This window comes from Meriones unguiculatus, chromosome 11 (assembly GCF_030254825.1).
Source record: "Meriones unguiculatus strain TT.TT164.6M chromosome 11, Bangor_MerUng_6.1, whole genome shotgun sequence".
Lineage (NCBI taxonomy): Eukaryota > Metazoa > Chordata > Mammalia > Rodentia > Muridae > Meriones > Meriones unguiculatus.
Genome location: NC_083359.1, coordinates 87362974 through 87435062, shown reverse-complemented (window position 1 = coordinate 87435062; position 72089 = coordinate 87362974). Strand labels below are relative to the sequence as shown.

General features: G+C 42.0%; 2 protein-coding genes across 2 annotated transcripts; both read left to right on the top strand.

Annotated features, from left to right (window-relative positions):
* The first annotated feature begins 13999 nt into the window (after nt 1-13999).
* On the top strand, nt 14000-25874 carry LOC110560394 (flavin-containing monooxygenase 5-like). Its single transcript, XM_021656272.1, is given in 8 exon segments — nt 14000-14134; nt 14738-14926; nt 15329-15491; nt 16978-17120; nt 18361-18560; nt 20749-21098; nt 23177-23276; nt 25523-25874. Coding segments are annotated over 8 exon segments (1632 nt in total).
* Nucleotides 25875-49243: 23369 nt separating this feature from the next.
* On the top strand, nt 49244-60041 carry LOC110560401 (flavin-containing monooxygenase 5-like). The gene is made up of 8 exons (XM_021656283.2): nt 49244-49443; nt 50128-50316; nt 50566-50728; nt 53048-53190; nt 54424-54623; nt 56738-57087; nt 58271-58343; nt 59625-60041. The coding sequence occupies exons 1-8, from the start codon at nt 49309-49311 to the stop codon at nt 59986-59988; spliced, it is 1617 nt and encodes a 538-aa protein (XP_021511958.1). The 5' UTR covers nt 49244-49308; the 3' UTR covers nt 59989-60041.
* The last annotated feature ends 12048 nt before the right edge of the window (nt 60042-72089 follow it).

Genomic DNA, 72089 nt, shown 5'->3' with positions numbered 1-72089 from the left:
TCAGCTGAAAGTTTGCAGAGAGATAAATGCCCACATGTGTCCCAGAAGCTGAAAACAAATGGAGAGAATTCTGGGCCTCAAGACTTTCACTGCTACCTCAAAATAACAATATAATCATCTGATACATCTGTACTTAGCCATAAACGTTATTGACAACTGTTGGGATAACCAATTCTCAGAGGCTTAAACTATAAGAAAGGGAACTTCGAAGACATGATTAAGATAAATTAAAAAAAAAAAAGTCATGTGGGAACAAACACCTGACCCAAAATGGATTCTCTCTTGAGTCACACCTCACATTTATGACAAAACTGCACCAAAGACACATCATTCATTTGAAAAAAAACAAAAACAAAACAAAACAACAAAAAAAACTTCCTTATTTTATTGACACAATGTTTTCTTCTGTGCTGCTTATTCTCATAACGTCCAAGTGAAAATCCGTTCTTCCATCTCCAGTTGTAGGTTATGTTTCTAACACCTGCTGATCTTACCTTCTGGGCATCCCTAAAGCCAGTGTTTTAAGTTCAGCTCTTGACAATTTTACATCTCAGCAAGTTAAGCATTCTTCCTCTTCATAACCTTGTCATCTGTCAAGCTTATCTCTGGTCCCACCTCCACACACTGCCATGATTCCACCTGAAGGGAAAGATCTCACCTTCCCTCTCCCTTAAAATGTCTTCAGCTACAAAAGAGAATAGCTGTCTAGAACTGCCATTCACTGGCTCCTTCTGTCTCATCCCCAGGCACTTCTCTGTGAAGAAAACTCCACACCTGGGCATATCCACGTGCATTTTGCTCTACATTGTATAGACTAATCCATTTGGGAAAGTCCCCTTTTCTCTTTTCAACATGAAAAATTGTCCTTCATCTCTCAAAACATGGTCGCAACCCCACATCCTTTAAGAACCATTATCTGACCCTGAATTCTTCCACCCTAAATAGATGTAACTAGAGGAAATTAAGAAAAAAATAAAATGAGAAAAAAATTAGGTTCCCTCCATAAAGTGGAGGCCTGGAGACACTGTGTGAGATATAAAAAGAATCATTTAAAAAAAGGGGGAGGACACCTTTCTAGACAGAAGAAGGAGAGGGAGAGCTTTGGGAATCCACAAAACATACCTGGGGGGGAAAGACTGCTGATACAGAAGAGTAAGAAGCCAGGCACATTCCAGCACACACACACACTCACTGCCCCGATGACAGGAGGGGGGGCAGAATGGCTTCTTGTTCTATCCTTGCTGGTTGATGCTGGGAAAAAAGAATATACTCTCCACCACCAAACCGAAAGAGATGTAAAGACTAGCAGATGTGCAGACAGCAATACAGACACACAGTAAACATGAAAAACCAGGACAAGATGATGCCTCCAAAAGATGATAACTTTTCAACTGTAAACCAAAAAAGCACTGAAATAGAGAAAATGCCAGATTATATTTCCAAAGTTTTTCTGATTTTAAAAGACCATTGACCCAATAGAGAATACAAACAAGCAGATACAGATAGTACAGGGCTAGGGAGGAAAGTCAACAGGAGAGATGGAAAATTAAGCAACGTGAATGACAAAATCAGGCACATGTGTAGAATGTCAGTAACACAGAAGAGCAGTTCATCAAGAAAAGAGAGATTTGAGAGGAAACTAATAAACTATTGGAAATGAAATATGTAGTGAATCAAATATTAAAAACAAAAAAAAAAAACAGTAAAAAAAATTTTCAATAGACTCAACCAAGCTGAAGAAAGAATATTAGAGATGGAAGAAAAAGTTGACACATTTAGACATAAAAGAAAATGAGGGGCTGAAGAGATGACTCAGTGGTTAAGAGCACTGGCTGTTCTTCCAAGGATGTGAGTTCAATTCCCATCAGCCACATGGTAGCTCAGAACCATCTGTGAGGCCAGTTTCAGGGGATCTGATGTCTTCTTCTGACCTTTTCAGGCACAAGCAAGTCAGGCATGCACACGGACAAAACACCGAATAAAAATAATTTTAGAAAAGAAAATGAGCATGGTCATAATGTCAAATAACTCTAGAGCATGACCTAACAACCAACCTAAGAATCTAGGGGGCAGAAGGAGCTGAGGTAAATATTAAAGGCATTTATTAAAATGTAGTCAATGAAATTATAGCAAAAATAAAATCCCAAATCCAGGGAAAGAAACAAGTATACAAACATAAGAAGCATTCAGAACCTATACAGACAAGATCAGAGAAGAATCTTCCCATGATATATCATCATCAATATGTCAAAATACAGAATAAAGAAACAATATTAAACCAACAACACAATCACTAAGGCAGAAACACCTGAACAACACCAGCCCTCTTATAACCTTATAAGACAGGAAAGCACTGAGCAACATGTCAAGCTCTGGAAATAAGAAACCTCCAATAACAATTACTAGATCCAGTAATCTGTCCTTCAAAAACAGACGTAAGCTGGTTGTGCTGGTACACACCTTTGATTGCAGCACTCAGGGAGGCAGAGGCAGGCATATCTATGTGGGTTCAAGGCCAGCCTGGTCTACAAAGCAAGTCCAAGATAGCCAAGACTATACAGAGAAACCCTATCTCAAGAAACAAACGAATGAATGAATGAATAAGTAAATAAATAAATGAAAATAAAAACAGTCATAGAAAAAAGGACATTTCAAAACAAGCATAAACTGTAGCATTTTATGACCATCCAGACAACACTATGGAAGTTGCTTAATGGAATACCATATACAGTAAAGTACCACAGTGTCAGTCACAAGAAAACAGGAAAGAAAAAGTTTCATGGCAGCAATAGATGGGCAAAGAAGAACTAGGAAGGAATGAAATATGTTTAATGCAGTGAACAAATAAAACTCTTCTACTGACAGAATAGAAAATATAGGACAATTAATAATACAACTAACAAAGGAAAACAACCAAGAAAATTTCAAAAGTCAGTAGATAATTCCCAGTTATAATCGTAAAGATGAGTGGCCTCAACTCAGCAGTAAAGAACGGAAACTAGATGATTGGATTAAACATATAGATCCAACTATCATTTTTGTGGTATATGCATTCCAAGAAATGCATATACCACAGACTGAGAGACTAAGAATGGAAAGTAATTTATCAAACAAACAGAAACCTCAAGTAGGCTGACATAGCTATTCTAATAACTGATAAAGTAGACTTCAAAGGAGAGTTAGAAAAGATAAAGAAGGCCACTATACATTAGTGAGAGCACAAACCATCAAGAAGGCATAACCATTGTAAATATTTTAGCATATTTATTATATATAATATATTATATAAATATAAAATACTATATATTTATTATATAATATTACATAAATGTTATACACTCATTTCATATGTATAAAATAAAAACAAGGCTTCCCATTTCAGAGTCTATTAAACATATAGGCAAGTAGATTCCTATACAATACTATTAGGTGACTTCAATAAGCCACTCTTATCTCTAGGTAGGGTCATTCAAACTAAAAATCAACAAAGATGACTCATAGTTAAGGCATATTATAAAGCAAATGCACTTAACATATTCCTACAGAATATTTCACCCAACATATACAGAGCACAAATTCTTCTCAGCAGCCCATGGAACCTTCTCTAAAATACAGTATGCTACAGACCACAAATAAAGTCTTACAAAAGAATCAAAGAACCAAAACAATTTGATTCAAAAGACAAAGGAATAAAAATAATTTAGACAGTTAAGGCTATTTTAAGAAGAATTCGTATAACTGGCAGTACTTACATCTAAAAATCATAAATGTTAAAAAATAACAATAAAAATTAATGATATGGTGCAACTCCCTACCAAAGCAAGAATGCTTCAAACCTCAAACCTTCTTGAAGTTGTTTATTTTCAGGTTCCCCATCCAGCACTTCAGCATTTTCTGACTTGCCTACTGGGAATCTGCTGTGGTCTTCCAGAGAATTCGTGTTTGTCTCGATATCTTTGTGTTTCTTATATTTTTGCTCCAGTCTGTACAACATTGGGTCTTTTGAGTGAGCAGCCATCTCTAATAGACTCTGAGTCTCCACTCAGAGAGAAGAAACAAAGCTCTGTGAAAGCAAGATCACCAACCAACCCGATATTAAATACAATTTAAATGCATTAAAGCCAAACTTCCAATGACCACAGAAAAGAAAACGACAAAAGTCAAATAGCAAAGACATAAAGTTAAAATTGATTATAGTAAAAGTGAAAGTAACAAATGAATATGTGAAGAAGGGCAGGTATGTTAGCTACTTTTCTAATTGTGATAAAATAGCCAGGCATCTCCCACCCCCTCACTCCCATCCCCCCCCAAAAAAAGCAAATTTAGGGCAGAAGGGTTTATTTTTGCTTATAGTTAGAAGGAAGATACAGTCTACCATCACAAGGAAGGGATGGCTGCACAGTGTGAGGCTAACTTGGCAATCAGAAAGCAGAGTGAGCACATTTTATTTGCACACAGTGGGCACCAGAAAGTGGTGTAATTCCTACAGCAAGACTCCATCTCCTGAAGATTCTAAACATTCCCAAACAGCTCCACTAACCAGGTAGGGACCAAGTGTCCAGATTTATGCATCTATGGGGGGCATTTTTCATCAAACCATAAAAGAGGAAATGAAAGAAGAAACCGAATGTTAAAATAAAAGAGGGAAAAGACCATGGAAAAAGAGGAATGTTAGGAAGGGAGAGAGACAGCAGTTGGAAAAGCATATGAATGAAGGCTGATAACTAAAGGAAAAAGAATGAAGGGATAAAACAGAAAAGCTTTTCTTTAAATGCTTGAGTAATGGGGCTGGAGAGATGGCTCAGTGGGAAGAGTTTGCCGCTTTTTCAAAGAGACCAGAGTTACACTTGTGGCACCCATGTGTAGCTGCTCACAACCACCTGTAAATCCAGCCCAACAGATCCGATGCCTTCCAGCCTCAGTAAACACACACACACACACACACACACACACACACACACACAAACACACAAATGAAGCAAATCTTATCTAAGTAAAATTAATACTAAAATATTACAAAAAGAACAAAAAGAATACACAAAAGGGAAAAAAACAGTTGAAGAAAGGACACAGTGTTATCTTAGCTTCTCTCTGTCTCCTCCCTACTGGTGGTTTCCAGGTGGAGTAGAAACTCATCTTTCTGATGTTCAGGCAGAACATCACGGCGGTCTCAGACTCACCAAGAGACGGTGCCTAGTCGATCTGTATTCACTCTAGGACCATCCCCTCCTTGAGTATCAGCAGCTTCATTTATTTTTGCTGCCTGTGGGCCGGACAGTTTACCACTCACTCCAGAGACCCTCAAATTCACACTCCTTGCAGTAGCTAATTTATAAGCCCAGGGCTACTACCCAAGCGTGCTAGAGAGCGAGGGAAACAAAGAACAGTGGCATCTGTACCACAGAATTGGTCCCCTTGCACCCGAGACCCACCCAGCATTAAACCCCATGTAGGAAGGAGGAGGCTGTGGAAATGCTTCAAGAGTTCTCACCAGCAACTAACCACAGCAGAGTGGCAGCTGCCGGGGCTAACCATCATGCCGACCCCAGCCTTCCTGTTATCCTCCAGTGATGGGGTTTGCTCCTGGCTATATCCCGCAGGGCTGATTCCACCACGCCCCTCAAATCCTCGGTCTCCTCCGCCTGGACTTCTTTCCCATGCTCAGCCTTCCCCCTCTCCACCAGTGCCTAGCACAGCCACCTCCCACAGACAGGGCGAGTGGTCCCCAGGGTCCACAACTTGTGGTTATTCCGTGGCTCAGGCCCTCATTGTTAGTCACACATTTTCAAACACCACACTCTCTCTCTCCCCAGACTGTGCCTGGGGCCATGGCACGCCAAGATACAAGTGTCAAAAGGGATTTCTTCCCCACTGCTAAACGGCCACACAAGAGGACTCAGTATCACAGCAAACACCGCTACTGGATTTCAAAGTTTTGAGAGCTGTGGGCTTTATCCTGTGACAGACTTCTAGCTTCTTTTTCACCAGCAGCTTTTGGCTATCTTGTGGTTAATGTTTTCCTCCACCTCCGTGGGAAGCTACTGGCTGCTGCTTCCCTGTCGCTGTGCAGCTTGCTTCTCTCTGCTTTTCAGCCGCCCTAACGTCTCTCTTGATGATGTCTGCTGTGCGGTCTTCCTACAGGAGAGCCCATTCTTTGTTCCCCTTCTTCTTCCCAATCTTCCATCTTACCCTGGAGCCCCATTGCATATGATTTCAATCAGCACCTAATAGGGTGAATCATTTCCTCCAAGGCCAGGCTTCCCAAGTCTGAGAATCAGAAGGTAGAAAGGAGAAGCTGAGCAGTCCCTATTACCCATTGTGACCCAGTAGCAAATATTTACTTCCTGTTTCTACTGATATATCCTCTGCTGACCTAGATATCTTGGTCCTTTAGCAAGAAATGCCTCCTCTTTGCAATTCACTATTTCCATTAAACTTGAAGTCAAGACTGATGGCCAAACACTTTGGGCCCCTCCTATTAACTCTGACTCACCAGCCTAGGAAAATAATGCCAGACTCGCTGAAGTGATGGAACCAGACTACAGGGAAATATTAAAACGCTACTGTGCCATGTAGACAAGAGTGCAAGCCATCTCTTGCAGCATCATTCAGTATTGTGATGCCCTGTGATTAATTCCAATGGAAATTACAACACTATCTAGATTAGATGAGAAATTACTCCGATTTCTCAAGAAGAATGTGTAGATCATCCTACCTGGTAGAGAAGATGAACAGTTGAGTTTCAAGTGGAAGCTGGATGGAAAACACACAGAGTAGTAAAAGGCTCTGCTCCTTCAACCAGGGGATAAAGGGCCGCTGCTGTTACTACATCTAGGAATATTCCAGACAAAACTGCCTCTGTGACCTCTGTGTCTAGCCCACTGGTAATCCAGGCCTGTTGTAAGAAGTTAAAAATGGCTTGGTAATGAGATATTCCCAGATGGGCTTGTGAGTGGTCAAGGGGCTAATGTCCTTTTGAGTCCCAGGGTACCCTGACCACTTAGAAATCATTTCGTACCTTTGTATTGAGATTCTGTGCCAGTAGCATTTGAACACCTTCCCTGCCGCATTCGCTGGGATTAAAACAAAATGGCCGGCCCCCTGGTGAATCCGGCCTGCCCTGAGGACTAATCATGCCCTAGGTAGCCTGGGTGTTTGAACCCAGGGAATAATGGTTCTAGAATGGAGCTGAACATAAACAACAGAGCTCAGAGGTGGGCTAGGGACTCCAAGCTCCCCACCACAGGTGCTGGTCTCACCAAGAAAGTGACCAAACTACAACCTGCCTTGTGCCACTCGTGATGTCCCAGTGGACAGGTTGAACTACAGATACAAGATTGCTTTACCAACACCGTGTTCTCCTGTGCTTGGCAACATCCTGTCCTATTTGGAGTACTTGAACAGCCCCAAATCCAGGAACAACGTTATTCTGGATGGCTGCACATGGAGCATGTGGAGTTTCAAGATGTTAAACTTCCCTCTGTACTTCTCTTGAGCCTTAACCATCAAGACCAGGCTACCCTAGTTGGCCAGGTGAAGATCCTGTTACAAGCCAGGTCCACACACTTACTCACTATAATGTGAACATTAGAGCTGCCTCCCATACGGGCAGAGAGACCCTTCACTCTGAAACTGGCTAGTGCTTGTCCAACAAAAGAAACCATCCATGCATTTTAGAGCACTAAACACATTAACCGCCCCAGGACACTTCCGCCACCAACTCCTGGACTAGACCAGAGCCTACACCATTGTCAGTCAGCCAGCAAGTCTCTGTACCCAAAAGACCTCTCAAGATAGCAGCAGTTCAGGGTTCGGCAGTCCATGGTGTCATAGTCAGGCTCACCCCTGGAGAGGTAGGTAGGCATCTGGGTCCAGAGATCACCAGAGGAGCTGATGATAGCCCTAAAGCCCACTTGTACAAGTCCCTTCCTGACAAAACCAGGATCCTGGCCCTGAGGAAAACTGAAAACAAGATCAACCCTCTGAGTCCTGCAAAGCCAAATAAAATTCTAGAGGACTCAAGAGGTGAAGATAGAGATATTGGATTTGAGATGGGGGTTAGGTCTGTGTGTCTGAGAAGAGCAAGACTTCGGGGTACCATCAAATCAAATTCTCAGGAGAATCCAGAGTCTGAATGGGACTCCAGAAGCCTGGAAAGCTTTTTTCCCTAACTGTCACCCCAGGCCTGACTCTGACGAAAACTTGTACTTTTTGCCCAAATTACCCAAGAAAGACGTTTCCTTGGTTGTAGGCCCCTGTGATCCCACAGATCACATACTGGCTGACCTTGATCAGAATCCATGGCCTGGCAAGCAGATACCAAGTCAGCATGGCCCTGAAGCCTCCATAACACTGTGTTCTTGGCATGGATTTGGTGACACCATTCCACACCTGGGACCAACCTTTTGTTTGGAAGAGGCACAAGTTGCAGTGTGTAACAAGAACATGGGGTTCCTTGGTGCCCACGCTTGGCACCTGGAGCTAAAAGCTTGATTTCATAAAGATTCATAGATGCAAGAAAGAACATACACCAACTCGGTGCCTGAGAAGTCCCTAGGTGCTGACCAATCATGACCATGACTAAAAGACCAGTTTTAGAAACGAGTACTATAATTGCTCTGAATATTCCATCTTTATTTTGTTATTAATATGTTCTGTGTGGATTTGTTCATGTGTGTACACAGCATAGATTTATTCTAGATATGCTTATTATTCCATCAAGTGCATACTAGTTATATAAATACCTAAGTATTAAATTTATATCATGTGTCCATCATAGCATTTGAGACTGGGGACATCAAAAGATGAGCATCACCCAATGTGTGCCTCCTTTTGGGGAATGGCTCAGTGTTCTTTCTTCACCTGCAGAACAGTTATAGCATACTGGGTGAAACCATTGCTTTTTCATTTAATTTGTTTTTATATACACTTAATTATTAAAAAATCCAAATTAAAAAATCACACACACGTACACAAATTAACCAGTCCCAAAGTCTATACATCTCAATGAACCTCTGTACAGTCAGATTAAGCGTGGATTGAAGGAAAGCATACGGGTGTCAAGGTAACAAAAGACGGTTGGTGTTAAGCATCAGTTTGACTGGATTAAAGGACACAGAGCAGGGGAAGCATTGTTCTCAGAGCTCACTAGGCAGTGAGCCAGTTTTTCTTCTCCTGGATGGGAAATAGGCGTTTTTGGCACTTGGCTAGCTCAGGTGTGTCAGTGAAGGTGTTCCCGAAGAATGGTATGGTACTCAAATGTCCACTGAGTTGGAATGAATTAGCCAGGGGCATAGGTAGAATAAAAGTGCAAAGGAAAGACAAAGTTCTTGATTCTCCTTGACTTGGAATACTCTTTGGCCATCAGGCACTAGAACTCCATGCCCTTGTGCTTTGGGACTTCAGCACTGAAAAGAGCGGTTTTGTGGGTACAGCTTTCATGTCATGCCTAGAAGGCACTCTCCTGCAGCAGGCATCCTGGTCCTCTTGCTCTTACTGTCACTCCACCCCCTCTTCCCCGATGCTTCTGAAGCCTTAGGTTGCAGTGTAGACATATCAGCTGGGCACCCCATGGTCACTTATTCTCTACACTGCAGGGTCTCAGGCTTGCTGTGGGACTCATCAGCTGGGCTGGCCATGTGAACCAACTGCTACCCTGAAGCCCTTCCCATGCTGTGCCTGCATCTTGATTGGGGCTGAGACCCCTAACACTTAAGGTATCAGGCACAGCACACTGGAAGCGCCTCTGCAGTGATTGTGATGAGGCTCCTGGCCAGACTTGCGAAGGAGGATTTCCTTGTGCTGGAAAGCTAAAAAAGGGGAAGCTGGAGACAAGTCTTTCTTGGAAGTGATTTTTGGCAGATGTGTGGAAACAGTTTACCTCTATCTGCAGAGATCATGACTTTTTTTTCTTAGAATCAAAAAGGGTGGGTCCTTCTGGGAGCACATTTGAAGATCCTGCCCTCTCATGAAAAAAAAAAAAAAAAGGACGAGGTTAAACATAAAAGAGGGTTGAGGATGGGAAGACAGCCGTTGCAGCTCAGCTCCTCTAGAGTGAGAAGCCACCTGGAGGGGACGGCAGAGACTGGCCAAGGACAGCAAACTGCTCTGCTCTCGGCCCCTGGGCATAGAAGCACCCAGCCTGAGGGACTAAGGACAGAAAACTCAACACTGCTGAATCCAGGAAAAGGACAACTTCACTCCTCAAAGACTGTAAGTTGGACAACCGTACTTTGGGGAGCCCCGGGGACGGTGCTGGCCATCTGCATCCATAGATGGTCCTGTCTTCCCCTCTGTCTCCTCTTCCCTAAATCCATATTGCATGGATTTCAACTACCCTTCACCAATTGCAACATTATAGCTCCAAACTGCCAGGATTTCTTGATTTAAAATAGTTGTTTTTAATCTAGATTGAAATATAAATTAAATAAAAATAAATAAATGCCAGCTATATAATCTGGTGATGTAGCAATTCTTGGCTTGGCACTTAGGTTTCACCATGGACCATAACAACCACTGCCCATAGATTTTCTTGCTGCTACAGCTAAATGTTCCTCAAAATATATGGACTGTTTACCTTATGCTTGTTTAATACAAATCTATTTTCTCAAAATTCCATATGGACATGAAATTAAGGAAAGAGGGAAAGTCAGAAACTACAGATAATGGGATGGAAAGGGCATATAAAACAAGGAAGATGGAAAGGAAATAAAGAAGTACCTTTATAGTAAGAAAAGATGCAAATATAAGAAAGCTTTTGTTCATTTATAATAGTGGAAGAAAATCTAAACTATCCATCTAAAAATCATATGAAAAATTCTATAATATTATGAGTCATAATTTGATGTTTAAATATACACATATAACATATAATATATGCATATACATACGTGTTTAAATATTATATTTTATATAAATTTATATATTTATAAATGTTATATGTAAATATATTTCTATATTATTTTATATATCTGTACTTTTATGTGCAATTTATATTTATATTTTATATATTACACACATACACACACATATATATATATATCACTTACTAGTTCTAACCAAGTGAGAAATAGAAAGAAAGCTGGGCATTAAGACACCACAATGGCATTACTTCCCAAAGTACATGCCTCCCTGTTCACACTGAGCTGCAGACTAGGATTAACACTTCAACCTGAAGAGAATTGCTGTATCTTCCTCCACAGCACTTTGAAAGCTATACAGTTGAAAGAATTCTTTCAACAGCTTGTCATTTGTATGGATGACCGCTGTATATTTCATTCCTTCTAGAACCAAAGAAAAAGCCTCAGAAAAAGAGACAGAAAGAGTTCTAGGCTTGCTTCAGTTCCTAAAAATAGATAACAGAGTTTTAACTCAACTAAATGGGACCATTCCTTATCCCATAACAAAATAGAATGTGTGCAGGCTAGAGAAAATGCTCAGAGGTTAAGAGCACTGGCTGCTCTGGCAAAGACCCCATTAAATTCTAGCACCTACATGGTGGCTCACAATCACCTGTAACTCCAGTTGCAGGGAAACCAACAACTTCTGATTTTGTCTGTCACCAGGCATTTATGCATACATACATACATGCGGACATACATGCAGACAAAAACACTCATACATAATAATTTTTTGAAGTATCATAATGTAGTGTGAGAGAAACAAAAACAAGAAATAATACACACAAATAGTCCTTAAACCTGAAGTACACTGGGAATCTCTCTATCGAGACAGGACTAAACAGAGCTTGACTTCAGGAAGCTGAGCCCGCTTATCTGTCATTGAGTCCCTACACTGCCCTCTGGCACTATGGTGCTTACGCTCAGAGAATGTGATGTCCCTAAACTCACATGTCACCACCTAGATGAAGAAGAGATAGAGCAAATTCTAAAAAGTATTAAACAAAGGAAAATTAGAATCTACAGTGATGTTCTAAGCTGCGTTTTTGTCAGATGTGAGAATAGAAGATATCAGTGAAAAATTACAGTTGGCTGTAGGTGGAAAAGATAACAATCTCCTCACAAAAGGGTCATTAAACAGAGGGATACCAAAAGCAGATGGTCACAGTGTTCTACATGATTGCATGTTGACAGGTAAGGGGGGGGATGGGTCAGAGAAGGTGAAAGAGCAAGGCGAAGCCTGACTCACCAGAGGCCTTGGAAGCCACATAGAAATGGTGGGATCATATGTATCACACGTTGGAATTCTCATTCTGTTTTTTCCTTTTACTGAAAATAGATTATACATCCTGATTAGGTTCCCCCTCCTCTTCTCCTCCCAGCTCCTCCTCATTTCCCCTCCCATCCAGGTCCAGTCCTTTTCTGTCTCTCCTTAGAAAAGAACAGGCTTCTAAGAGATAACAACAAAGCATAACAAAATAAAGAATGAACTATCACATCAAAGTTGGACAAGACAACCCAAAAGAAGAAAACAAGCCCAAGTGAAAGAGCAGGAATCAGAGACCTAGGCTGAGAATGTGGCATAGTGGTGAGAGTGCTCGCCCAACATTCATAAGGTCCTGGGTTCAACCTCTCCCACCTCTCAAAAAAAAAAAAGAGACACCCCCCCCAAAAAAAAGTCAGAGACCTACTCGTTCACACACTCAGGAACTGGAAGCTATACTATATATATTCAGAGGCGCTGGTGCTGACATAGGCAGACATTGTGCTTGCTGCTTCAGTCTCTGTGAGCTCATAGGAGCTTTGCTCGTGTTGATTTCCAGGGCCTTGTTCCCCTGGTGTCCTCCATCCCCTGGCTCTTACACTCTTTCCATCTCCTCTTCCTCGGAGTTCCCTGAGCCTTGAGGACAGAGATTTGATGGAGACATTTTGTATAGGGCTGACTATTCCAAGATCTCTCACTCTGTGAATATTGCCTAGTTGCGGGTGTCTGTAATTGATCCCATCTGCTGCATGAGAAAGCTCCTCTGATGGTGGCTGAGCAAAGCACTGATCTATGAGTACAACAGCAGAATGTCATTTGGAGTCATTTTACCACTACATTTGGGGGATGGGGTGTTTTTTGGTTTTGTTTTTGTTTTAGGCCAGTAGTATTTGGTTTTATCTTAGTTCCCTGGGATCTTTCCCCACAAGCATCACCCAAGAGCCCTAAAACCAAACGAATGGACAGATATTATTATTCAAACTTTTCATTATCTTTCCATTTTTCTGTGCAGGTGTTAAAATATAGTACATCTGACCCAACTGGGAAGAAATTGATTGAGTAGAGAATAGACCTAAAATAGAGTAGAAATAATATACACTAAGACTCAGGACAACATTCCAACAAAAAATTTGTGGCAACCTTGTATACCTTGTTAGCTATTAGTAAGCAGATTATTTCATAGTAGTCTTCATCACATAAATGACTGCTTTAAAATCAAATTTTAACAAGACAGTAAAATATAGGATGTTTCTATAATAAAAGGTTGCTAATCATCTTGAAATTCACTGTAAATTTTTTTTGACCAAATGTTCTATTAAAATGATCAGTCATCCCTTTCACCTGCAGGTGATTGGCTCAAGGATGCTCTACAAATATCAAAATCTACAGTTGACCACTTCTTATGTGTATAGCATCATGTGTATAAATAGCATCCCCACAAACTCCAAGATACTTTAAATCTTGTCTGTATTACTAGTTATATCCACTAACTTTTCTGAATAGATTTTAGACACTGTTGTTTAGGGAGTAATGACAAGGAAAAAAGAAATCTCTCTGTGTTCAGTAGAAATGTACATTTTAAGAAAAATTTCCATCTGCTGTTTTTTGAATATGTGGGTGAATAGTGCCCTGAAATGGGGAAAAAAAGAATTATATAATATACAATTTATGTAGAATATGTACACTAAGATGATATAAGGTATAATAAAATTAATTAAGTTGTGTACCCAAAATATGTCAGCGCTAAAATGAAGGGGTTGGCACACTAACGCAGTAATGAACCTTGGCTTTGTCACTTACAACCACACTGAAATAATTCTTCTGAATTCCAGAGACCATGAAGGTAAAAAGAATCGCAGTGATTGGTGCTGGGGTTAGTGGACTAGGCGCCATTAAGAGCTGTCTGGAGGAGGGACTAGAGCCTACATGCTTTGAAAAGGGCAGTGACATCGGAGGACTGTGGAAATATGAGGTAAGTTTAGGAACACTTTCAGACCATGACACTATCCATGAGTATGGGACTTGCTCCTATCCAACTAGGAAGTAAGAGTTTGGTGACATATATTGTTCAAGTGTACTTTCCAAATTAGCGATAAATATTTAAATAAATTTGAAATTCCTCGTGGGACAGTCCTCTTATATTATTATTGCCATTATTGTTCCTTTATATTTTAATACACCTCATAGTTGCATGACTTTCTTGTCCCAAATCAGATAAGCATTTAATTCTCTGTTGCATTCTCTTAAATAAAACCCCTTTGATTGTGAGGCAGATTTTGCCCACTGGTAGTTTCTCATCTAAACCTTCTTGTGTTATTTTTCTAATTTTTGTCTCGGTTTGTTTTATGTGCGTTCTTGGAGCCTGCTATCCGTTTTCAGTTGTAAAAATAATTATGGCCACCACAGAGTCAGTCACTAGAAATAAAATTAGAGCAAGAGAAAATGCCCTCATCCTGCTGAATTCTATCACAAAACCTGAAAATAAAATCAGGACTTTTCAAAGAAAAGTATACCAAACACCAAAATCTGGTCCCCTAACACGTTCAAGAAGCCAAGGTTGGTTTGTTTCCTTTAGGAGATACCACAAAGTGGAAAGCCCGGGATATACAAATCTTTGACCTGTAATACATCCAAGGAGATGACAGCCTTCAGCGACTACCCCTGTCCTGACCATTACCCCAACTACCTGCACAACTCCAAAATGATGGAGTACCTCAGGATGTACATCAGGCACTTCGGGCTCATGAAACACATCCAGTTCCGGGTAAGGAGTGAAACCCCGCCCACCACCTGCACATTGGTCAGAGTGAAGTCCACAAGCAGAGCCAGCTGGGCACAATTTCAACCTGCATTTCCCACCCGAGTCTCCCCCACTCTCATAATTCAATGGAGATATGTTTGTCTTTTCTATGCCACCAAATGAGCACTGTCCCAGCTGCAGCCCAAGTTCTAATTTTTGATTCATTTTGTCAAGTGAAAACATAAGGCATAGGAAATAAAACCAATGCATTTTGTGTTCTAAGAAGCCTTAACATTTGGGAAGTGATCCTTTATAAGCACACAACTCCTAACGACACAGGAGCCATGCATAGAGCTGCTTACGGGGGGTGGGAGGGCACATAGATGAAAGTGTCCTATAACTTGGGTTTTTCTCCTTGTTTCCTAGACAAAGGTGTGCAGTGTCAGGAAACGCCTGGATTTTTCATCCTCTGGTCAGTGGGACGTTGTGGTGGAGGCCGATGGGGTGCAGAAAACCTATATCTTTGATGCGATAATGGTCTGCAGTGGTCACTACTCTGAGAAGCATTTTCCCTTACAGGATTTTGCAGGTATTTCTCCGATGTATGTGTGAGAAGGATCTTAAGAGTGTAAATATCTTAACACCTAGGCTATCACTGGCATTGGAGAAAGGTAGATTATGCGGAGGGGATACAAGTGAGGATGTCCTAAGTTCACAGAGCCATCAGAGATATGTTTGTCTTTTCTATGCCACCAAATGAGCACTGTCCCAGCTGCAGCCCAAGTTCTAATTTTTGATTCATTTTGTCAAGTGAAAACATAAGGAAGATCTAGCAATAGAAGTAAAGATGGAACTGGAAACCAGAGTTTCTCAGACAAACGAGGTCTGAGAGACGTTCATGGGAGAGGAAGCAGCGTGTAAAGAGCAGTAGATGGGGAATCCTGGGAAGGTCTCAAGGACTCGACACAGGTGGAGTGCCTAGGTTAGGAGAAGCATGGAAGAGTCAATGGAAAAGCATTACTGTGTGTGCGTGTGTGTGTTTGTGTGTGTACACGCACTCAGATACGCACATATATGCAGGAGAAGCAGATATATAATCAAGTTTGCACTTTATAAACATCAGTCTTGCAGTAGTGTGGAACATTAATTGACAGAGGAAGATGGCTGAGTCAGGATCAATAAGAAAGACTTTAAACAGCCCATTGAAGAGATAATGATGGTGAAGATTCAATAAAACAATGGAAGTAGGACTCAGAGAGAATAAAAATTTGGTGGTATTTTAGAAGTCTTTGGCACACTCAATGAATGACAGATTACACATGACGGAATTTTACAATTGTGGCGATTACAATTATAAAATAGAATTTTTCCAGAATGCCTTGCAACTTCTACTACCCCAGGCTTGCGGTATTAAAGAGTGGCCACTCGCCAGGTGTTACAGATGAGCACGTGACATGTGAAGGACACAAAATTAAGATGTCTCCTATGTAAAATGCCTACCACACATAGAAAACACAGTAGGCGCATATGAAGAATCTCAATAATAACCTTACATTACCCATATATTAGCATTCAGATTATCCTGGGTTAAGTAAAATACGGACTTAAAATTACTATCATTCTCAGTGTTTCTGGGCTTCTGGGAAGTTTAAAACTGCCTATGCATTTGGCATTTAGTTGCTTCTGAATAACACCGATGTACGTTGCTAAGGATCTTTTCAAATTTGCAAATTTCCAAAGAGTTCTAAAACATGAAAAACCAGTCTCATATCTCTGAATAGAAAATAAGAAAAACACAATTAACACTCCAAAGTTACAAAGAGTTAGCATATTGAGTAAATCTTAAGGTATATTTTATCGACTGCTTTAAAAACTGCTCTGATTTTGGTCTTGGCCATATAGTTACTGCTGTTGAATGCTTTGCTCCTTGGCTGACAGTATTCTGCCACAGCAGGGTAAAGTCCAAGCGCAAAGAAGAGAATAAAGTAGCATGAACGTCAAGCTTAAGGATGAAAGTTACCGAGCCGTGCTTTCCACTTCCGCCGTGACGTGGAGGTTTGATTCTGTCTTCACAGGAATCAGCAAGTTCCGAGGCCGCTGTCTTCACAGCTGGGAGTACAAGCACCCTTGGGACTTTGTGGGGAAGAGAGTGGTGGTGATCGGCATTGGGAATTCTGGAGTGGATGTGGCAGGCGAGATCAGCCGTGTCGCCGAGCAGGTTTGGTGTCGTTCCCTGATTCGGCTCTTGGGTGTGACTTTGATACCTGCAGAATCTGTTGAGTCTAGACTTTCTGTGGCCTTAGCAGTAATGCTCCCATTTGGACAGCAATGGCATGTTTTTCCTGCTGACTATGAATAAGAGAATACAGACTTCCAAAGTGACAATATTCCCAGTCCGTAAGGCACTGGAGTCATGGAAGTAACAGTCCAACTAGAGTCAGGTAACTCAGAATTAGCTACAGGTAGATACATGGGAAATTTCAAAATGAAATGAGTTTTACAGAAGACACTGTTTTTACACTGGAAACGAAGTTTAAAGAGCAATCAGTGCGCACAAACCGGAGTATTTTAAATCTGCTGCTGGTCTGTGCATGAGGGTGTTAAGAAGAAAGGATAGATTCTGTGGTTTCCCACTGGCTGTGGACAAATAACAAGTAGGGAAAGAGGAGCAATCTTTCGAAGCTCTGCAGTGACTGAACTGAGCCCCTAACCATTCAAAATTAACTTTACAGAAAAAGACACACGATCTCCGATACTGAACACCTTCCGTACATTAAGTGAACCATGCCGTGATTCTGAGGTACACGAGTCACAGCTCCTTGTGACCATGACATCACTCCAGTGATTGTCACATCAGCGAAAATCTTTCTTTTCAAGGTCTCTGTTAAACGACACAAAACAGACCCACGTATTTATCAAAACAGAAATTGCCTTTTTTTTTTTTTTGTACTGAAAACATTCTGTTAGCACTTTTCCTGTCATGAACGTGAGAAGAATCTAGTGTGAATTTCTGTACCTGATTTTCAGGTTGATCTCAAACATTTTACTCACATTGTTCTCCATCCCTTGGAAATCTCAACTGAAAGTGCGCACTTGGAAGCTGAACTACTGACTTCCAACACTCAGCGTAATCGCCGATTGTGCTGTTGTGCGCTTCCCCCCCCCACCCCCCCTCTATTTTGGGACCTCAGACACTCCGGACATCTAGTACAGCCGGTGCAAGCATCACAAGGAGAGTAGACCCAGGCCAAACATTAGGTTAGCCGAAATGGCTTTCAGTAATTGGATGTCTTTATAAAGTAGAGGCAGGGAAAAGAATCTGGCGAGGCGGACGAGGCCCTGTGGGAAGTAAATTTCCTCCCCTCGACAACTTAAGACAAAAACCAAAACCTCCTAAGATCTGAGACCCGAGTGATTGGCAGCTAAACACTCACCAGGCAACCACTCCTCTCTTGAAGGTGGTCCTCAGCACAAGGCGAGGGGCGTGGATATTGAAGCGGGTTTGGGATCACGGGGAGCCCATGGACGCCACCCTCTTCACCCGTTATAACAGAGCCGTCGGGAAGCTCTGCCCCACAGTCCTGCTCAACAGACAGATGGAGAAAAAGTTAAACTCGATGTTTAACCACGCCAATTATGGACTGCTGCCGGAGCACAGGTAGAGTTGGGTACTTTAAGCTGACAATACTTCTGAGGGACTGGACTAGCCGACTAAATGGTTAAGCCATAAGTATATGAATGGGAGCAGCGTTGCCACAAATTCCTCGTGTTTTCATGGGGAATATCCGAATTATTTTCTTCTTACTGAGGGTTCTCTGCGAGCCGACTAACAGGTGCTTCTCAACCTTCCTAATGCTGTGACCTTTAACACAGCTCATCACGTTGTGGTGGGTCACCCGCAGTCGTGAAATTATTTTCATCGTTACTTTATAACTGCAACTTCGCTAATGTTATGAATTGTAATGTAAATATCCGACATGCCACACCTGTGAAGGAACCATTCCAAGGGGTCGGACCCGCAGGTTAAGAACCACTGCACAAGTTGTAAGAAAAGCTGAGCCGTACAGAGTAGGGAAGTAAAGACTTTAAAAATCCTGTCTTATTTGACATTCATCTGGGGTCACTATGCCACCCTCTCCTGCTTTCCTGCCACCCTCTTTCAAGTACGCCATGTTCACTCTCTAAACCCGCCACCAACCAAGACAGTTCACTATCCATACACAATGACCTCGTGCCCTTCGACCTCTTCACCCACACTGACTTCCTGCCCTGTCCCATTTGCGTGACGCCTAGCCTCAGCCAAGACAGCCCTTACCACTGAAAACTGCAGCCGTCCTCCCGAAACTCAACTCTGTCCTTGAGCATTCTTAGGTTTTTTTGTTTTGTTTTGTTTTTGCTCCTACCTCACTCAACAGCCAACCCGTTCTCAGACCCTGTCCAGTCCTCTCCTCCTGAGTCTTCCTTCTCTGCTTCTTCCAACTCCATGGCCACTTCGCCTCTGTTTTTTCTTTTTTCCTCCGTAAGACATGTAAGACTTGGCATCACCCGTGTATCCACTCTTGGTCTTTCATCCTAAGTGGCTCCCTGTATTAAAATTTCAAATCCTATGACTGGCGAGATGGCTCAGTGGGTTAAGGGCATCTGCTCCCAACCCTCATGATCCCCAGAATCCACATGATGTAAAGAGAGAAATGACTCCCACAAGAGCACTCTGACCTCCACACACGCACTGCTGGGCACACATACACATAAATAAATAAATGTGATATGCAGGGAAACATAATAAGGGCTTAAATTAATGAAAACATAAAATCAATATTAATAGCTATCTGGAAGGCTGCATATATAGTTTTGTGCTGAACTGAGGTCATATGTATGACTTCAGGTTCCTTTTTGTGGAGAAATTACTCAGTATCTATGAGATATGTTTAATAATATTGATTTTGCACTAATGTAATCACAGGAGAATTTGACTCCCTGCTACTAATTCATAGCTCAAACCTTAAACTGAAATCGACCAAAGGTCTCAGTGTCACTGATCACAAACGTTCCCATTGAAGATTCATTGTTAAATGTTGCAGATATACCTTTTAGGTCTTTAGAAATATTAGCAACTAGGACTAGCAGGATAGTTCAGCAAGTAAAGGCACTTGCCACCAAGCCTGAATCTGGAAACACATGGTAGAAGGAGAGAAAAGACTCCCACAAGTTGTCCTCCGACCTCCACATCTTCACACACGCACACACACATGCACACACAGGAGTCATTAAATAAATAAATAAATGCAATAAATCAGTAAGTGCAATAAAATATTAATAACTACTATCAACTGAGTTTACATGGTATCAAGAGTAAAAATATAGATCAAAACTTAGCACACCTTTAATCCAATCATTTGGGAGAAAGAAGAAGGCAGATCTCCATCAGTTAAAGAGTAGCCTGAGCTACAGAGTGAGTTCCAGGCCAGCCAGGGCTACATAGTGAGACCCTGTACTAAACAAATAACACACTTTATTCCTTGTAAAAAAAAATATTGTTGTCTAAAGATATTTAGCACATGCTCACAAATCTGATGTGGTTGCTGTAACATTACTACAATTCTATAATTAGGAAAGTGAAACCAAAATGTTTCATGGCTTGTCCAAGGCCTTCCAATGGGTAAGAGACTAAACAGGTATCAAGGTTCAGTTTGGAATCAGAAAATCAGTTACTAATGAGCTATATTGCTTGCTGAGGATGCTAAAAAGCAGAATAAAAATTTGTTGAAGCTATGCAACATTTTCCAGAGCTTTTGCCTATGCTACATCTTTATTAAGAAGTTGTATGCCCTTCTCTTGATAAACAGAATTTTTGACTACCGAACGGTTCTCAGTGATGATCTGCCAAGTCTCATCATTACTGGAAAAGTGATGATAAAACCAAATGTAAAAGAGTTCACCTCAACATCGGCCATCTTTGAGGATGGAACTGAGGAGAAAATAGATGTCGTCATCTTTGCCACAGGCTACACATTGTCATTCCCTTTCTTGAATGATGACCCAGCAATCCTGGACAGCCAGTACTCCATGTTCAAGTTTGTCTTCCCTCCGGGGCTAGAGAAGCCAACTCTAGCCTTCATTGGCATCCTCCAGCCAATGGGGGCCATCATCCCCACGTCAGAGCTCCAAAGCCGATGGGCTGTGCGTGTGTTCACGGGTATGTGTATGTCTTCTCTTCCCATGAATACAGTCTGTTTCAAGTGCTCTGTGGTTTAAAAAGTCACCCAGAGGTCTTTGTTGATCTACTCTGTTGAACTCTATCATTCTATCAAATTGTCTGGAGTTTCACCATTAAAAAATAGACTACCTTGGACTCTTCTGAAGGTTGATAGTTCATCATTAAGAGAACTCACTATTAAAAATAAAAAAAAAACACTCAAATAATGAAAATTTTAAAACCAAGAAAATTGTAATGAGGGTATATTTTGATGTAACTGTCCATTTATCTGCTTCTTTCAGCAGAAAAGTAACTTGGGGTGTGGTTTTGGAGACAGGAATTGACCAAAGTAGGAAAACAAAACAGGGGATGAACCACTTAGGACACATCTCAGAAATGTGGTGAAGTCATTTTGCAGTGTTGGCTCCAAGTTTGTGGTTCATTCTCAATTCATTTCCCAAATTGTTACCCAAATTGACACTTGTTGGCTTAATTGTGGATACCCCTTCACCACACCATCCAAAACAATCTTGACCAGGTTCTCTATACTTTAGAGCGAGTAGTCTGGACTCTTCCTCATTAGGACGGTTCTTCCTCAGAATATGGCACAGTGGGATGGATGTTCTTGCTGAGTCCTCAGCATTCTGAGACATAAAATCATTGTCGCGGCAATTCCCCGAGTGAGATTTGAATATGTACCCATGGTGGAGCGGGAAGAGCAGCTCCTGCAAGTTCTCTTATATTCCTTATTTTCTGAAGCTTCAGGGGAACCCATCTGATGCTCATTCAAAACTCTACAGCATAACTCGCCTTGGCCTGTAAACCTAAATCTCTGCTTACTGTATTTCTTACTTCTGCTTCTCCTAATATGTGTTTTCTCTGCTGACTTTCATTAAATGGGTAATATGATGATGACCACATGAGAAAGTAGTTACACAATTACATTTCCTGGGAGAATGCGCCCTATATGATGTCTGGCTTCTTCCTCTTAACACAACATTGTGAAATGAATCCTCATTTTATAGTTATTTTCTTCACTTAATATATAGCTCTCCATATTCTTACCCATTCAAGATGTGCACATAAGCGCATGTACATACATGTACAAATATATATATATATACTTATTCATATGTATGCATTTATTTTATATTAAATACTTATTTTATATTGATCAGCACTTGGAATTATTACAGACACTGATGCATAGACAAACACACACAAGTATTTCATTGAGAATGTGCTCTTTCTATTCGGTGTATATGTAGAAGATTAGTTGATGTTTCACAAGGTATGCATACGCATACAATGGTAACACAAAGCACTACATGAACTTTCAACTCTTCAGTTCTCTTCCTTTCATGGTCTGCACACTCATTTATGTTTGTATTGTGAAATCATATTCTGAAACATTCGAGGATACTTCTGTGCAGGTCACATTTTCGCAGATATTTGTAATTATGACATCTGGTGAAGGAACAAGGCAAACAGTTTAGACGCCTACTATCCTTTGTCCTGTCTCCCTGGCATTCTTTAACACTCTGCTTGTTGTATATTCCTTTCCTTGACACGCTCACATATACAGAATTTCTATCTGCAATTACTTGCTCTCCTTTCAAAATGTAGTCATCGTAGTTTGGGGGCCTTTTCCCTCAGTGCCTACTTTCAGGAGGCACAATAAAAACTAAGAGATGTTCTCAACTCGAAATACAGAAAAGTTGGACTCGGGATGTAAGATCAATGCTAGGCAATGTTCAGAAAGAGAAATTTGAGTCAGGTCCCAGTAAGACTATAAAACATATTAAGAGCATTTGTAATATTCAGGGATATTGAGTGTACATTTCAACTAAGAAAAGTTTAGACACTATCTTAGAGGAAAGCTGAATTCCCTAACTGACATCCTGGGCATGATGATGGAAAAGAAATGTTCTTCCTTTGGAGTTTTTTAAACATAAGCCTTTGATTATTAATATTATAGCAGTCTGATGATTCCAGTCTATTTCGAAGCCATCCTTCTTGTTTACTTATACACTTGCTCTTCGTGTCTGCCTTCCAAAGTCTATATATTGTTTTCTCAGGACTAAAGAAGTTGCCTTCGGAGAAAGAAATGATAGCTGACATCAACAGAAGAAAACAAAAGATGTCAATGGAGTAAGAAAACTAATTTTTTTTGTTAAAGTAAATGAAACATGTTAAAGGGGGAGTATTTGATTTTGCTTTTTATATATTTTGTACCTACATGAGCCCTAATAAGATAATTTTAGTTCGGTAATATCATGTTGAGTTTCTCTTCACATGGGTCTGATTGTAGAACATAAAAATATGACATGAAATGTTAAGTAACCACAGAACACCAAGTCAACATGATGAGCAGAATGCAAATTCACTGTGGAAATAAGAATAAAGTTTTTTTTTTAAGACATAGACCTACCAGATACGCCACTTCTTGGTATTTACCCAAAAGACTCCAGGCCAACATACCACAGAGCCAAACCGCACATCAGTATTTATTGATACCTATTTACAGTCGCTAGGTTAGAGATACAATGCAGGTGTCCAGGGGAACAGATGATGAAAATGTGCATTGTGTTCACCATGCAGTCTTTAGCCATGAACAAGAATGAGCTATATCATCTGCAAGAATATGGATATAGATAAAAAGACATGTATTGTATTTTTCTCTCATTTGTTGGTCCCAGACAGTACAGATACATAAAACCATATAGGCTGGTGACGTGGAAATAGAAACAAAACAATCTGAGTAACTTAGGGGACTAATGAGAGTATGGGGCAAGAAAGTGAAGGGTAGTGAGGTAAGTGGTCATATGTTCAAAGTCTTTCATGTACTGCATGAAAGGCTCTGAGGTAACCCAGCATGATTTTTAAAAATAAAAATGGCGGGAGGGAGGGACTGGGAGGGAATGAGGGATCGGGACACGGCTGGGATACAGAGTTAATAAAATGTAACTGATAAAAAATAAAAAATAAAAAAGATAAAAAAAATAAATAAAAAAAAATGGCAGAACATGAAGGGTGCGCCATACCCAGAGGCTAGCATCCTACAGCCCTTCTCTTCATCTTCTGGCTCTCCATTCTTTCCTCCCTGCCTTCCTTGGTATTCTCTGGGGCCCTGTTTGGGGCCTAGCGTCTCTGAATTCATTGTCACACATTACAAAGAGAAACTGTGACTAACACTGAGACTAGCAGCATCTGTTAACAAGTACGAATATAACAATCTAGAAGGCAGTTGGAGTCAGACAAGTTGAATTACACAAGAGTGAATTCTCTCCTACTGCCTCAAAACCTTCCGTCATGGGATTACGACTAGGTTTACAGTCTGAGGCGTGAATTTCCTGCTGTGGTGCAGGCCTTACACACATTACAGTGAGTGTTTACCCCCATATCAGTCTTGCTGCTCCTGCACCGGTGGACCCCACTTGCCTGGAAGGTTGGGATTGGACGGTCACTAAAGTTCACAGCTGGGTTAAGGCCAGTGATGACTGTTCTCCCCCTGTAGCCATGAATTTAGTAACAGATGCTTCCGTACTGCTTTCCTTAGCCTTATCTCACTGCAGCTTACTTGAATGCTTTCATTCGCTTTTTATTACGCTCATTTTAAATGATACAAATTTACCTCCTCCCAGCATTTTGAAAAGTCTTGATTTTTCTTTAATTGTGGCACTTTCTACTACTACTTTGTGGTACTACTTTGTGTCTCTTTTACTCAAGAATGTTTTGACAGAGTGCTTTCTCTTTTTGGTTTTCTTTTGTTTTGAGATGGTGTCTCATTTTATAGCCTAAGCTGGCTTTGAGCTCACTATGTAGCCCCGGCTGACCTTGAACTTTGTGATTCCTTCTTCTTAGCCTCCTGAGTACTGGAGACGGCAAATATCTGCCACTGTGCCTGCTTGCAGAGGGACTTTTAATTTTAAAGCATCTTGCCCTCTAAAAATAGTAACATACGAATATCTAGGAATAGCCAAAGGAAGAATAGTGTGCAGAATGAGTATATGGAGAAGATAGGTTACGTAGAAACATGAATTGAGCAGTGGAGTTCCATACACTGTGACTGAGATAGCCCTTGCTAATTTAACTCATACCATGGAACTGGGTCTGGTATCTAGAAGGAAAATCCAGATCAAAGATGTCATCCAGTCCTTCACCACTTCCTTTTCAGACGTGTCATCCCCTCTGCTGGGTTTGTGGTAACTTTAAAGCCCTCAGGGATTTACATCATGTGTTAAGAGACCAAAAACGTTCCTAAGGAAACTGAGAAAAAAAAAATATATGAAATTAAGGTTTGATAAGTGTTAAATGGTGAGATGAACAGCGAATGAAAACAAACACTACTGGAGCCTGGGGACACTAGTGACTGAGATCTGACGTTCCTTGTGTTTCCTTTCCCTCCCCGGCACTATGAAAAGACTCCAAGACACTCGCCGAGTCAAGTTCATCGACTACATGGATGAAATCGCTACCGAGTTAGGTGTCAAGCCCAACCTGCTGTCGCTCCTCCTCTGGGATACAAAGCTGGCTAAGGAGATTTTCTACGGACCCTGCACCTCCTACCAGTACCGCCTACAGGGGCCAGGGAAATGGGCGGGGGCTCGGGCAGCCATCCTCACTCAGAGAGACCGGATCCTCAAGCCCCTGAGAACCCGGGCCCCCAAACACTCTCAGGCCTCCCTCTTTCACCTGTCCTGGATGAAAAGCATCTGTGTTGTTATGTTTTTCTTTATTTCCATGTTAGCGATCATGCATATCGCCAGTCGCTAGCCTCATCCTGACGTAGATATTTATGTGACTGCAGAGTAAACTATTGTTATTTAAACTGTATCTCTTAGGGGGAACTAGTTTAGTAGGCTAGTTGACAACTGGATTTTCAAAGGCAAACAGAATTACCCCGATAACGACTTTATGAGGAGAGGTTGGAAAGATACAGTTTATAACCATTTTATTCCAAACGTACTTTGAAGTAAGTTAAGAAGTTTATATATAGCATGACCTTGAAGAATAATTAAAAGTGGGATAATTTGATTTATAAAAGAGTAGAGAGACTATTTAACCAGGAAAAAAACCTTATTTAATAAAAGAGCAAAGAGACTCTTTGACCAGCAATAATCCTTTACTACATTCTATGGTCTCAAAGCATCTTTTCCATCTTGACCTTCCAGAAAATCATAGCTGTTTTGAGCAGTTGTTTGGTTGGCTGGTTGAGTCTTAGTTTTAAGATAAGATCTCCAAGTGCTTGTAGTCTGAGGTGGCTTCAAGTTCATGCCTTTTACTACCACACACTGGGAGAAAGATTTTTTTTGATAGAAAGATGTGACATCCATCAACTCACCACTTAATCAAATAGCACTGTTTGTAAAAGTGCTGTAGGTCGACAAAGTACATTGCAGCTCCCGGTGTGATGCTCTAGGAAGGATGTTATCATTGTCTAGTATTGCTGCTAGAATTGAAAGAAATTAAGGAACAACCAGAGAAAATGAAGCAAGGCCAACATTCCCAGTAAATCTTAGCTCAGTTCCAAATAAAGGCTGAGCTGCAGTTCTATAAAGCTCAAGTGAAAATATCTGGACACTGAACGACAATTCTAATATAAACAAGGGGGTTTTAATATATACTCTTGTAGGTCTTAGTGAATTACTGATAATCTTGTGTGGTATAACAGCATTATGTTTATGCAACAGAATGTTCTTCTTTCTAAGAAGTAGGCAAAAGTAGGAGTTAAGTACCATGATGTATGCATTTTAGTTGCAATATATGTGTAAGATTATCTATATGGGAGAGGCTGACAGGGACAGAACAAGAGACACAAAAGTAAAATGAAATGGACAGAATTTCCACAAGTCGTGATTCTCGTTAAAAGTTCTGTAGCTGCACATAGCAATAGTATTTCAACACTTTTGTAAACTTGAGAATTTCAAAATAAAAAAATAATTTTAAAAATCTATTTTCCACAGTGATTTATGTACTAAAATGGGGGGGGGATTTCTATGGGAGATTCTTCTAAACAAATGTGTTTCTTGACAGTCTTGGCCTTGATGCTCTTAGAACATTAAGATTATGGGAGATCTTTCATTATTAAATAGTTCCCCATCATTCATTAGTCCTTCTGTTGCATAGCTATTTCCCAGAAACTGAAACATTCCTGCCTGAAAAGTGGTGGAAAGGGAGTGCTGCTGTGAAGGAAAGCTCATAACACTGAAGATAATGAATCCTGTAAGGCTTAGGAAGTTCCTGGGGGAAAAAAAAATGACACTCACTAGACCCCGCCCCAAGGATTTAAAGGCCATTAAAATAGCTGGGGAGAAGAGATTCAAGTGGAATTGCTTGAAAGCTCCTGGGGTGTAGGTTTTGTGAATCATCAACAGTACTAGGATGGGCTTTTCTTTGGTAAATCCTCAAATGCATCTCAAACTGGAGCTGGGAAAGGGACTACATAAAAGATCATCAAGTTCTGTTTACATAACTTTCTGTCATTGAATTCACGCTGACATCAGAGAAGTTTCAACTCAGACTTTCTTCTTATCTATTTTGCATTAATACTGCCATCAGTTAAGGATTTCAAAGCAATAATAGGTAAGCCATATATACCTTTTACAAAGAATCATTTTACTGAGCTATAGCAATGAAACCTATAAATTTACCCCAGCCTAGGTAAACTGCCACAGGCTGCAATGTGCTGAGGAAAAAAATAAACTGGGAGTGTTCAGTCCAAACTCTCATCATTCCTTAGAGTCACAACAAATGGCTTCTGCCTTGGACCTTTGACACAGGACCTGTGTCAACATCAAACCAAATATTAAGTAAAGTGAAACAGAATGCCTTTCTTACTTTTAGATTAAGAACAAGACTTTGATACTTTCTTTTTCCTCTCCATGAACTGTTTACTCATTGGCCCTTTCTTTGAAGATCGTATGGTTGGCTTACATTTGGCCCTATTTAAAGCCACACCCCACACCAAATCACAGCTAATCTTCCACTTCAAGCTGCACTAATTGGAAATTTCCAAAAGCTCTTTCTTGTCTCTCCTCTATCCTGCCTTCTCTGCTCAGCAGCAATCACTAAATGGAGTCGTCTGCAGGTGCGGCTGTTCCCAGGTCCTCAACCCGCGCTGATGGGAATGACACGCACTAAACCCCACTGTCATCTTTGGCAGGAGTCTCTCTCCAATTGATAACCAATCAAAAGTGAACAATTAGTTCTCTCCAGTGGAGGCATGGTCCTCAGTAGATTACACAGAAGCAGGATGGTAATAAGATTTCTTCGTAAGCAGGATGAAGCTAGCCGTGCCATTTTTACTTGCAACCCTTCATCGCAGAAGTGTCAGAGTTTCGCCTGAACGACTTGCTGTGTTAACGTATGATAGCACATATGTTATCAAGGGGATAAGGACACAGGGTTGCATTCCAGTGTGGGGGCTATTCTGAAGAGCCTGGGACACAAAGGCTTGGAGCTGACTCTGCTCTTTCCATACATTTTTAACTCATTTCTTAAGGGTGGCTTATTTTCCATAAAGAAACAAACAGTACCCTGTGCTCAGGATATTGGAAAATTTAATTAGAAAGTGTACTGACTAAACACTGGCTCAGTTCTTTTCGACACCAACTGCCATACCATAATACTTTGACTTATAATTCTTTTTCTTGATTTTTATTTCATAACCTATATCATTATAACATAGATGAACAATACACATGCCGTACTTCAGAGTCCCATCTTCCAATAAATGAGATGGACTACAATATCCATGTATATAAATGTATGTAGGACATACACAGAGATAGACAAAGACACACAGTTTTACAAAGTACGGGAAATGGTTGCATTTTATTCCTTTGCCACTTTGTCCTGTCACATGTTAACACAGCAGAGAAATAAGATGTACCACAGAGACATAAACAGCCCAGAGGAATAAAGAGACATGAGCCCAGAGAAGGCTTTCTCAAGTGTGGGAAGCAGCAGGCAGGGTTAGCTGTGAACGGGGACTGGATTAATTGAGAACACAGGTGTAGCAACAGTGCTCAAATCTGCACCACCAAGTCACGGTTTGTTTCCATTCATACAAGAGCTTAAGCTTCTAATTCCAAGATTACTTTCTTTAACACAAACCCTTTAATCATTTCTGCCCTGACATGCTGACCCATGCCCTGACCCATGCTGCGGGATTTGGAAAATATTGACACCATAGAGTGTTCTACAAGCATGCTGGGCTTGGGAAAGCAAAGCTGAAGAGAAACCTCAGTGAGACTTCTCTTTTGGGTGGACCATCCCAAAAGACTAAACTCAATCCAAGTGAGAGCAGAGGAGACAGAGGGTACGTTCATCATATTGCAAACATATAGAAGTTCAACTCTCTGCCAAACCAAGAGCCCAAGTTAAATTTGATTTATCTTATCTTGGTTAGTTCCTTGTGTTTTCTGTTTCAGAAAGAAGGAGTTTTAGAAATGGTTTAGGGTAGAACTGTTCCTCAGTTTTAACTCCAGAATTACTTCTCCTTACTCCTTATCTACAATCAAGGAAGTGGTTTACACACAAGGATAAGCATCGAGAGATGATGAGCATGATCCATGGGACCTTTGCAAAGACCCACACACACCAAAAAAAAAAAAAAAAAAAAAGGCAAAGAAAATAAGGAGTAAAATCAGCACAGCCTGGAATGAGAAATTGTGGGTTGCGATTTCAGTGACTTGGGTAAGTCTGTGGCATCTTCTACCTCCTATAACTTCTGAACAAGCGATGCATTGCAAGAGGCTAGATGCACTGAACTTCTGGTACACACTGCAAGAGACGAGGGGAAAGCCCTGAGCTGGACCGTTACAACTACAACATTGGAATGCTGAATTTTACATTGTTCAGTACAACTAAAGTATGATTGTTCAAAGAGCTGTGTGGTTGGATCTTTTCCGTTTCTTTCTTTCGTTTTTTCTGCCAATGTGCGGTGTGCTAGGAACATCTTCCTGTGCAACATTTTTGCTCTGATGCTTTGTATCACAAGTGTCCCCTGGCAAAAAGACATCTCTCTATAGGACACTGCTCACATTCTCACAGTTACCTAGGGTCTTGAGGTGGGTCTTTGGTTCCTTAATTTGAAATCTCCCTAATTTCCTAGCAGAAAGATTGTAAGAGCCAGGGAAGATTGAGGAGTTTGTCCTAGTCATGTCAGAAGCTACACCCATTAAGTTTCACCAAAATGAGTCTAAACATGAGCTGAACATGGATGACAATAGACCTGCTAAAGTAGATGGGAGAAAGCTCATGAAGCTTCAACCCCACACAAAGAAACTACGGGCAACTAAGGAATACTGTGAGTGGGAGAAATAGTCTTCCCCAGTGAAAATCACTCCAACTGGTTATCCAATATCAAGTGGTCAGCCCAGAAAACACACATACATATAAAGTTATGCATATTATGTTTAGGAATATATACATATGCACATATCTACACACATACACACACACATATCTATATATCTGCATTTACCAACAATTAATAAAAAAGAGGCCATGATTTGAAAGAGAACAAGAGGGGAATATGTGGAAGTTTGAAGCGAGGAAAGGTTAATGGGAAATGATGTAATTCTATAATAATCTCAAAAATAAAAGAAAAATAATTAAGTTTGTTATCCAAGTACTTTTGTAGCTTCTATAGTTTTTCTTATTGCTGATTTCCATTTTTCATATTTTATTTTGCTATATCAATACTTTTGTACTTGTTAAGGCATGTTTTGTGGCCTGTTATGTGACCAGAAGATTCCATGTGCCACTTGAGAATATGTATTTCTTGTCTGTTGAGTGAAGTATTCTGTATCTATCTGTTACGTTGAGTTGATCTATGGCAGTGGTTCTTAACCTGTGGGTCACAATGCCTTTGGCAAACCTCTATATTCAAAAATATTTGCATTGCAATTCATAACGGTAGCAAAATTACACTTATGAAGTAGCAATGAAAATAATTTTACTGTTGGGGTCACCACAACACAAAGAACTGTATTAAGGAGTCACAGCAGTAGAAAGGTTGAGGACCACTGATCTATGGTGTATTTTGCTCTGAGGTTTTGTTTTTTTGTTTGTTTCTTTTGGTTTTTGTTTTGTTTTGTTTTGTTTTGTTTGCCTGTTTTTAGTTTGGAAGACCTACCAAAATATGGGAATGTGGTTGTTATTGTGGCTTTTTATGAAATTGAAGGCTTCACTATTTAGTTCACAAATGATTATAATTATTACATCTTCTTAATGAATTGTTTTCTTTATTAATATATAGTGTCAAACTTTCTATCTTCTGATTAGTTCTGGGTTTGGGTAGTTCTTGTATTTTAATCCAATTGGTTAGTCTGCAACTTCTTATTGTTTAATAAGTCACCTAATGACATCATTGAAAGGGATTCACTCTTTGCTAAGAATGTGATCAGTTATGTTCAGGTTTCCTGGGTTTGGGGTATTTCTTTTCCTTCTCCCCTAATAGTTTCAAGAGTTTGCTTATTTGCTGTGTTGGAAATGGTTGATTCCTTTCTGGCTCTTTGTTCATCTGTTCCTATCATAGAACAGACACTTCTACGTGTGGAGAAGGTGATCTTTCTTCTTCCTCTCTGTGTAATAATCTTTTAGGAATGCTCTGCAGGGCTGGCTCGATATAATTGCCAGTTACTTTATTAATTTTCTTATCAAACCTAAAAGTCTTTTAGATGAATTGTTAAGGTTTCTGAAGTATATTGTTAGGTTTTAATATGTCTAGCACAGATGTGTGTTTTGAGATTATAATACCCAGCCCTTGAAACTATTTTGAAAGGTGCTATAAGCATTAGGAAGTGGGATATTCTTGAAGGGAGTGGGTCACTGAGCATATGTCCTTGGGGTCTATATTTTGCCATGACCCCCACCACACACATGCGCACACAGAGAAAAGAGAGGAGGAGAAAGAGAAGGAGAAGGGGAGGAGGGAAGAGGAGAAAAAGGAAAAGAAGAAGAAATTACTCCAAAATCACTTTACCAGGAAGTATAGACAGCATTACTATTTCCAACTCCAGAGCCCACACCCTTCACTGACTAAGCACATGGTAACCACAAGGACCACAGAACTGTCCTCAACCAGCTGGAAGCAAATACACACAGGCAAAGACTACTTCCTCTGGCAGAAAAGCAGCTGAGTCCAGTAAGACAATATCCAGCTGCAAAGTAAACACAGCACGTGAAGTCATGTTAAGGAAGTGGGTGTAAATACAAAATGAGGTCAATGGCTCAGATACTAAAATCCACCAGTTGGGAAACCACCATCACCCACCATATATGGAAGACAGTAGCTATGCTGAGGATGAGAACAACCTCTATCCAACAAGGAAGAACATCGGGCTGCTTGTTCTGCTCAGCTCAGGAATTCAGCTAGGAAGAGAGAAGGCATTCTGGCATGCCCTGTCTAGCCTAACCTGTTTGAACTTAAAGTATATACATTACTGCTGCCCCATCAACAGATTTGGCTACACATGATAATTCAGGGTAAGAGAGCTATCACTCATCCCAGCAAGGAAAGAATATTTACTGGTGCTGTGATTTTATTTCACTGTTTTAAAATCTTCATTTCTGTATTATTCTTTCTTTAATTCACCGTTACTCATGTAATGCAAGGTAGTGAGTAAGTTTCATGAGATTTATCTCAAAGTATATGAAGTATACTAATCATATTCATTCAACTTCACCCTCTCTTGACTGTCTCCTTTTCCTGTGCTACTGGGGAATATGGGACATCCTTTTGCAGCTATGGCCTCATAGACAAAATAATTTAAAAAATGAACTCAATAAGAAGTTCAAGGAAAACTGCATGGCAGTTTAAGATCAAAACAACAAAAGCAGATAAACCATAAATCTCAGAAGCTTCTAGGAAAAGGAAGAAAATAAAAAGAGGAATAGAGAAAGTTGTGGTCCTTGAGCTAGAGAGAAATCTGACAGCAGCATGGCAGGAGGAGGTGCCCAGAGTGTCCTGGCAAGCACGCTTAGGATTTTGACAGGTGTCCAAAGAAGAGACAGACTGGGAGTAAAGGGAAAGCCTACATTTTCTGAGTTGGAACTCGGGAAAGATAAATGTTCAGCAGTGAAGACTTGTGAGCAAATGCATCAAGAGAGGAGCCCCTGAGATGCCGCAGTGCATCAGCTCACTAAGGGATAATTATTCCTCCCACCTCCTTGACATGTCTTCAGGTGTATCAGCCTTCCTGAGAAGTGGTCTTCCGGCCAAGTGATTAACATGTCCAGATGGGTTAATTCTGAAGGGAAGGAATCACGTGTATTTGAAATCTTATTCAATTCACAACTCATGTAATAGGGCATACTAGAGAGAATTTAAAAAATTTTTTAAAGTCTATAAAATAATCCTGTGTTAACAGGGAGTGATGGCTTCACCTAATGGGACTTAATAAAGCACCACCTAGTCCCCCTTTGTATCAAGAGTTAAACCTCAGGGAAGGTGCATGTGTTTCTGCTTTCCTCCTTTCTTATAATTGCTGAACTATTAAGAAAATAGGAGGTGGGGTCCGAAGCTGCTTATTCAAGAGAAGGTTCATCTTCAGTGGCCCCCAAGCTTGCTAGTTCCTGTCTACCTACCCAACAGTGGTAGCTCTTCCTCTTCTTAAATAGTCTTTATATTTCCATGCTGTGTGTGTGCATGCATGCATGCGTGCATGCATGTTTGTGTGTGTGTGTGTGTGTGTGTGTGTGTGTGTGTGTGTGTGTATAAAACCTGGGTGCCATGTGTGAAAGAAAATACATTGTATGTCTTTCTGGATCTGATTTGATTTGTTTAATATGATATCAACTTCTATCCACTTTTCTGCAGATGATATAATTTTGTTCTTTAATACTAAATAAAACTCCATTGTGCACGCATACCACATTGTTCTTACCTGTTCATGTTTTAGGGCACGCTTAATGCTAATTTTGTAACTTGGCTGTCATGAACATGGCCTCCATGAACATGAATTAGCAGCTGTATCAATACTATGCTGGCTTAGGTTGTTCTGAGTACCAGAAGAGGCGGAGCTGGATCGTAAGGTTGTATTTCTAACTTTTGGAGGAGCCTTCATGCTCATTTCCATAGTGTCTGTATGGCTCTGCATTCTCATCCGTGGTCTGTCCCTACATGGCTCTGCATTCTCATCAGCGGTCTGTCCCCTACAGCCTTACTGGCTGTGGTTTGTTTTAGCAACAGCCATTCTGTCAGAGATGAGGTTGCATTTCCACCTAGCTTTTGTTGGCATTTCACCTGTGCCTGGTGTTGCCAAGTTTTTAACTTGTTTGTTGGTTCTCTGTTCTTCTTTTCTTTCTTTCTTTTTTTTTTTTTTTTTTTTTTTTTGAGGAGGGTCTGTAATCTTATTTTCTCGAATGTTAATTGGATTATTTCTTTTTATTGATATTACCCTTCTTTTTATGATGTTACCTATTTAGATACTACCCCCTTCAGGTACACAAAGGTCTCTTCCCATTCTGCAGGCATCTCCTCACTCTGTTTGCTGCTCTACAGAAGCTTTCTAATTCCATGCAATCCCACTGGCCGGTTCTTGAGATTTCCTGAGACACTGGAGTTCTCAGAAAGTTCTTCTCTCCCATATACATATCTTGAAGCATTTTCTCTGTTTTCCCTTAGCAGTTTTAGAGTTTGTCTTATTTCAAGATCTGGGCTTGGGAGATGAGTTGGTCATTAAAGTGCCGGAAGCTATTTTTCACAGTTCTGACAGCTTGTCAGACCACCATGTAAGAGAAACTGGAGAGCAGACAATGCTGAGCAAGAAAAAACACTGACCAGCCCTACTGACTTGCTGCTTGCCTGCTATCTAAATATTATCATCATGCCAGGATCTTGAAGATAGACTTGGAAGGCCAATGGGTCTCTTTTTCATTTTTCCTATTTCTAAAGTGTCTACACTGAATAACTCTTCCCTTTCTTCTCTTCACTGTTGTCTCTTTTATTGGCCTATTGAGGCTAAGTAGCTAGGTCTGTAAAGGCCACCGGGGTTCAGGTTTTGATACTAACAATTTCAATATCATCCCAGATCCTGTTTTTCTGCATCATCCACTTAGAAAACTCTTTATCCAAGACTCAGACCGGTTTTCACTTCTTTCTTTAAGTATTGCTGATTCTGGATTCTGGAACCTCTGAGAAGCTTCATTTTCTGCTGTCACTGTTGCTTAGCAGTTCATCTGTCCATCACCAAACAAGTGCCTGAGCATATTCTGTACCAGTCTACATGAAGACTGCACCAGACATCAGAACAGACAATGTGGTGCTTACATTCTAACAGTGGGAGATCTACACTGACCAGAATGAAATGTGTAGGATATTAAACACAATGTGTTAAAACTGTGCGCATATATATATATATATATATATATATATATATATAAACATATGTAATATATATAGTTAAATGGATCAGAAAAGGTAAAGCTGGAAGAGGACACAGAGGATACTGTACGATGCTCTACCATATGAGGACCAGCCCCACTCCAGACTATCAACCTTTCCCTTTTGATACTGTTCTCAATGACTAGTTGTTCATATTTTTCTCACATCCCAGATTGATCCACTCTCACATTCCCAACCTCACATCCCACAGAATATTGCTCTGTCTCCTACATCATTGAGATAATCAAAGCTGTCAAATAGAAACTGACTCAAACTCCTGGTTCACCCTTCCCTCCAATCTTCCCCCAGGGTCAAAAGCAACATCTCTGTGGAAGCAATGGCATCCATCTCCTCCTGCTGCTTGAAGCTCCACATTAATTCTCTTCTATCATATCATCTGCCTCTGTTACTCCATTAGGAATTCCCTCAGGCTATGAGGAGAATGAAGGTGTCATAGCCCCCACACACACACACACCTTGTAAACACTTGTGACCAAGTCCCCTTTCACTCCTTACCCCTAAAGCAACCATCTACACATTCTCAGAAGCAACTTTAATCCCTAAGGCTTAAAACCATACACACCTCTAAGGCTGAAAGCCACTCGCACTAAGAGACTTGCTCTTTGCGTATCAATGCCAGTCAGGGAAGTGTAACTAGCAGTAAATTAAAAACGACCCTGCCCTAGTTTGCTTTCTGTTTCCATAATAAAAATAGTACCACCAAAACCAGTTTAGGGAAGAAAAGGGTTTTTCAGCTTAGAGGTCAATCACTGAGGAAAACCAGGCCAAGAGCTAGAGGGAGGTACCAGAGAAGAAAGCACAGAGGAATGATGGTTACTGCCTTGCTCTCTGTGGCTTGTTCAGCCAGCCTTTGTGTGCCATGCAGGACCATCTGTGCTTGGGTATCACTTCCTACAGTGGGATGATGACAGTTTCATGGTCAGCATACTATTAAAAAGTGGGCTGTCTGTGGACAAACGTTAAGTAATAGAAGCACGTATGTGCCTGTCTCAAAAGTTACATATATGAAAAATTATTTGCAAATCAAAAATAATGATAGCAGTAATACAGTGATCTAAAGAAAAAAAAAAGAGAGAGAGAAAAGAAAAAGTCTTCTTGGATGACTGTGGCCCAGGGCCTGCTATTTGTGCACTCTTTAAAGCCAAACACCCAGCATGCTTCCTCTTAAGGCAGCAGCTCTTAACCTGCGGGTTACATGACCTCTTACGGGGCTGTTGAATGACCATTTCACAGGGGCTGCCTATGTAAATCAGAAAACACATATATTTAAATTACAATTCATAACAGCAGCAAAATTACAGTTATGAATCAGCAACAAAATAATGTTATGGTTGGGGGGGTGTCTCCACAACATGAGAAACTGTTTGAAAGAGCCACAGCACTGTCTTAGAGCCTATTTCTACTCCAAGAATCAACAGAATAACTTAATCCATGGTAATTATGAGATTTGTTTTTCAGCTTCACCCATTTCTCTTAATATGTTACAGTGGTTAATTTAGGACATCAACTTGAGTCCAATACACATGACAGTATTAATAAAGCAGGTTCTGAGTAGGTCTGTGAAGATATTTCTGGGAGACTGACTTTGAGTTAATGTAGTGAATGGGGAAGGTTCCCTCCAGGAAAGCTGACACTTAGACCACACAGAAGATACTCTCCAAGCCCAGTGCAGTGATGCACACCTGTAATCCCAGCACTCACTGAGGCAGAGGCAGGCAGATCCCTGTGAGCTAGAGACAAGCCTGGTCTACAGAGTGAGTCCAGGACAGCCAACGCTACATAGAGAAACCCTATCCTGAAACAAAGAAAGAAGAAGGCCATCTCTCTCCCCTCCATTACACTCTGCTCTCCCTCCTCCCCCTCCTTTTTTCTCTCTCTCCTTTTCCCTCTATGTCACACTGTCCCCTTAGATATTTTAACACTAAGCTCTACATCCCTTGGACTCCAGATTTATACCAGTGGTCCCCTAGAATAGGTACCCAGTGGAAAAGAAAAATTACACAGAATATTCTGCAATAATTAGACATGGGAGAAGCCACTTACCCCCAGGTATTCCCAGGACCTGAAAACACCAGTTTCATGGCTGGCACAGAACATGTAACATTTTAAAAGGCATTGTTGCTGTGAAACACCCCTGAAGAATAATATGGCCTGTTTTCCCCATCCTCAGTCAGAATGTTGGAGATGATGTTTATCAGGTGGGTGAGGCTATTGAGCATTTGGGACAGGGAGTGTCTTGTCACAAAACCTGACAAGATAAAGAAACAAATTTAAAGTGGGAAACAAAGGAAATTAGAAGCTGGTTAGAATAAGAAGAGGTGTGACATGCCTGCTCTGTGCTGGCCTTCTGAAGAAGAGAGAGATTAAAAACCTTGTGTAAGCTTGGTAGACAAATGGAACCTTCACTTAAGCAACAGCTCCAACCCTTCCCATCTCAGAGAAAATGAGAGAAGCTGGCCACCACAGCTACAATGAGTAGTTTCTCCCCACTCCTTCCAATTAAGGCTTGTCCAGGGTCATATCAGAATTAGAGATATGGGGACGTAACAGAGGCCTCATCCCACAGTCACTGTGACGGGTCCTTCAAGAACAAGACCATCAGAGCAAAATCTGTACTAGTTTTCTGAGAAAGGTGAGGCCAACAAAGTGAAGCCAGAATTTTCCCCTCTAGAATTGGGGAAGAACTATTGCACATCCCCCTACCTACAAAAGCTCAAGGATCAATTGGTTTTGGAAGAGTGAGTGGAAAGAGCCAGAGGCAATGATGGCAAGAAGAAACCAGTGTTTCCTGGACACCAGACGGCAACTGCATGTAAGAAATCATAGCAATGGAGATAGCATGCACAAGACCTGAGCACGCTCAAGGCAGACAAAATCCCAGCATTGCGAGGGAAGGTGGGCAGGAAGTCCCAGCCCTAGCTAAGGAGCTACCGGCAATTGACAGCTAAGAGAATAGTAAAATAGTCACTTTGCTTTAAAGGTGTGGCCTCTGCTGGGTTGACCAGGCTCCAGTAGAAGGAGACATATCTAAGAGGACACAGACAGCAGCAACTGTACTTGATGAGCTTAAAATAAGATTAAAGAAAGAGAGAGGACTGGAGAGCTGGCTTAGCAGTTAAGAGCACGGGCTGCTCTCGTAAAGGACCGGGGTTTGGTTCCCAGCATCCACAGGGTGGCTCACAACCATCAGCATCCCCAGTTTCAGGAGATTCTGATCACTCATGCAGGCAAAACACTAATACATTTAAGATAAACAAATCTGAAAACATTTTAATAAAATAAAAAAAGAGGACACAAAGTTGGGTCTGTAGAGAAGGAAAACTAAGTCTAGAAGAGTTTGTAAAGGGGATGAATATGATCAAAACACACAGCTAGACTACTCCTGGGCATATATCCAAAAGATGCCCCATCATTCAACAAGGACGTTTGCTCAACTTTGTTCATAGCAGCTTTATTTGTAACAGCCAGAATCTGGAAACAACCTAGAAGTCCCTCAACAGAGGAATGGATACAGAAATTGTGGCACATTCACAAAATGGAATACTACTCAGCTATTAAGACCAAGGAAATCATGAAATTTGCAGGCAAATGATAGAACTAGAAAAGATACTCTGAGTGAGGCAATCCAGAAACAGAAAGACAGGTTTGGTTTACACTCACTTATGAGCAGATATTAGCCGTATAATATAAGATAGCCATACTAAAATCTACAGACCTAAAAAAGCTAAACAACACTAAGGACCTTAGAGAGGATGCTTAAAGTTCATTCAGAATGGCAAACAGGAGAGACCCCAGAAGTGGTGGAAGAGAGGAAACAGGATGGGAGTCTACTATAGAGGGTCCTCTGAAAGGCTCCACCCAACAGGGAATTGAAGCAGATGCTGAGACTCACAGCCAAACTTTCGGCAGAGTGCAGGGCGTCTTATGGAAAGAAGAAGGGGATGGAGAGAGAAAGACGTGGAGGGAACAGGAGCCCCACAAAGAGACCAACAAAGCTAAAAATCTGAGCCCAGGGGGTCCTGCAGAGACTGCTGCACTAACCAAGGACCATGCACAGAGAGGACATAGACACCCTGCTCAGATGTGGCTGATAGGCAGCTCAATCTTCATGCAGGTTTCCGAGTGAGGGGAGCAGGGGCCTGCTTCTGTCATGAACTTGATTGCCTGCTCTCTGATCACTTGTCAGTGGCAATGCGGCCTTGCCAGGCCACAGAGAAGAGGATCCAGGCAGTGCTGATGAGACTTGATAAGCTACAGTCAGATGGTAGAGGAGGAGAACTCCTCCTTTCAGCGGACTAGGGGAAGGGGATAAGCAAGAAGAGGGAGGGAGAGTGGGACTGGAAGGAGCTGAGGAAGGGGGCTTCAATCAGGATATACAATGAATAAATTGTGGGGGGGAAAGGTAAAAATAACAATTAAAAAAGAAATTCTCAAAGAACTAATAAAATGGGAGGGGGTGGGAAGAGGCAAAATTCACTCAGTATTTGGTACTGATTTCTGAGCCTTTTCAAAAATTTTCTGGGGAAGTATATTCTACCCAGAAAGACACTGCAGACTCAATGTTTGAACAGCAAAGGTAAAGTTAAAGGGGCGTGTGGCACCCTGCTAGCCATCCTGGCTCGAAGTGGGTGAACCTCAGGTAACACAAGCTGACAGGTGGGCATACTAAGATAAGAGGTCGTATGTAGAGGTAAAGACAGCTCATAGTTCTACCTGTCTGGAACTCCTTGGTAGCTTTGTTTGGCCAGATGGAAGGTCCCGTCCATCCTTCAGTCCCTAGCAACACTCAGATATTTTTAAAAGGCCTCCCTTGCTTATGTTTACTCGGTTCTAGATTCAGCAAACGCCCTTTCAGCATCTGGTTGCAGCCATTTAGCATTCTTTTACAAACTAGGTCGCTTTTGTGGAGGAGGAAAGACAACGGTATTCCAGTACTACTGTATGACCTGTCATGGTTGCCCGGGTCCTCCTCTGTTCTCATTCTCTATTGATTTTCTGGTCCAGTTATCCAAATGATATGCTAATTTGTGAAGATTAGTGTTTTACATGATTGAGCAGAACATCAGCTCACTTACCTATGCATGCAAGACTTGGGCTATCAATTCCAATGAGATTTTACGCTGCAGACTCTACAAAAAGTACCTAGAAGTGGTATGTATGAATAAGACTTATTTGATCCCAGATGCAGTATTAGCACAAAACAACAACAACAATAACAAATGCTTATGTGATAAATGATGTGCAGGCATCAGTAGGGCCCCTGTGTCACTGGTGGACATTTATTCTTAGCCCAGTGTCAATGCTCAGTATAATGGCCAACTAAAGATGGAGTAACATAGGATTTTCCCCAGAAAGGGGAATGTGGAAGTCAGGAATTGGGTAGCTGAGGTATCAGGAATGTTGTGCGGTTAGATGTCAGCAGTGTGGTATGCTCTGGACTCTCTGGCAAGAATAAAGACAAAAAATAACCACTACACTTTTAGTCACGACTTTCTAAGTAACTGAAGCTAGATGAACCCTCCTTAGAACACAATGTCCTACCACAATCGGAATCACTCCAGTACTTACGGAGTAACAGCAGGAACTGACCAGTCTGTAAAGGAGGTTGTGTGGATGGCTCATTTCGTCAATACAAATTCACTATGTTGTATCTCCCTACTCTAATCAGTGGTATGAGTTCTACAACCATGTAACATACTGGCTCCTGAGCTGTGGGCTGTGATGGCTCCTGGTTACCTGTGAAACTACCTCTCAACCCTAGATGCAGTGTAGTATCTTTGATCCTACAACAAGAGAAAGTGGGCTTCATACATGAAAATGTATGGCAAACACATAGGACCACTGAGAGTGGGGAGCGTGTCTGGACTACCACTACAGCATGATCCGTCACTTACACTCTCCAGAAGTGGAAAAAAAACCGGAGCAGTCAGTGGGCATAGCTATGAGTGTCATGTAATCCATGCCACTAGCCAGATAAACTTATGACTCAATAGCCCATTAGCCACACACACACTGTGAATATCACTACGGAAAGCAAAAAACGTAGTCTCATCACCTCACCAGTCCTACCAAGAGAGCTTTTGAAATCACCACTGTCAAGGGTCTTAAGGAGCTCAGCGTGGTTGCAGGGTATCCATAACAGATGGAGAGCAACCAGGACACAAACGTCATAAATGAGCCTGAGCACCTGATAATTCATGGCATAATCATGCAGCTGATGTCACTGTCACATGAGTGGCTGGGGGCACTAGTCACTAATACCATCCGCACCCGAGCTGCGGATACAGACCCTGCACAGCCCTTTGCAAACGAGCCAAAAGATGAGACGGTTTGAGTGGTATGCAAGTGCTCTGTTTACCAAAGATTGTTCTGTGAGCCCCTGTCCCAGGGGGAGGAGGCTGTGACCCTTCTAACTTGGTCTCCATCTATCCTCTTGCAGTCTAGCTGTGTGCCCATAGTTTAATGTCCTGAGTAGGGTAAAGAAAATATCTGGTAGGTCCACAGCTGGTCTAAAATGGTACTTTCATGATCCCTTGGGGGAATCACCCAGGGACTCTGTCCCGTTGGCAGATGGTTGGCTGCTCCTCCCTGATGGCTACTACTGTGTTTGGAATCACATTTGTTGAATTTAAACCTCAGGACAGGCACAGCCAGAACAAGAAATAAAAGGGTGGAAAGGCACTCATCCCATGCAGCAAGGAAGGAGAGCATAGGCAATCTCTTCGGGGCAGCAACCTCCCGGAACAAATAAAGTGTTGGCGTTTATTTAGAGAGCTTGTATGTATTCTTATAGGGAAATATTTTAGGGGTGATCACATTTGTGAGCATGCTTGGTTGCAGGTCATAGGTAAAGAAGGAATATGTCAGATACCTTTTGGGCTATGCTCTGCTCAGAACGATGGAGCACGTGTTCAGTAGGTTGAAAAGGATAGACTAGGAAACGTTAGGAAATATTCATCTTGTTTCATAAAGATGATAGAGACAAATGCCCCTAGGTGTGCTCAGTTTCCCCCAAAAAAGTTTTAGCTGAAACAAGAAGAAAGGACACGTTAATGTGTATTAAACTAAAGGTTTCCCCTAAGGGCGCCAGCCTCGCTTAATGGCCTGCACATGGACTATGCCGCCAGTAGCCTCTTGCGAGATGGTGTAGATCTACCCACACAAATCCCTCCTAATCACTTATTTTTACATACATATTTGGATTCTCATGCTGCTACTTCTGGAACCTGTCAGACTTGAACTAATTCCTTCTCTGATCTTGTTCCTTCTAAAAGAAAGATGCTGATCATTGATCTGGTTGCCAGTGGGAAAAGAAAGATTACTACTTTCCCTTGCAATAGCGCTCTTTGTCTGTTTCAGTGCATGAGCCTCTACAGTTGACATGGACTCTGTTGACATGCCAAACGAATGGTCTCACAGCACACCACTGCACGGAGGTAAAACCCCTTCCAGGCCTGGGGCATATTGCGAAGGGTGTGTGTGGTAGGGGGTGACACTCTTAAGGTTTTAAGAGCTAGTTACTGGTACTGACTCAGCTCAGCAGCCATCCTGATATATAACCACTGTGATTGCTCCATCACCCTTGACAAACATAACTAGTTGTCCTTGCAAAGCCATCCGGCAGAGTATCAACAGACAAAACCACTGCAGGGGAATGTTGAGTTTTCTGAGTTGACCGTGCCACTCGGAACGCTTTGACGTTGGCACAACATAAAATGGATACGCTCAAGCTTGGTCACTTCTGTACTGACTGTCCTGGAAATGTCATCCTCTAGCCAAAATCATGGGGACAACACTAGGTCTTGTTCTTCCCTGAGACCACGCTTAGTGTCTCTAACAGCTAAACTCTGTGAACCCCTGGGTCAGCCTGCCGCTTCTCTTTGAATTAACACCATCTGCAGTCGGCTCTTTAAAACGAGGAACAGTTTATTAGGTAAAACAAGTCAGTCTTCATTTCTTTGGATGACGGACACACTTGGCCCTTTGATGCTTTCCTTTCCCTGTTGTCGGCAGGGAAGCTTGTAGGAACACAGGTGGATTGGGGATGTCTAAACCCAACCACACCAGCTTCATCCAAGGTGAAGTTGCTAAGGTCTTGGGTATGAAATTTATTTTAAAATGCTTGGGACGTTTCCTCTGGCAAAGCAAAAACCCCGATAACAACAACAAAAACAAAAGTTTTAACTACCGGCTTTACCCAGGCATCACGGCACATGGCTATCAGCCTGACACTTCGGAGGCAGAGTCAAAAAGATCATTGCGAGTCTCAGCCCACAGGTCAACCAAGACAAGTTTTAACCATGTGATTGGTAACAGAAATTCATATCCTCCTTCATATCCTCTACTTACTCATATCCTCCTTCATCTCCTCTACTTACTTCATTGAGAATATGTAGGTGGTTGGTGGCTCTCTTTTTCTTGGTGTGTATACATGCGTCTAACATTTGTTTCATAGAATGCATTTACCATGTAATTAATGCACTTGTTTCACAGTACTGTTCTCTTGTCATATAAAATAAGATTTAATTTATATCAGCATTTAAGTGTTATTAACTTTCTATCATAATATTTGAGTTTTGGCATATTACAAGGTGGGGGAGCATCACCTGGAAATTCCATTCCCTCTGTGGGGGAGGGACTAGGCTTTTCAGCCGCCAACAGAGTAACTGTATCACGTTAGCGGATCTTACTGCTTCATTGGGAGATCAAGTGTGGATCGAGGGGCGTCACGTTGACGCGTGTCACGTGATGCTTACTTACAAAAGCCAACTTCACTGGGGTGCTCGACATTAGACAAGCAGCAGTTCCACGTTAATTGGGTGTGTGCTGAGCCCACGCCTCTTCTCATGGATGGAGACCCAGGTGCTTCAGCGTTTGGTTAGAACTATAATTGCCCTGACCCTGGTATGTAGGGATGTTTCTAAAGAGCGGGCTGCCATTCAACAGAGCGAGCAAGACAGGACCATAGTGAGTGTGAGTAGACACCATGCAATGGTGCTGATAATGAACAGAGCATAAAGACATAGGAAATGTGACTTTCCCTCTCTCCTACAGAGATGAAATGCTCTTCTGCCCTTGCATATGACAAGGACGGGCCTGCTGTTCTCTGGACTTCATGACTTAAGCCAACAACTCCGTCAGTTCTTGTACCCTTGGCCTCAGACAGAGGCTTTCCCATCAGCTTCCCTGGTTCTGACGCCATCAGACGCTGGCGCTGGCTGCACTACAGCATCTCAGGCGCACTGATGCCCTGAGAACTTTTCCGCTGTCATGATTATGCCATTCGATTTCCCTAATAAACGTCTTCTACTATATATGTGTTCATAGTCTGTTGAGTATGTCTCTCTGAAGAGTCCTCGACAATATATAAGGAATGCAACACATTGTTTGGAAATGTGTGCAGTGGTTTGTCACTGAAAAAATCCTGATAGGATCTGTAAAAGGGGATTTTCTGTACTTGAGAACCCCAAGGCAGGGAACTGAAGACTTATATCCCCAGAAGTGATTTGTAGCAATTATGTGGAAATACTTCACTTCTATCTGCATCAATCACATATTTCAAGAAATGTGGGTGGGTCCTTCTAGTAGTAGATCTTTCTCTCGTGTGTGTGTGTGTGTGTGTGTGTGTGTGTGTAGGGGGGAGGGGACCAGATGCTTATAAAAGACGATCAAGGAGGGACAGCACTGTGGTTCCTCTGGAGATACCAAAAGGAAGATCACCAAGAACTGGAAGGTAAAAGAGGAGGTGTGCTTCCTGCTCTCTTGATATTAGCAACTTAGCCCAAGGAATCAAGGACAGAAAACAAACCACAAAGCAGGCACGGCTAATCCAGGAATAGAACAACACTTCCTTTACAAAGACTGTGAGTTGGGCTGCCCTTCTTCTGGCTTCTGATGTCCCCTGTGACATCAAAAGATTGTGGTTAGCAGAAGGAATTATCCCTTCTGCCTCTTTCTGTCTTCAGTTTCTAAATTTCGGTTTCATCGGTTTCAACCACTCTTTTCTACCAGTAGAAATACAGCCCCAAAGTACCAGAATTTCTTCCTGCCTTCCCTCCCTTACTTCTTTCCTTCCTTCCTTTCTTTCAATTTTTCAAGAGATCAAGTCTTAATCGTAGGGGCAACACAATGTGGAATGGATAATATATAATGTATAAAACTGCCATTGAGACAATTTACAATAGGTTGCCTAAGGTAAGATATTTGTCAGCATTCTTACACTTTGAAGAAATGTATATCTTATATTATTCCATAGGCTTAAAATTGCTACCTCAGGCAGATTTGGAAATAATGACTATAAATGGCAAAGTGGATGTGGACTGCAGTTAATAGAATCGAGACTGGAAATTAAAAACATTGACTTTATGTTTATGGACCCATTTTGGTCAGATGTAAAGAAAAGAATATTTACATGTGACCGAAGGATAGTGTATAAATACATTCTAACTGAGTTTTTGTTTCTTTTTCATAAGGGCTGATCAGGACTAATTAGGATATCAAGCAACTTGCCCATAGCCATTTAGCTATGAACCACTGAAGAAGCTAAAGGGAAGGGGGTAGTTTTCTAATCCTTAGCCCTGCCTTAAATGTTCATAGCGCTGTGGATAAATGACTTGTCTGAGCACGTGTTTAGTTTGTTTTTTTTTTTTTTTTTCATTTTAAATAGACTGTCATAGATCGAGACACACATAGGAAAAAATGCAAAATTTGTATTCCGAAAAATGCTCATTTTCTAATATGCTAATTTTAATATAAATTCGTAACACTCATGTGTTGTTCAGAGTCACATTTTCACTATACTGGCTTTGTCCTCTCGGTGTGCACAAAATTCCTGGGAAGATTCAACTTTTATTTCTCAGGACACGCTGCAGCTGAGGAATCATAATCCCTTAGGGACATGACATTAAAATATGGGGAAAGCCGGGACCTAGAGAAAACGAAATAGCACTGCATAAAACCGGGTAAGGTGCCGCTAAGAATTGGACAAGAATTTCACAGACACACTCTCTCCTCCCAACTATTACATTTTCATTGTATTTCTCATACAGTGGAAATGTCCAAGTACTCGTTAAAATGCTGGTTCCCATGCACTGAGCATGGGCTACCTTCCAGGCGCTATCCCACAGAGGCAATTCTGCCACATGATCTGGATACTAATTACCAGTTCTATTTTCAGAGAAAGCTAGTGAACCTTTGCAGCCAGAATATAACTCTTGAAGAGTAAGATAACCTTTGTTTCTTTGCAATAGTGGCAAACAAGAAGATTCGAAACCGCCACAGAAGAGTACATGATTGAAAATCCTAGAGCCATTAAAATCCACAAATATTTCCTGAAAGCCTCCATGTAAATAAAAATATATTTACAATATTTTCACTGAAAATTAGGTGGTATGCTATGTAGTATATTAGTTTTGTGGTTATCTATGTATAGATATACACGTAAGCGTATTCACAAAATAACAGTCTAACCCCACACTGGAATAACTTCTCAGTGGGATCTGCAATTTTGATCTTTTCTTTTACGTATTTCTTTTATGTATTTCATGATTTTTACAAAATTAGCAAGCAGCAAATATTTGTAGACAAAGTTTCTGAGTCCATGTGATTGTTCATAGCTATAATAGGGCTCTATGAACAGCTGACATTCTGGATAGTACATGGATATGAAAGTTTAAATAGTATGAGTTTATCTGTTATGAGATTAAGCAAATTATAAACATTATTTTAAAATAAATATAGACTCTGCATTTTGAAAAATAAAATAACAAATTGTATGCAATTGTTTTGAATGTGGAGGTTCTTAAACTATAGACACACTTCTCACTTACTGATTCTTAACAAGTGAGGAAAAAACATTGGAAGAAAATGGTCATTAAAACAGTGTAGGCTTGTTGCCCGAAGTCCAAGGCTTCCCATTTAAGCATGTTAGAGAATATGGTTTACCCGACAACCTGAATAGAATCCCCGTTTCTTTTTCCTTAAGTCTAGACTGGAAGCTGCCTGGTTGGATGGATTTCTCAGAAATCGCATCATGATGTGAGCATAGGTGGCCACAGTCCACTTTATACCATTCCAGAACAGAAGAAAGAGCTTCAGCGAAGGGGCACAGTCCAGGCTTGCTTTAGCTCCCATCACAGACACTAGAGTCCACACGTCTCCCCCTCCTGAGGGGCCATTTCCCCTTCCACATGAATCATGGTCACAGTGAGGAGGGCAGAAAAAACAAGAAGCAAAGCCCCTCAGGTGTATCACCCCACCCCCATCAAACCCAGATTAAGATAAGAAGGACCCAGATAAAAGGACTGAGCACATTTCTGTGCCACCGAGTCCCACGGCCTTGGCCCTGTGAGGCAGACTCACGGAGAATGTGCTGTTGCCATCCTCATGCTTCACCATCTAATTGCAGAAGAATGCAGTGCGAAAGAATCCAAGGTAGCTAAGAACGAATTCCTAAATGTCAGAGTGACAAGTGAGGGCAGATGAGAGAAGCACAAAGATACTTAATTCTTTCACAGCAGCCAGGTTATGGAGTCAGCCCTCTGGCTGGTCAATGGATGGATGATAAATGAAGGTGCTGTACTCCACTCTTGAGTCACAGGGAACCAAAATTAAGATCATGGTCTTAAGCTAAGAAGGCAGACTCAGACGAGTAGGGCATGCTTCCTCTCTCACGTGCGGAATCTAGAATATAAAAAGACAGAGGGGCAACAGTTAGGAAAGCGGGACAGAATCCAGGAGAGAGCAGAGAAAGAAAGGAGAATCACGGTGGGGGAAAGGATATGAACAAAGTGTGCTTTGTGCGTGTATAAAATCTCTCTCAGAACTAAGTCTTGATGTTATACTTGGATTCACGGGGAGAGAGAAGACAGTCTGACAAGATGAGTAAGAAGCAAGGAAATGCCAAACTAGGGAGGTTACCATGTGCTTGGCAGTGCCGAGACGGTGTGCAAGAGGAAGAGGAGGGCAGAGAGAAGCATGGTGGAGTAGAGGCTGGCGTCTCCGAACATGAGACAGACACGTGGATTCTGCTTTAACTTTTTGGCTTCTCATTATTGCACATGTGTCATAGAGCCATGCGGAGGTCAGAGCACAACTCTGCGGAGCCAGTTTCCCCATTCCACTTTCACATGGGTTCCAAGGACAGAGTTCAGGTCACTAGGCTTGTCTGGCAAGGTCCTTTATTCTTGGAGCCCATCTCACCAGCCCAGAGCTCTGATTAATTAGGAAAGAAATAGGCTTTTTCTACCATCACTCCTCATATCATCAAAACTAAGAGCACCACCCACAAAACATTCCATTTCAACTTACCAAACATTGGGTCAAGGGACAGTTCATCTGAATCAGTGGGATATTACTGTTTCCTGTTGGTTTGAGATTAACTGCAGTACCCCATGCTCTGAGTAAGCAAGCCATACCATGGTCACTTTTATTATATACATGAAATATTTTAAAACCAAAATTAATGCAGTATAAAAAGCCCTGGAAATGTTTATTCCTTGAAGGAATTTTAGCTGTAACTACATGCAATTCTGTTTCATTTAACGTAGAAAACTTTTATGATCAGAATAAAATGACCAAATGGTCTGGTGTTGGACAAATCTGTGTGTGTGTGTGTGTGTGTGTGTGTGTGTTTGTTCCAAATTAAGACAAAAAGAAGCCATGGTAGGGAAAAAAAAATCAAACTTCTATCCAAACAAATAGTAATGTTGCTAAAACTACTGGAAGAACTGGCCTGGCAATGAACTTGATCTTGTTCCTCAAGGAAAACTGAAAGAACTTTTTAATTCAGCGACTATGGAGGTAAAACAGATTGCCATCATTGGTGCCGGGGTCAGCGGACTGGGAGCCATTAAGAGCTGCTTGGAGGAAGGACTTGAGCCTACTTGTTTTGAAAAGAGCAATGACATTGGAGGGCTGTGGAGATACGAGGTAATTTTATAAATTATATCCTCATAAAGTATGATGATGTCTGTACATGAGAAAGAGGTGCTTTCTGGCTAGAATTAGAACACAGTAAATTGTAAACTTTTTTAAATTATTTATTTTTTATTAATTACAATTTATTCATTTTGTGTTCCAGCTGTAGCCCCCTCCCTCATCCTCTCCTAATCCCACCCTCCCTCCCTTTTCTCCTCCCATGCCCCTCCCCCAGTCCACTGATAGGGGAGGTCCTCCTCCCCTTCCATCTGACCCTAGCCTATCAGGTCTAATCAGAGCTGGCTCTGCATTGTCTTCCTCTGTGGCCTGGTAAGGTGCTTCCCCCTCAGGGGGGAGGTAATCAAGGAGCAGGCCACTGACTTCATGTCAAAGACAGTGTTATCTCAAGAGCCAGCTGTACCACTCCTAGGCATATATCCAAAATATGCTCAAGTATACTAGGAAACCCACTTGGACACTGAGCTGCCATGGGCTACATCTGAGCAGGGGTTCTAGGTTATCTTCCCAAAGAGTCTAATGCTTTCATACAGTCGGGCGCATTATAGAGCCCAACGGTGACACGAATTTTCAATAAAATATAAACCCAACAACCTCACAGCTCTCATCAGCCGTAAGCTCAGTGTGCACATTGTTTCCTAAATTTTTAGAAGCCAAGGGTTGGTTTGTTTCCTTTAGGAGACGTCAGAAAGTGGAAGGCCCGGGATATACAAATCTTTGACCTGTAATACATCCAAGGAGATGACAGCCTTCAGCGACTACCCCTTTCCTGACCATTACCCCAACTACCTGCACAACTCCAAAATGATGGAGTATCTCAGGATGTACGCCAGGCACTTTGGGCTCGTGAAACACATCCAGTTCCGGGTAAGCAGTGAAACCCCGCCCACCGCCTGCGCATTGGTCAGAGCCCCTAGGCGCAATTTCTGCATTTCCAACCCTTGAGAATACTTTTATTGATTCTGTATTAAAATCCCAACGAACCAGGAGCTCTGAGTGGAAGTAACAATCTGTTCTATTTATTGAAATTCAGAATTTCCAGGTTTTTTTTAAAATAATGAAGACGTGGAGCGGTGCTTCATTATTAGCCATTTCCGTTCATTTCTTGTTTCCTAGACGAAGGTGTGCAAAGTGAGGAAGCGCCCTGATTTTTCATCTTCTGGCCAGTGGGATGTTGTGGTAGAGGTTGACGGGAAGCAGAAAACCTATATCTTTGATGGGGTCATGGTCTGCAGCGGTCACTACACAGAGAAGTATCTGCCCTTGCAGGATTTTGCAGGTATTTAACTGAATGGGCTACAAGGAAAACGCTGATACTGCAAAAGTTGCATCGCCTGTGCTCTCACAGACACTGACAGATGTGACAGTTTGGCACAGAGTGGTTACAGAGGAAGGCCACTTTCTTAACAGTCAGGAACGATCTGACAATAGAAGCAACAGTGAAACTGGAAACTAGAGCTCCTCCGGCAAACAAAGCCTGGAGAAACAAAGCTTTTCTGGAACAGACACCCATGTGAAGAGCAGTGGGTGTGAGAGTGTGAGTTTAGAGAGCCATACCCACTTGGTACGGCTGGCAGAGAGGAGTGTGCAGAAAACCACAGAGGAGGGAGAGAGAAAGTGGGGTGTATGTGTGTGTGTGTGTGTCTGTCTGTCTGTGGAGAAGATGCCTAATCATATTTTTTATCTGATGGCATTACTGTGTCAGTGGTATGGAGGATGAGTGGACAGGAGAATCAGGGCAAGACTATCAGTAGGGAGAGGAGTGTGATGATGGTGAGGACTAAAACATGAAGACAAAACTGGAGACATTTCAGAGACTACAGCACCCCTGAACTACAGAGAATACCGCCCACAACTAGACTCTATCTTACTATTCTTGAGATTTATAGTTTTGTTTTAAAGGTCTATTTTCAATTTTTAAAAACTGAAAGAGAGAAAGGCTATAAAAGTGGGTAAGGAACAGGGAGGGTATGGGAGAAACTGGGGGAGGGCAAGACATAATCAAAAGATGTTTTATTTTAAAAGTAATAAATAAAATATTCTAATATTCAAAATCTACACCCCAAAAAGAATAGCTAGTGTATTATTATTGATCACTGGAAACACAACTCACACAGGGTCTGGAGAGAGAACCCAGTGGTTAAGAGAGTTGGCTGCTCTTCCAGAGGATCTGACTCAATTCTTACCACACACATGGCAGCTCACAACTGTCTGTAATTCCAATTCCAGCCAACATGACACTCTTTTCTGCCCTCTGCAGCAAGGCACACGTGTGGTACACAGACATACATGCAAGATAAACTACCCAGACACATCAAATAAAAATAAGTAAATCTGTTTCTAATTTTCTTTTTATTGAAAATGGATATTTTTCTCATGTAATTGATTATGGTTTCCCCTCCCTCTACCTCTTCTTGTTCCTCCCCAGTTCCCCTCTTGTCCAGATCCATCCCCTTTCTGTCCCTAATTAGAAAACAGTCTTCTAAGGGATAATAAAAAATAAAGTATAATAAAAAAATATAACAAGATAAAACAAAAACCTATGCATCAGACTTGAACAAAACAAACAAAGAGAAAGGGAAAAGCACCCAAGCGAAGGCACACAACACAGATCCATTCATTAGCACACTCCGGAAGCCCATGAAAACATTAAACTGGAAGCCGTAATATGTATGCAAAGGCTACCCTATAGGCCATTTCTTAAATGCTTAAAGAAATACATCTGACACTAACTGAGATATACAATCCATGTAAAATAAACAGCTGACTTCAGAGACACAGTAAAATGTGTGAAATGTCCCATCAGTGCCTCTGTGTGTCAGCTATAGATTAACATATTAGATTATGTGTGGATAAGAAATGTCACTGAATTGGGGGCTGGAGAGATGGTTTGGCAGTTAAGACTGCTTACTGCACTTCCAGAGGACCCAAGTTTGGTTCACAGCACCCATGTCAGGTGGCCTATGACAGTCTGTAACGCCAGCTTTTAGGACTCCAACACAATTTTCTGAACTCCCCAGGCAGCTGCGTTCATGTGCACGCACGCACACACACACACACACAGAGCTTAAAAAAAAATTCTAAGAAAAAAAAAAGTCATAGAAAGTCTCATTTTTACCGATTTTTACATGGCTGTTATAAAGCTGTGTTTGTGGCTTACATTCAGTTTTTTGAACAACAGTGTTCTTGTGTATAGAGAGGGTTTCACTTATTTGTGAGATGCATAATCAGAGTCACGGAGAACGATGAACAGCTGCACAGATATAAACAGAGAGAAGTGAAAAGTCAATGGCCTCCTCTTGCCACATGATCACCTGAGTAAGCACACTGGACAAACTGAAAGTTGGACATCTTAAAAGAAACGTTCACATGCTTTGATTTTGATCTTCACCACGGAGTTGCCGCTAATGAATATTTCCTTCCCGGGACAATCTTCGTTTGTAATATCGGCAATAAATAGCCAAAAACAGAGAAGGGGGTTTGCCTAATATGAAGTTAGAGCTTAGGAATGGAATTTGCGAAGCGTTTTTTTTGTTTTGTTTTGTTTTGTTTTGTTTTACTTCCACCGTGACTTGGGGGTTTGACTCTGTCTTCACAGGAATCAACAGGTTCCGAGGCCGCTATCTTCACAGCTGGGAGTACAAGCACCCGGGGAGCTTTGAGGGGAAGAGAGTGGTGGTGATTGGCATTGGGAATTCTGGAGCGGATGTGGCAGGCGAGATCAGCCGTGTCGCCGAGCAGGTTTGGTGTCGTTCCCTGATTCGGCTCTTGGGTGTAACTTTGATACCCGTAGAGTCTGTGAGTCTAGACTTTCTGTGGCTTTAGCAGTGGTGTTCCCATTTTGGCTCTAAGCTGAGAAGGACAGTTACAAATTCTTCCTCCAGATATACATGAAGGAAATAATGGATGGATAATGATATTTTCTACATAATGAATGAGTTGTGAAAGAGAGCAAACTAGAGCCGATTACCTTGGAATTATCTACATGTGACTACACTAGGGAGATAAACCTTTAAAAGTGGAAGTTAAATCTACAGCGAACCCCAAGTGTTCCTAGCGGACATGATTTTACAGAGAACAGTATGCATGGGCATGAGTAAAGGTACTTGGCTATGAATGAGCAGCTAAGCACAGAGCAGCAGGTCCACAGGACCTCACTAAATAAAGATATAATGAGTAAGGAAAATCAAGCAGCCGAACGCTGCTGCAAATGCCGCTGACTTCTAAAGAGCATGGAAGGTTGCGTTCTGTCATTCAGAATTAGTCTTTGATATTAACTCAGGGAATCCACCAAGAACACATGAGATTTCCAACAGCGGATGCTTTCTGTCCTCACGGCCACAGAGTAGCTGCCAACCTACACCAACCCACAGGCTCTGTGTATATGCATGAATGAGAAATCTTTCAGACTATGACTTTGCAATACAATGGTTGTGCCTTCATTTAAAAAGCTGCATCTTCCTTCAGAGTCGTAGCTAAATGACTCAAAGATGACAAGAGAGATAATTCCCACAGGTGTGTTCTGGGTTGTGTGCCCTTATAGTATTTATACGGAATTGTCCGTTTGTAAACAGGAGAACATTCACGGTGTAAATTTTCCCATTTCACTTTTGTTGTTGCTGTGTACTTTGTATTCAGCTATTTTCCCCATCATTTGTGGATTATAAAATTACACAGCATTCAGGGAACAAGAGGGTGAACTTGTAACTCCCAATGTAATAACCTATTCGGGATGAAAATCTTCACATTCTAGGACCAAACGCATTCCAGACATCTGGCCTAGCTAGGGGAAAGAAAGGTCCTTGACAAACAGTAAGTGAACTGGAAAAGGTGACAGGTTACCAGGCCTGTTCCCAGGCACGCAGGGAGACAAGAAGCAGGCAAGCGGGTGAGGTGATGTGAGCAGTTAATGTAATTTCTGATCAGTATGATCAGCAATGAAAGGCTTACCAGGCGGCCATTCCTCCGGGATAGGTTTTTCTCAGCACAAGAAGAGGGACCTGGATATGGAACCGAGTTTGGGATAATGGGAATCCCTTGGACACCGCACTCTTCACCCGTTACAACAGAGCCACCCAAAGGTTCTATCCCAAGTTCTTGATCAACCGATGGGCAGAGAATAAACTAAATGCAAGGTTTAACCATGCCAATTACGGACTGCAGGCTAAACACAGGTAAGATCTAGAAAGAAGTTAAGAAAGGCAAATACTTTTACGCTACTGTGAAGAGGTAGCTCTGCAATTCGTGACATTTAATGCTTTTGCAGAGGACGCGAATTCAGTCCCAAGTACCCACATCTAGAGGCTTACATCTGCCTGTAACTCCACACCCAGGGGACCTGATGCCCTCTTATGGCCTCCAAGGACACTGCATACACACACACACACACACACACACACACACACACACACACACACAATTTAAAACAAATTATTGTTAAAACCAACAACTATTATGCCAATCCATGAATGTATAAAATTGGCACGTGGAATAAGAACTGAAGGGTTCTAGGTCTTACCAGAATGTATGCTGTTTGGAAACACTGACGTCGTTTCCCGCCACATCCTATTGAGGCGTGAAATGACGCGTGAGGGGTACACATTGGCGCGTCAGCCTTAAGCTCCAGCGCTGGTCTTACTCAACCTGCTCCACCGTGCCACATCTTGCATCGCTTACCTCTTCCACTCCCACTGCCAACTGCTCTCCAGTCATTCTCTAGATTTAAACCTATGATTCCGCGGTGACCTGCAAGCCCGCTGCCAGCTAAGACAGTCTCATCATCCATATTGCTCACCGCCCCTTATACTCGTGCAGCGCAGGCATGTCTGAACTCAGCTGCTCTGCTCTCTACCCGTCTATTAGCCGCTTACACTGCCCACACCCATCACCACATGAAACCTTACTTCCCAGAGCGACAGTGGTTTCAGATGACATCTACGGGCCCATTCTCTTATCACAAACTTCTCCCTCCCCATGCTCTCTCTACCAGATCGTCTTTTCATCCCTCACACCCTTCCCTGGTCCTTCTAATTCCACAGATATTCATCTCTCAGTGCTTTACCCCAACCTGACGCTTAAAGCTTAGTGTCATCCATATAGTCCATTCTTGGTTCTCTTCCTATTTCACACTACATAGATTTCTATGTAGAAACCAGGCTTAGTGGGTCAAGGCTGTAGTGTTGGCACCCCAGTGGCTCAAGCACAAGGCTTTCCATAAGTACAAACCCACCCTGCACGACACAGTATATTCCAGATCAACCCAAGCTACAGAGCAAGAACCTGTCTTAACAAACAAACAAACAAAAACCCAGAAGAACAAAAACTAAGTCTGTAGAGCTGGAGAGGTGGCTCAGAGGTTAAAAATCCCTAGCTGCACTTCAAGAGGACCTGGGCTCAGTTTCCAATAATCACTGGTGGTTTACAGCCCACCTGTAGCTCCCTCTCTAGGGCATCTGCCACCTTCTTCTGGCCTCTAAGGGCACCAGGCCTACATGTGCTGAACAGATATGCATTCAGGCAAAGCAACCACATACATAAAATAAAATGATTTTCTAATTAGCTAAGCAATATAAAAAGATAATTAAGGCTTACACATTATGGGTTGGTAAAAACAGGAAATTAGCATGTAGAGCTGTCTGTAGGGGAAAAGCAGAGATTTCTATGACTCCTTTCACGATACTGGGTGTGTAACCATGGCGAAAGAACCTGTCTTTAAAAAACAAACCTGAGGCATACCTGAGATCAGGGCTTTCTGCAAGAAATTTGTAATTTATAATTGCCAAACATTGGTGTGTCACTAAGCACAGATATTTCCCAGGGAAGATTCAGTGCTGAAGTCATGCAGTTGCAACTTGAAAAATCTTGAAAGAGGCTGATAACCAATTTATGTCAATCTTTTCATGAATCCAAGCACAAATGCCCAAGTCAAACATTGAAAAACTTTACTCCTGGTAAAAAAAAAAAAAAAAAAAAAAAAATCCCATCATCTAAACATAGTGTTATCATGAGACTTGATTAGTGAGGTCTTAATTGATTCTTATGTCGTTATTACCACCTTACCAATTTGGAAACTGAGAATAAAGTGTTTCATGGCCTGTCCAGAAATTCAGTGAGAAAAAGCCCATCCTGAGGCCAAAATCACGTTCTTCCCCAGGAAACACCGTCACGTGCCCAGGGAGGGTAGTAAATCATATTAAAATATTGCTGTGGTTTTCTGAGCGCTAACAGCGCCGGCTTCTCTATGGAAACGTCCATTCTCACCCATGTTTTTACGCTCCCTCACACGCAGGTTTCTCAGCCATCAGTCTATCTTCGGCGACGACCTGCCAAACCGCATCATCACGGGAAGGGTGCTGATGAAGACCAACGTGAAAGAGTTCACCTCAACGTCGGCCATCTTCGAGGATGGCTCTGAGGAGACCATAGACGTCGTCGTCTTCGCCACAGGCTATACCTTGTCTTTCCCTTTCTTGGACGACAGCTCTGAGATCCTGGACGGCGAACACACAATGTTCAAGTTTGTCTTCCCTCCTCAGCTCGAGAAGCCAACTCTAGCCTTCATTGGCATCCTCCAGCCAGTTGGAGCCACCATTCCCACGTCAGAGCTCCAGAGCCGATGGGTGGTGCGCGTGTTCGCAGGTAGGACGGTCTTCATGGGTAACTGTGCTCCTGACCACATACTCAGATGACAGGGGCACCCCGTGTTCTTGCCTGCCTAATGTCCCCTGTTCTGCTAAGGCCAGAGGTGTAATTCAGTGCTAGAGCATTTGCCTGGCACGTCCAAGATTCTTGTTCCGGTTGATCTTTAGTATTAAAGGTGAAAGTCCTCAGCTAACCTGGAGTTCTATTGCTAGAGTACCTACAAGTTCTGGTCTGCTGGGGGGTGGGGGGCTACAATCTGTCTTTCACGGGAGTGCCGCTACAACCTAAGACACACCTTAGCTGCCCATCCTGTGAGCAATGCGTGAGTTACTGGTTAAACTTAGTCACAGTGGCAGGCAACTTTGTGGCTTTTTTATTTTAATTTTGTTGTCTTTTAGTGTCTGTGTGTGTGTGTGTGTGTGTGTGTGTGTGTGTGTGTGTGTGTGTGCCTGAGTGTATATACGTGCCCGGGGAAAATTCAGGTCCCTACAGATCCCAAACACGTGTGTTTTCAAAATCCCTTGGAGCTGAATTATATACAGTTGGCCTAATGTGGATGCTGGGAACTGAACCTGGGTCTTCTTGAAGAGAAGAAGTGTTCTTAGCTGCTGAGCTGTCTCCCCACCTCCCCCATGGCTCTTACACGCATACTCGGTTTACGACTACCCCACCAGCGCTACGGCACCACGAGCCTGACTCTGCTTTCCCTCCACTGTCCTACCATAAGGAAACCTGCTATTTTGTAAGTTAATTAAAAACTTTGTACAGGGAATGCAAAGGTTTATGGTAACAGGCATGTTAGTTAAGCGTAGCTCATTATTGCCCCATATATACATGAATCAAAGCTTCATACTGTATTTCACAAATATATGCAAATATTATGTATTGCTCAAACAGCCACGTTAGCATGAGTGTTGAATAGTCATGAGTTTTAAACCGAGATTTAAACTGAAAAACAACTCAAAAAGCTATTTTTCTTGAGCAAAAACTGATGCCCCTTGCGGACAGCCTGAAGCTAACAGGAAGTGATCTTCCGGGAAGTTTTCTATACATGGCTTTGCTTGTGTATTCTGTGGAGACCCATGGTTGTGACCATTCCATTTCAAAGCCATCCTTTTTGTTTACTTCTCTTTACCTAGCCCTCCTGACAATTCTCCACAACCTATCTTGTTGTTTTCAGGACTGAAAAAGTTACCCTCCCAGAATGACATGATGGCGGACATTAACAGAAGGAAATGCAAAATGGAAAAAGAGTAAGGAGCATGGTTTGGGGCAGTTTTGTTGTTTTTGTTGTTGTTATTGTTGTTGTTGTTAAAGTAGATGAAACCTGACCAGAGGAAACTGCTCAATTCTCTTTTCATATGGTCCATGCCTAACTGTGACTTGATATGATTGCTTTTGTTGAATGACACAAAGGGTGCATGTGTAGAAAAATAATGCCCAGTGAATGGATCATGAGTCCCCACACTAACAGAATCACCCCAGAATGCCTAGTCTACTCAACCAACAGTCCTTAAACAAACATTAAAACCATAGGAAGCAGTCATCCATTCCCTGTAAGAGCTATGTTCAGAAAGAACAGTAAATAAATACCTAAAATCAGAATTTAGGAGACAGACAAACATTTTAATGGAAGCTGGTAGCTAGATACACATTATTTTGATTTGTTTATCGGCTATTCTGGGTTCTTACCCCAAAAGCACCCCTCGAGAAACTTCAAGAGCAGAGATAAGATATTCCTGTAACAATTTCATAACTTTAGGAAATGTGATGATTTTACCATTTGGTTTTCTTTTTCAAGACAATGCCTTTATGATGTATCAGTTCTCCTTTTTCTGATATCATGATTTTAATTTTTTGCCTTAATACATTATTTATGTCCCCTATGCCTTGTTTTGTGATCCCAGCTTTTTCACTTAGCTACATGACTTGTTCACATTTTACGGCATTTTAAAAATGCTAATTAGTGTTTTCTAAATACTCTGAAAGTTTTGGTAGTTTATAAATTGTAATTTCAGCTTTGTTTCTTGTTTACTCAAGAAAAATTTAGCTAGGGGCCTCCAAATTTCTAAGCTCATGGAGCAAGTTACTCTTGCCTAAAAGTATCCCGGGGCATAATTTGTATCCAGAAATTAATACATGACAAGATATTTTGTGTGGCTTAGAAGCATGAAATAATGCAGTTTATCACGGGTTGTTTTTTTTTTTTTACCCAACTCATGGTTCTGTCTATCACTTTTATATAATGGATCTGGACTCTATGTCTGGAGAAAGGGTACATATAACTTGAAGAATTAATCTAATCATTCATTCAGCAATTTCTATACTTATGCCACTCTACTGGGTCCTTTGGGAAGTGTAAAGTTGTCAATAGCACATGACTTATCCTTAAAATATGTAGAAAATCATGTGTACGCAATGAGGATGATTTGCAAATAGAAGATAATGAATATGTTACAAAGCAGAAACTAACCCCCCGGAAACTCAGGTGCGAAGTCTGACACGGGCGTTTGAGTATTCCTTTCTTGTTACAGGTTTATGAAAAGCCCCAGAGGCACACATCGAGTGCAGTATATCGACTACATGGATGAAATTGCTTCCGAGTTAGGTGTCAAGCCCAAGCTGCTCTCTCTCTTCCTCTGGGATACAAAACTGGCCAAGGAGATTTTCTGGGGACCCTGCACCCCATACCAGTACCGCCTACAGGGGCCAGGGAAATGGGCGGGGGCTCGGGCAGCCATCCTCACTCAGAGAGACCGGATCCTCAAGCCACTGAGGACGCGGGTGCTCAAACACCCTGAGACATCGTCCTCTGGCCTGTTTTGGTTCGGACGTATCTGCATTGCCATTTTTCTCTTTGTTCCTGTGTTAGTTATCATGCAAGTGATGTACCACTAATCTGTCCCAGACAGAGAGAGATAAGCGCTAGAGAGAACCAGTCATTCTTGACACCTGTGCCTCAGTGCTAAGTAAGGCTATGGGGAAAGATGTTCATTAGACTCAGTAGGACACATATGAACACTTAATGAAACCAAAGTTATTTTATAATGAATATCCTAAGAGTTTTCTATGTAAGGGGTTTGAAAATGCATAGCTTATTTTTTGCTTTATTCCATAGGTAAAAAGATATACCTTATAAGTTTCCCAAAAGATCTTTTAGGTAGAATAACAAGTGGAGTTCAATAAACAAGTGATAATACAGGAAAGGTTAAACCGGGCATAGTGCTCAGAAGTACATTATATGGCCTCAGCACATCTCCCACAGATGAGGAAAATGTCTTTTCAATACAAAAGATGACAGTTAACACTTGAGCTGATCAAACAGTGCTAAAAACTCAAGTCTATTGCTTTTCACATGACTATGATGTGATAAGAAGTCCAGCATCATGTGGTCTAACAAAAAAGTGTTTAACTTGAATGTGATCATGAAAAACAATCAGGAAATGAAGACAGCAAAACATTTTCAGGATATCTCACTGATCTCTAGAGGAAAGACTGTGTCATCAAGTAATAAAAAAAATATAAATCTTGCTGTAATTGTGGAAACTAAGTAGGCATAGAACAAATGCAAGTTTTACATGTGAGTGGACTGTTTTAGGACAACTGGGGAGATCTTGATTGCCCTGTTTTCTATGGTTTCAGTGTATTAATGGTCATATTAATGCATGCGAAGATTATACACAAAGATCTTTGTATGTGGAAGATGGCATGTGCGGAAGAGTTGGCTATAATGATAATGTCAATTAATTTGTAAAGTCTTTGCAGGGGTATGGAAGGAAAGTAAGAGGGGAAATATATGGTAATTCTAGGGCTAAGGTTATAAACTGCCACTGTATTATTCCTTTACCTCTTCTGTGATTTTGAGAATTTCAAAATAAAAGGCATACCCGTATGATGTGATGTGTGTGATATGTGTGCCGCAAATTCAGCATCCCTGCTTTTATTAGCCAAACCATAAAAAGAAAACCTAGACAAATTAGTGATGAGGCTTATGAGGTGCTATGCTTAACAAAAATGTCTTAGAGCCATATGTAGCCTAATAGCAACACACAGGTCACACATTGTGGCCTGATTTCCCATCTCACAGCAAACTTAATTATAATCAGTGTTTTTTAGGCTAGTGGGCCAATGTGAGCAAACTTTTCAAAATATTTTTTTCAACCAACATAAATTTTAATGAGAATCTTGGAAAATCCTGGGAATAATGGTACTTACAAACTTAGGGTTGCTGTTTTAGTTGTATGTCTCTAAATGTCCACAGATTGGGGGTCCCAGCCCTTTTGAGGGACTGTGAGAGAGACCAAGCAGCTTCTATAAGGGAGGTCATATTGTAGCAAAGATCTGAGTCCCAGTAAGCCTCACTCTGGGGACCAGCAGAGTTTCTAGTAAACCTTGTTAAGTCTGCTCCACAAAGACAAATGTTTGCTTGAACCCCAGAACTGTACACGCTTCAGCATGGCCAGAAGAGTATTAATGTGAAAAGCAATTTTGGGCAAGGTTTCCATATCCTCAGTCATTTCTGAACTTCCTGTTGAGCGTGTAAACTGTGAGATGTAGCCCCAACATGTTATAACTTATTGTGAAAATTGCAGTGTACAAAAGTGAAAAGTGAAGAAACTTCCGTCAAAAAAATTAAGTTTGTATCTGGTTTAGAAGAGAAAAACTTCTCCATTTTTTTCCCCTAGCAACAACCAACTAACAGGGTCATTTGTCTAGTTAGTCCTCTCAGAGCTCAAAACTTTAAAAATTTATTGCCTCTTCAAAAAAAAAAAATAAGATGTGGGGTCTAAGAGAGGATACAAGTAGCAAGTAGCCGTTATTCCAGGTTTAAAATACCAGTGTTAAAGGCTGGGAAGGCTACATCATGGATCACCGTATGCCCACGTTTCAGTGAAAGCTCCTGCCATTTTTCATTCACTCCCATTAATTTCAATCTATACAAGCGTCCAGTGGCTTTTCAAATGAGCACTCTAACCAACTGTCACAGGTATGAAATTCGATGAATTATGACTTATGATGCAGGCCTGAAATGGCTTCAGAATAACAAAATGCAGCTAGCTGTTGGTGGCCTTGGTGTGGCTAGCCTGGAGAAAGAAAATTCAGGAAACCTGGCAGCTTATGTCCAAGACCATTTCCGTAGTAAGTGCACCTTGCTATGTATTACACTAACGTAAGCTTATCAAACATATGTTATTTTACTAACATTTATCAGAAATAGCACCTCTACATGATTTTCTGAAAATTCACATAATACTGAACACCCTTTATACACTCTCTTCAGAAATAGAGGCAATAGTCTAAAACTCCAGGATTGCAGCTGGCCCAGCCAGGGTTTTTGTTTTGTTTTGTTTTTGTTTTTGTTTTTTTCTGTAATAAAAAATTAGTGAGTCTTGTAGCTTTAAAAATAGTTCCTTATCAAAATGTATACTCTGAGGCTTCGGGCTGTTTGTGTGAGGCAGTGCTGTGACTTTGTTAAGGGGGAAAAATGGATACTAGGTCACAGTGTGCTTGCTACAGTAAATACCAGTGCGAGGCAGTGTGGACCATTCCGGATCTTCAGCTGACAGGTTTTCTCACCAGTGATCGGAATCAGAACCTGAGTTTGTTTGAACACTGTAGGTCTTACAGTTTGAAGAGGCTCTTAAGGACCATTATGGAGCTGGATGGGTTTCTCTTCTGCAGTGTGGGCTGACTGTCCAGGTGGCCTGTGGTGCTCACTGCCCAGGAGCAGCACCGGCCAGCGTCCCAAAGCTTTCACTTTGGAGTCAGCAAGCTCCGCATTTTGCAGGCTCCGTAAATTTAGACAAGCACCTTCTGTTCTGGAGTTTGTGTTCCTCTCTTCTCTGCAGAACAGGATTCATTATCTAGGACTTGAAGTCCAGGATCTGTGAGGGGTTAAAACTGCATTTTCGAAATCATTCCCACTCAAAAACTGGCAGTAGACGTTAGCTGTACTTCCCACACTCACCTACGTGTGGCGCTATTTATGATCCTGGTATGAGATCCTCTGGGGTAAACGTGATTGTGTGTTCATTAAGAAAACCGCCAATCTGAGTCCCCTTTTATTGACTCAGTTCCCCCTCTGCCTCTCTCCATTGGTGGTAGCAGTCTCTTGTGGACAGACACTGAAGGGGAGGATGACTTACTTAGTCTCTTGTTAATGGCCCAGTTTCTGGCAATCCTCTTATACTTCAGGCTGCTCTGACAGCTACTTCCACCTGGAAGGCTAATTCCTTGATGAGCTGAGCCTCAGTGAAAAGCCTCAATGCCAACATGTCTTTCTGTTTTTTCTCGCTGGAGAGTTTTACCTGTGACCTCTACACCGCTCCTGCTCCAGCCGATGACCTGCCTTCTCACACCCCAGGGAGACAGTATAGTTTCAAGGACCACTGGTGAAGACTCAGTGAAGCAAAAGGACCATGCAGTCTCAAAGACGCAAGTTGGCGGTTGGCGGAGCTTCCTGGCTTCCGGACTTCCGGGCCAGGGTAAGAGCTAGAATTCAATTCCAGCATCACATTCCAAGTGGCACTGGACAAGTTATTAATTTCTCATCTCTCCTAATATAATTCATTTAAATTAAATTCATATTATTCATTTTGATGCCTTTATTCATCCAAAAAGTTAATATCTAAATGTTATAGCAAAAAATAAATGCAGTGTGTGGCATATCTTGAAATGTTTTCAGCTACTCTATTTCACACTTCATTGAATAAAGTTTCAATGACACCATCCTTAACTTTTTCTTTACCCTCAATTATCCAAAAATATAAACCATGGGAGGAGCCCAGAAATACACTGCTAAAGCCCATAGGCTCCAAATACAGAATGACCCCAGTTCAAACCCTAGTCTTACCCCCCATAGTGTTAAGTAACACTGGGCAGGTGAGTCACCTGACCTAGGCTCTGTGGTCTCATAGAAGAAAAAGTTCACCAAAGGAATGCAGGTAAGAGAATCTACACAGTGATGAAGATAGGCTGCTGCAATGAGAGAGGCTGAAAAGTCCCACAAAAGCCATCAGCAGGCTGGATAGCCAAGACATCTGCAGATGTTCAGTCAGAGAAGCTGGGAGCCTCAGAATATTAAAGCCCTTGGTTGAGACCGAAGACCTCAAGAGCCTGGAGAGCCATCAGGGAAAAGGCTGAAGAACCTGGAGTCTAAAGTCTATAGTAACACATCACCTGCCACAGAAGGTTAAAAGGCAGCATGAGATGCCTTTCCTCTTCTACTGTCCCGTTCATTCTAGGCTCCCAGCCCACTGGATGGTGACTCGGAGAAGCTGTCCCGCTCTCAGCTCACTGGTGCACCACCACTGTTCCCTGCAAGCCCCCCACCGGTAAACAAAAGTACGTATGCTGTGCAGTTCTCCAGTCATCCCTACCCAATCCGGTCTGGGTGACAACCAGAACTGACTTTTACAGTCCTCATCTGTGAGGAGTCACTTGTAATGAATAAATGAACACAGCATGAGTGGAACCTCTTAGCCCTGTCCTCTGTAAGTGTCGAGTGACGCGACGGCTGTAATTCTCGGCTGTGTTTCAGCCCCCCGGAGAAGTCAGAAATACAAATTAGGTCGTGGTCTTTGACAAAGCAGCGTGAGCAGAGAGCTAGAAAACAGCTTGATTGGCAGAATCATTCCTCCTCTACACACACACACCCTTTAAAAAAAAAAAAACCTCATGTTACTTGCTTACTTGCTTGCTTGTTTATCCAAACCACTCAGGAAATTCCCAATGACAGCACTGTTAAATGCTTTAACCTCTCCTTGTGCTGTTTTGTTAGGGGCATCACACATGGCATCAACTGAATGTGCGTGGCTCCTAGTTGGTATCATTCTTTTGCACAGTAATTGTGTCCTGAATATTAAAAGCAAAAGTTATCCTAGAAAGTTTTGTTAGAAAGGAAGACCAAACAACTGTGGCTGCCCGGAACTGGTAGAGGTATTCTATACACACACACACACACACACACACACACACACACACACATCTGTTGGAAGACCCATTCATAAATAAGGAACAGCTAGTAAAGCTGCTGAAGAATTAAATAGATCTTTCAAGATGCTCACAATAAAGAAAACATACCCAAAGACCTGACTTTCCTCTCTGAAAAAGTACTAGGAAGACTATTTTCTTATAAACTCTATGAAATAATCTCACTAATTCTTTGTGGTGATTTGAATTGGAATGGACCCCAGAGACTCATGTGTGTGAATGCCACTATTAGAAGGTGTGTCCTTGTTGGAGGGACTGTGTCATTGTGTGTGTGGGGGGGGCTTTGAGGTCTCAGAAGCTCAGTCTGCACCTCTGGCTGAGACACACAGTCACTTCCGCTGCCTGCAGATGAAGATGTACAACTCTCAGCTCCTTCTCCAGCTCCATGTCTGCCTGCACACCGCCATGATGAAAATGGATCAAACCTCTGAAACTGTATGATGTTCAGCTTTAGAAGAGTTGCCATGGTCGTGGTGTCTTCACAGCAACAGGAACCCAAACTAAGACACTCTTAGAGATTCTATAATGCAGAGGGAGTATAGAGAACTCTTGGTATATCAGCTTGTTCAGAGGATACGCCAAGCCCACCCCAACTTCTTCCTCTGACATTTTCTGCTGCATCCCTGCCTGGTATTTTCACGGCAGTGGCTTCTTTCTTTGCCCCTCTGTTAATATACATATATTCATGCTGTTAGTTGTGCTCCCTTAGAGAAGTCTGAATGATACACCCCCTTACTAGAGCAGTTGTGTGTGCTACAATGCTTCATACACATGAAGGCTCAGCTCAAACTATTCTCAGGCTGCTTCCTGTGAGGTCAGGAACAAGCACAAAGGAGAACATGGTGCTGGTTTAGAACTATTTTAATTTTATCACATGTGTGCTACGAATGAAAGAAACTTGAAAAATGTTTAAAGGGGCAACGTGATCCTTTAGACAGACAGCAGTTTAAAGTGCTGCACTAAATTCATACACAAATGTGAATCTCTATAATAGTGTAATTAAGTAGTAATGATTGGCCTCATGACAATCAGATGAACAATGGCCCCATACACACAGGACAGGAGCCTTCTCCTACCTGCATTCCCGCATGTACCATTGTTCTAAGTCTATACAATATCTTGCAATGCCTTGCCATTATCAGCACTTCTCATTTCATATCTATCACACAGAAGAGTAAGAAACTGTAGCAGGACCGCTACAGCCATCTGCATTGGTAAATGCAAAGCAGAAGAGTAAGAATTCTAGCCACAAAGGGGTTTTATAAGAAGGGTGGTGATTATTTAAGCAGATGAAAATGAGGTGACTCAGTCGCTATGTAAACTTGCGCTGTAGACACATTTTACCCAGCAATTTGTAATTTCTGAATGGCGTGAATACAAATGAGTAAAGAGGGTTATGCAACTGCTTCAAAACGCAAGAGTAGCCTAGATGTTTTTCATAACGTAACTAGACTCTGTGTGTGTGTGTGTGTGTGTGTGTGTGTGTGTGTGTGTGTGTGTATTTTTCTGCTGATAGCAATTCACATTTTCTCGCCGTGGCATTAATATAGACCTGCACCTTGTCATTTTTTTTCTTTCCTACAAAGGTAAATGTATGTTAACTGTAGTCTGTGCCAAGAATAATTTGGCAGTTTCAACCGGGCCACATACAACCAAGTAGCTCAAAGAGGCTGCCAACAACGGAGTATTTAATAAAAGGAAAATTCTACAAGCTGATAGAAATTCTTCTGCAACACAGTTCACGCACTGTAGAGCTGGGAAGAACACAAACCAGCTAAACAGCAGAGGAAAGCAGAGCCTGGAGCTTTCAAAAATAAGTGAAAATAAATCTAAACTCAAATATAATTAATGCCAGCTAGTCACAATGGCTATGTTTATAGATTCTGATAATTTTAGAAAAAAATAGAAAACTTCAAAAGTTAACCCAGAAAATGCCAGTGTCTGCTTAACACGCTTTAAGAAATATAGAATAGCATGTGTTAAGAAGTATTTCAGAAACATGCAATGCGGCCATTAGTAAAAGGTCCATGGCTTCTTCTCAAACACAGGGCACAGGAGGCAAAGCACAAGAAAAAGACAGCACAGGCGGGGTTGGAGAGCAGCTGGTGGTAGGGTATACGGTGCTGCCGTTGGTGAGGAGCCAGGTGATCAGCACCCACGCGGGGATGCTCACGTATAAACCCGGCTCCACCAGATCCAGTACCTCCGGCCTCCGCCGGCACCTGTACTCCATGTACAGACTTATAATTAAAGAGTAAAATAAAGCTTTAAGAAAGAAACTGCATTTTACTAAAACTGCAAACACACCAAGATAACACACAAAACTACATGAATTTGTTGTCAACTAAACTTCTACATTAGAACAAAACCTCAAGCAGTAAGTTGAAATGAATATCAACTCCAGAAGGTTCGAAGGAAACATACCTAAGACAATGACCTGAAGGATAACATTAAAAAATGTGTCCATCCTCTATGAAACAAATATAAAACAAAAGGGGCAATGTTCCCTGCACAAAAAAGAACTACAGAAGAACTAAAGGCAGAGCAAAAGATTGCTTCCAATAATCAAACACTACAATTCAAATAAACTAAGGACAGCCATGCTCCTTCACCCTCAAATCTTTACATTTCAATCTATTAAGTAAGCTAGAAATTAAGACATAAAACAAGAGCAATGGCTGTTTTTCACAATGTGATCCTATATGATTAATAACATCCCTAGAATCTGACAAAATGAGATGTAAAATCAAACTGGAAACTAAAATGACCCAGGACACACAAGGCTCTCTAGAAAATAAGTGACAGCATGGGCTTCACATAAAAAGTAAATGTGAAACATTATGCATGCGACTGGCTCCTTTATCCTCCTCCCACCCCAGAGGGAGGAACAGTCTTACTAGGCCACAGAGGAGGACATGGCAGCCAGCCCTGAAGATACCTGATAAGCTAGGGTCAGATGGAAGGGGAGGAGGACCTCCCCTAGCAGTGGACTTAGAGAGGGGCAGGGAGGAGATGAGGGAGGGAGGGTGGGATTGGGAGGGAATGAGGGAGCGGGATACAAAGTAAATAACCTGTGATTAATATAAAAAGCTAAAAATTAATAATAATAAAAAGGTAGAGAAAAGAAGCTTAAAAAAAGAAACATTATACAATGCATACAGAAGTGTTCCATCAAGGAAGTTTCATAAAAACACGGTAAGCCTCTAAGCAACTTCCCTCCGACCTTTCCATTAAGAGAGAAAGACTGATAGATGGGATTTCTACAAAAAATTAATTTCAATTGGGGAAAATCTGTGAGTAAGCAGAAACGATACAAACTTGAAATTATGTCAACCAAGCAAGGCTGGTGCCGCGGAAGAGGAGTCAGAGAGGCAGCCATGGGAAAGTAACTCCAAAGCTTAAGCAAAAGCTCTCAGATGCTCATCACAGCCCCTGTAGATTTGGGTGAATTAGAGAGAAAATAATCCCCTACAATTAAGCAATGAGTCATAACGAAGAAAACTGGTCTGAAAACTTTCCAGAAATCTTTTAAACTGAATAAAAGCAAAGGGGAAAAAACAAAACACCGTCACCTTCGTAGTAAGGCAGCCACCTGCGACCGGGAAAGAGGACGCCTACCTCACTTAGGTACCAGCTGACTGTAGACAGTACCTTAAAAGGTGGCTGTGGTAGATGGAGGAGCCAGGGGGCCAACAGCAATTCTATCTTCTGGAGTCTGTGAGCCACCAGCATGCCTTCTCCTCTGCTGTCTTCGCTGCCGCCACAGTCTTCAAAGGCATGCAGCCCTCAAGGGCATCTGCTCCTTCTCAGCCAGCACTGTCGGCCAGAAGGAAGGACTCAGGGAGGAAACCTGAGTCCCCTGGGCAATGAGCACCGACGCCTCGGTTACACATACTCAACTTTGTGCCCAAGGCATTTCCAAGACCTGCTGCCCATGGCTTGGGCCCAGAGGCGGGGCAGAACCTCCACAATTCAGATGCTCCCCTGGGCCTGCACCTAGACTGATATGTGCCTATCATCTTTGGGATTACTCTTCAGGAAAACAGTGAGCTTACCATGCCTGTGGAGAAAGCCATCACATCCTTTGGAAGGAACAGGCAACTATTGTCTGAAAGGGTCTTTCTCTGGAGAGGCCTAAGCGTTTCTGCCTCAAGAGCAGTCGTCAGAATCAGGAAGATCAAGACATGCCTGTTTTCCTCAGGGACCTTGTGGATCACACTGTAAATGTCTTGTTGGCTGGCACCCCAGGAGACACAGAGCCCCTGGCAAGTCCCTCCTCCCGCCATTGCTGCTTCCGGTGCAGAGCAGGCTACGCAGAGGTACCTGAGCAGGCGGCACAGACGCCCCTGCTGTTTGGATTCTGATCCTAGCTCCGAAAGACTGTATGATCCATTCCAAAGCGGTGGTCCTGCAGCTGTGACAAGCCTTAGAGGGGAGTTCAATAAATGTAAAAAAACAAAGATGAGAGCCAATCGCACACCCAGAGGCAGCGGGAAAGCCAGCAAACGTGTCAGGTGGTTCTTTCCTTATTCGACATACTTCTGACAACAGTTGCCTTGTGTGTGCGCATGCATGTTAGCATGGGTGCACCGTCACACTGAATGCACCTGTCTTCTCAATGGCTCTTCATCTTATCTCTTGATACAATACTCTCACTGAGCCTACCAGTGACCCTCCAATTACCTAGATTGTCTGGGCAGAGAGCTCCAGGAATCTGTCTTTACCTTCTACTAACATTACAGAGCTACAGGACCACACCAGGCTTTTTTCTTTTCTAATGTGGAGCTTCTGAACTCAGGTCCTCATGCTTGGGTGATGGGCACTTCAAGCCGCTGAGCCATCTCTCCAGCCCATCTTCCCTCACATAGCAAAATACTCCACACTCTAATTAAGCACTTCAGTGATGAGCTTAGCTTTTCTGAGCAGCCGGCTGTGGAAGGTTATATAACTACAGCTGATCTAATGGGCTATTCAGTCAGGGACTCTGAGCATGAAGCCGTTTTTTTATTCAAGGTCTCCAATAACTGGACCGGCAATCAGTGTGACTGTCCCTACAAATGCTTTGTGCTGTCATGTATCGATAACCAAATTAGAGTTAATTCAGAAACTGCCTTTTCCAGACAAAATGAAGGGCTGTTCATAAGTGAAACATAAATAAATAAATAGATAAATAAATAAATAGTCAAGCAGCAATGTGCATTAAGTTTGGATAAAAAAACAAATCAAGGAGGAATTGAACTCGGATCTCCCACACACATAAGCGTGGAGGCAGTGGCACATGCCTGCAAGCCTGATGCAGGACTTGAAGAGAAGTCAGGTCCCTGGAGCTCTCTGACCAGCTACTCCCAGCCGTGAGTGCTTCCTCAGTGAGACTGTCTCAAAACATCAGGCAAAGAGCAGTGAAGGAAGACACCCAGCGTCGACCTCTGGCCTCCACAGGCACCCGTACAAACATATGCGCATGTACACACACACATACGTGCACACAGATACACACACATGCATTCATGCACTTGCACAGTCCGGCTCATACACAGTGACGCAAACACACACATGCCCTCACACACTCCTACACACTCACTTGCACACACGCTGGCACACGTACACTCACACACGCACACACGCTCTCACACAGTGACACTCACACGCACACACACAAAGTTGACTAGTTTATAAACAGGAAGAACAGAAGTAAGGTGACAAGAGAAGGCAGAAGATGCCAATGTAAGTGTGCACTGCTCCTGCCAGGGTACCGGGGCTTCCAAATTCCTGTTTTGTGTAAATATAATTATTCGCACAAATCATAAGAAACTGGAGTGGTTACTGGCTCTCACCCGTTACTAGCTGAGGGTCATCGTCTACGCACTTGAAAGTGTGCGTGTGCACAGGCTGAATGTGCTGTGAGTGCTGAGGAGAACCTGGAGGTGAAGTGAGGTGCCGCCAACCGGGGCCGAGATGAAGCGGTGCAGCGCTACCACCAAAGCTGCTGGACTCAGAAAGAACGGAGACGTGCTTGAGGACCCTGGGGTCATCTCCTGGAAAGAGGGGTTTCCCGGAGCAGGTGCTTTTTGAGTGAGGACTCCAAAGGGGACAGACACCACAACAAGTGACACGGACGACGGAACACGTAGGCATGCTTTGGGACGTGAGGGGAGCTTTTGAAGAGGTTCAAACAGGGACAAGCTATGCCGTGACTCAGCTGTTACACAGAAAGTGGACAGAATAGAAAAAGTGTGGAGGTGGAGAGAGGGAAACGTTTAAAAATACTTCAACTGGCTAAGAGATGGGGGAGGGGGGCGGCGAGTGGGCTGGAGACAGCGTCACTTTTCCATGAGCCTGGAGCAAAGCATCTATCCATCTGGGACTGTCCTGGTCTGGAGATGAAAGGACAGCGGTCAACAGTAAATAGAGACCAGGTCGGCTTTAGTGGAGAAACTACAGACCCCAGCAGGGCACTGAGCAAAATATCAAGGAAGGAGAAGAATAGATTCCAGCAAGGCTACGGGAAAAGAGAAATAGAAGGGCCCAGGTACAAGGACCCACACAGACTGAAATGGGAGCCATTGCGTGACCAGTCATGCCTGTGGTCCTAATATTTGGGAAGTACGAGCAAGATCAGGTGTCCATGGTCCTCCTTACTGCATGCCTAGTTTGAAATCACCCTGCAACAGAGGAGAACCTAGAAGTCCTATCAAGCAGAAACTGGAGGCGGATGACCTCTGTACTTCAGAGAGCTCTCAGAGTCAGCTCTGGCCACAGAAAGAATATACCGCATCTTTAAACCCCAAAGGCCCCATGCTGGACAGGGAAATGGCCACGGAGGGGATCAGTGTGTTCTTCAAAACCTGGTACCCACTTGAACTTGGAGCCGCAAATATGCTTAGTTGGGGAAGTGCAACCACACTGAAAAGAAACCGTCCGAGGGTGAAGCCGCTGAGGAAGCTGCGGGCAGAGCTGTGGGAAGAACAGCTGTGATATAAACATGGGGGCAGGGCTTTCACTTCCGC

What these genes read in the sequence shown, in the direction of transcription:
- LOC110560401 (XM_021656283.2), top strand. Translation starts at nt 49,309, where the DNA reads ATGGAGGTAAAACAGATTGCCATCATTGGTGCCGGGGTCAGCGGACTG. An exon ending in GAGGGCTGTGGAGATACGAG is followed by an intron (nt 49,444 to 50,127) that starts GTAATTTTATAA and finishes TGTTTCCTTTAG; the next exon opens with GAGACGTCAGAAAGTGGAAG. An exon ending in GGACTGCAGGCTAAACACAG is followed by an intron (nt 54,624 to 56,737) that starts GTAAGATCTAGA and finishes CCTCACACGCAG; the next exon opens with GTTTCTCAGCCATCAGTCTA.